Genomic DNA, 72,089 nt, shown 5'->3' with positions numbered 1-72,089 from the left:
CACTGCAGTTGCAATTAATGGTAATCACTGGCAAATCTGCCTTAAATGTGTAATTAATCCTAAGCATGTAAGTAGTCTGACTGATGTAAATGGAACTGCTCAGACACTCACGTACTCACATGCACAAAATTAGTCAGGCACTTGGCTTCTCCAGCAGGGCCGGATGGAAATGCAAAACTCTTCTGCTAAATCGCCATGGGCTCAGGAGAATCGTGCAGCTTAATTATCTTCAACCAGGGTTAAAGAGGGATGGAGATATCCTTTTGTGCTAGAGAAATTAATCCAGATGTCATTTGTAATGGCAGGAATGACCAACTCAAGGGAGCAAGCATAGGTGAGGTTTTGTTACGTGGCAGTTACTGGTGAAGCCAAACTACTTCAGGATATTAATGCAAGCCCAGGGTAATCAGCCTAGGATGAGGTTGAGATTGTTCATTCAAATTTAGAGACATCTTTCTGTTTGAAAGTGTTGAGGGGAAAATTAACTAGGTCATGTAAATGAGAGTAGGAATCATTTGGGGAGACTTCAAGTACTGCAGTACTAATAGGTAAGATTTAAGTAGACTTCTCATTTTTCATGTGTACCGATCACCTGTAATACGAACCGGCTGCACATCCCCAAAACAAAGGGTGGTGGGGAGGTGGGAAAAATCCCAGAGCTGTATAGACTAGAACAAAGTTAGAACTGGATCCTGTGAAAAATTCAGGGTAGTAGGTGAACAGAAGGATTAAAAGGTACGGCTAGAAGTTTTGCAGCACTGGGTAACAAAGTTGCTTTATCCCAAACCTGCTAATAAATTGCAAGAGCACAGACAGCTGCCAACACCCTTCACTCATTGCAACTGACTGAGAAAAAGGCTTTCAGAAAGAAGAATATAGTCGTTAAGAACTTGGGGGGTGGGGCTGGGAGGGGAATATTGGTCAGAAATTAAAAACTGATTAAGAAAATTGGAATTCAGTGTGGGTTTGGTGTGTGATAATGCTACAAAAATCTGTGCCTAATTCTACCACCGCTAACGTGGTTAATTAAAACATAAATGTATTGCTTTGTCACTGTATTGGACAGTTAAGCCTGGAGAATATTTTTGTGTTAATTATATACTGTAATAGCCTTTATTTTCTATATAAATCTGTTCCATATCTTTTATGATGTAGAAATAGAAGTGCATGCTGATCTTCAGTTAAATCAGTGGTTACTGCTTCAAAAAGTGTGTTATTCTGGTTGAACAGTCAGTAGTTCTGATAAAGGACTAAATCACTGCTATGTAACGTACACTTGAAAAATAAGCAAAAATTGCTGTGATACTGAGCTGAAGAGTATTTACAGATTCAGGTTCCTTTGAAGGGAAGCTCTGTGAGGCTTTGCTCTACAGAACACCTTTCTCCAAAACATAGCATAATTCAGTGAGTTAACGTATATACAGCATTTTTTACTTCATTTCTTTTTATCTGCATGTTTTCAGACGATGAGTTCATGTAACCTCAACAAAAGACATTCAGGATATTTAGATTCTACAGAATCCTGAAGATAATTGCAGTTGTTTAAGATGGTTTTATTTTATCCTGCTTTGTGTTAACCAGGATTTGGCATTCAGTCCTGGGCCGTAAGGATTTTTTTGATTGTTTGGAACTTTGAGAAAGCAAATATTTTTGTTCAGAAATTTTGCAAAGCTTGCAAAGTTTTATGGTTCCTCCCACAATGCCCCACAGATGGCAAATGGTGCCTGGGAGTGCTTGGGTAACCATCATCTTGTGCGGCTCTCGTCCGAATCCAGAAAAGCGTATATAGATAGGAGGAAAATATCTGGCTTTCACAGTCTTTCTGGCACCTAAACAAAGAGCCAAACAGTCTCATTTTTAAGTGACTTTTTAATTATTTATCCAGTCAATGCAAGTCTGGTCTGCTAAGGTACTCTGAGAGCTTTGCCTTTCTGAAAACTGCAGCTCTGGGCATGCTGTTACTCAGAGCAGCGCAGCGCGATGTTGCATGTCCAGAAAGAAAAATGGAGATATGAGGTCAGCTTGGCTCCAGCCTAGTGATGCTTTGTCAATATTGTATTGGCAATCCAGTTACTATACGAAACAAGGACATTATGTAGCTGTTAGGAGCTAGAAAATAGATTGTTTACTATGTTACATGCCATCAATCAGTTTACCGAGTAAACTTGAGCTATGGGTGACTGGCATAATTTCTCTCAAATGCCCCAAGTGTCTCTGTTGCTTAATATTTATTTAGATTAAATTAACAGCAAATTAAAACTATTAGGGTTTTTTAATGTGAAAGAATTTAGAACATTAAAACAGTTTTAAAACTCACATTGTTTTAATTCCAATCATAGTAATTAAATTGACATGATGATTAAAAAAATGACTGTATAGAAAAGTCAGTGCAGGAAAGCCATACCCAGTGAATGTCTATAGCATTTTGAATTTAATTCAAATTGGAGATTAGTAATATAATTTAAGAAACTTCTTTAGTAAGGTATTTGTCAGTAAAAATGCAACAGATTAAATTTGATCTATAAAGGTTAGTTTCTTTGAAATATTCCTCTTTGTGTTTGCAGTGTATCTGCAGACAAAATGTATTTTGTGCTTTATCTTATTCAGCATTCTATAATACCAGACCAAGTCTTTTACATTCTCAGTGTTTGCTTTGCTATGTAAATGCAAAGTTTGAAAAGCTGTTGCCTTCCAAGTCCTCTGTATAATTAAAGGGATATAAGCAGCCCCACTCTCCAATAAGATTTCTTTCTGATCAGCTGTGTAGCATAAATATTGAAGCTGAGAGATTTAAAAGTCATCCTAGAAAGAAAGCACTACTGTCTTAGGACTCATAAAATGTCCTTTAAAAGCTCACTGTGTTGAATTACCTCAGTTGAGACATCCTCCATTTAGACGACAGAATAATTGCATCATGTATCAAATGTTTGCATTGAAAACCAGAATATTTTAAGACAGGACCAAGGATCAGGTTGACGTGTCCCAGTAAGAAGGAAAAATGAAGCTTATAGGAGAGAGGAACAACTGTGAAGATGATCTTTCCTTTCTGCAAACTCTGGTTCTCCTGCAATCAGCCATGTTATTTTTCTTAGAGCCTAAAAGGTTTGATCATGGCCATTGGCTAATTCAAGGTCTAGTGAAGTTGATCAAGTGCCTCCACCTGGAAAATAAAACCAACGAAAAAAGAAAAAAAGGAAAAAAAAGCTGAAAAGTGGTTAGCTTTCAGAAGAAAATCTGTAATGGATTACTAAATAAAAACGGTAGGAGTTAAATACCTTGCCTCCAATTAAGTCAGAATATTTATCCCCAAGTTGCCTAGTTTTATACACTTTCATGCTACTGTCCTTTCAACTGCACATGAGCTCAGGTATTTGAGGTAGCTTTACAAACGTCTCCAAATATTAAGGGAGATCTTCTCTTGCATAGGTAAGGACATTGTGAAACTTTATGGTGCCTTTTGGTATTCTGCGTGTTGGACTGCTGACTTTGCATACAGCTTTTTAGACAAGTTAGTGTATCAGAAGCAAGCAAACCTCCACAAGTTAGAGCTCAGAACTGAGGTTTTGTGCATGTCCAGCATGCTGGGTAGAAACTGGAGCCTTACGCGTTTCCGTGCAGTGTTATTGCCCCCTGAATCAGATAGCTTCAAGTTGTCCAGGTGTGCTTAGATGAGCTGCAGTTGTATTTCTGAACTGCAGGGTCGACGTTCCCCGAAGGAGATGAAGGTCACCAAGAGAGGGTGGTGACGGCTTTTGTTAAGGAATTGTGTCTCCTGTGTTAGAACATGGGAAAAGGAACTGGCCGTGGAGGTTGTTAAAAATCAAGATGTTTTCATCACTTCTGCTCCTCAAAAATATTAATCCAGTCAGTGCGAATGAAGAATTCCTCTGAGACTGTGATTGCCACAAGCTTTCCATCAGTGTATTCAGAATACTGAGGTTGTTGGATTCTCTCACCAGTTTGACAGGTTCCCTGACACTGGTTTGGTTTGTATCCTCAGGGAAGTCTGTTTACCTTTATTCTTTCCAGTTCCTCAGTTATAAACTCAGTTTTACAGTGATAAATGCGCACCTTGTGCAGACTCTTTTGCAACTCTGAAGGAACTACATACATGCTAAGTGCAGTGCACCATCCTTCTTCCTGAGGGAACAAATTCAGGTTACTTTATGCTAGATCTGCTTTGCATATAAGTGTAAATATCTAAAGAACATTGTCTTGTTTTGTTTTAATGAACCTCCAAATCTGTGATGTTACTGCCAGTGAAATGTTTGTGTGTGCGTGCTGCATTTATGTGTCTGTCTTTTAACATCAATCATCCCTTCTTCCCTGCAGAACTTTTGTATAATGGTACTGTTAGGACCTCGGTGTAATATAAATATAACTTAAAATAGAGGTGTCCTATTTAGGAGACGGACTATTTTGTACTCTGTAAATACCAAAGGAAAGGGATATTGGGGTGAATGACCAGATTCTGGACTACTGAAGGGCTGGTACGTGGACCTGCCTGCAGATTAAGCAGTTGCTCTCAGCAAGTCTGGAATGAGAGAGGCTGCAGGACACCCAAGCAAATCAGAACTGAAGAGGTGACGCAAAGCAAAGCGAGGTGAAGAAGATCTTTACACACATTGGATTTAGAAGGTTGGATTTGCCATGTTGATCAGTTAGCATTCTTTCTCTACCAGATCACTCACTCACTCTTCATTTTCAGGTGCGATCATACAGTAAAACAAAAAGAAAGCTTGACTAATTTTTGCACAATGTTCCATAGCTTGAATTTTGGTTTAGGATTTAATGGAAGTTGGTCAAACGGGGACGGAAGTGAACTCATGAAATACAGAGGTTACTCTTCCGAGTTTTAGCTGCCGGGGAATGAAAGGGATAGAAAATTTGCTGTTATGGTCAGGGAAGCTTTTCCGAGTAAGCCTTTGTGGGTCAGGGATCTGAATATCCAGGCATCTTTGGGGCTGGTACATTTGATTGTCATATCCCACGTTTACAACCATTGGCCAGTGTAGTCGTCGTCTTCTTTTTAATGCTCATGTGGCAAGTCATGATCTGTCCTTTAAAGTCTGCCTAGCCTAATCCCTCTCTGTGATCAGACAGCAGGCATGCAGGTATTTTTTTAGGTGGGACAGCGCCTATGTGCATAGGCAACAACTGTCTGCTGTGAGTTCAGGGTCTATTCAGAAGTGTTCTTCAAACTGCTTGACCTGGAAGTGGATATGAAAACTACCTTCTCAGTGGAGAGCCGAGTGGTTCCCATGCTCTAAAGCTAGCCACACTTCCCTAAACACGTCCCTAATTGGTATTCAATCTTAAAAAATGTCTTTCATTAAAAGTATAATTTGACGAAGTGGGTAATTGACTTGCATTTGATTAAGGCAGATTCTATTGGATTAACATGATTAATAGATAAAATTATAATCAAACAGAAAGCAGTACAAAAGGTGACTTAAGTCATGGGTCATATTAAGATACTAAATTTAAAAAAGATTGATATGTTAGGAATATTCATTTCATAGTAGGTATCAAGCTGTTCCCTTACAGACAGTGATGTAATTCAAATGAATTTTGTAGTCAGAATCAGGGCTTGTTCCAAAGGCCTTCGAAGTTGATGAGAGTTGTTATGCCAGAGAAGTGTGTTTACGATAAAACTTTACACCTACAATGTAAATATTCACTACTCCCATATCAATAGCAGCAAAATGCTGTGTTACTATTAGAAGAACTAGTTCTGAACTCCAGAGGGGGAAAAAAATAGCTTAATGGTCTTACAATGAAAAAACCATATCGAAAGAAGAACAGCTGTCTTCTAAGACTTCCCGTTACATAGCACTGGAATACAATGTAGCATTTCATTGAACTATCTATTAGGAAGATAAGTTAAAATTTGGTACAAAATTTGTCCCAACGATACATAGGACACCGCATTGACTCAGAAAAGCTTATTCAGAATAAAATAAAAATTCCAGTATTAAAACTAGTTTTCCTTTTAAGAGAATCAGTAAAGATCATAGACAGAAACCTAATTTTAAGATAACTGTAAACCATTAAAGCTACACTGTCCCAAACTGGATGAATCGTCAGCATTAATGTATGTATTGGGCTTGTACTTCACTTCGAAACAGCAAGAGTAATTAATTAATGTTTGTCTAGCAGCTAGAGTACTCCTTTGCTGAAGTTAAAAAATTTCCTTCCTTGCCAACCATGGCAAATACATTTTATTGGCTCCTTTTTAGGTGCGACAAGCCAATAGAGTGGTCCATGTGTGGTGGATAAAAGTAATCGTGACTTGGAATGCATGAAGTGGCCCACTGGATGGATTATATAGGCAACTAGTTACATTCTGATATTGGAATCTGATCTAAAGATAATGTTTTCCATCAACGTCTGTTGTATTTGAAAAGGACAGAACTAGTGGAAATAACTAAACCTACAGTTAACTAACCTTCCTAGATCAGCAGCTTGTCAGTAATTAGATCAGTAATTAGATCAGATTAGTTAGTAATTAGATCAGCACTTTGTCTGCTAGTGAAGTTAGCGTGTGCGTTGCATCCACTAAGTTCTTTGAAACAAAAAATTGACTACCAAATTGAAGATACTGGTAAAACATGAGCAGTACATTCTCACTATGGGATGACAGATTATTGACTGATTCAAATTTAATTTGCAATAGACATGCTTTCATTGAGGTATCTGTAAGATAAGAAGAAATAGATGAATTAAAGACTTTATTATAAGCATTTTATCGCAGGAAGATGTAAAATCTTTGAGACATCTTCAGCATTATCTCATGATTCACTAAAACAGAATCTAAGTCTGGCAAAATATATTGAGCATCTCAACAAGTTCAAAGTACTCTGGGAGTTACGGGATCTAGTTGCCTATGGAACCCATCCAGGGAGCCACTTTGTGTTTAAAATTATGATTATTTCAGACTAGTCAAGCGGGGGATGACAACGCCAAAGCAATGTGGAAAAGCTGTCATCGCAAGATAGCTTTCCATTGATTGGCTTACAGTATCCCAAATACATAGACAAATTAGAATCTGTTTGTTGCCTAAAGGAGAAGTTCTTGTACTTGTAAGTTCTCATGGTCTAATAAAAAGCAGTACAAAAAGACTGCCAAATAGTTTCCTGAAGGTTCCAGTAGGCACCAATGATTTAGTAGTGAAATATGGCTGTATTTAACATCCTGCAGATTGTTCCACAAGGAAAAAAAGAGTTATCGTACCAGTGACACAACGTACCAGAAAATCTGTAGCAGGTTGGAAGTGATCATTATAACTCCACAGAGATTACTTGGTCAAATGGCACAGGTCCCACTGCAAGAAATAGCTTTTTTTTTTTTTTTTTTTAAATTAAAGATTCAACTCAAGTGCTGTTCTGAGAAGAAATGGGCTTGCTTATTTTTCTTAATTGAGGCTGAAGTAATTCCTGCCATTTAGTGGCTGCTGCCTCTAATAGACTGGATTTATAAATTTAGAAAAGTGGCATTACAGAAATGGCATAAACAGTGCTCCGTTCCTTCAGAATAGATAGCTTCTGCTGACAAGAGAGCCTACTTTCAGCATACTGAAATTTAGAGTTTAAAAGATCCACCGAAAGGAGAATAGTTACTATTGTTTGGGTCATTCTTGTTCAGCTTTAGACAGTGTGGCTCAGTCAGATGTATAATATTTGCCTATTAGAAAAAAAAAAATCTCATTTCACTTCCAAGCTCACTTGAAATCTCTTGAACTGCTGGCGCATGATATTGGTATTTTAGTGCCAAAGGTAATAAATTCCGTGGTCCTTATGACATGTTTGGGAATAGCTTTAGCATTGGAGATGGAAGGGCTGAGCCGGACTCTTGTCTCTGTACTAGGTTGATCAGTTCATAAAACTGAAGAAATTAATAAAATTCAGCAGATCTATTTTTCAGTCAGTTCACTATTATTTTCTGGATACCCTGAATCTCAGTACGTGTTACCTCTGTGAGCCAGTCTTCACTGATTAAGCAGAGTACTTGTCAAGGCAAACTCTAAATTAAACGCTATGCACAAATCCAGTTTGCTTAATGCAAATTGGAAGAAAACATAAGAAAGAAGGAAGAATACGCTGTTTTCAATGTCATTGAACTTAGGCAGGACACTTCACGTAACTTTAAACTGTTGATTTGAAACCACTTGATTAGCTTACTGCAGAAACAGTATTCTGTTATCAGTGAACTTAGCAATGACTGACTAGGTATCACTGTATATAGATTTTCTATTTTATTTAAGAATAAAGTCGTATTTAGATGGATGGATGAATTTGGAACACTGTTGCTTCATCTTTATCTCTAATTGAGATACTACCATGGATTGTAAGGCTCTGGAGTATAATGATTTGTCAGCACAGGACACAGAGTGGACCAATTTAATAGTTGCTGGAGGGGTTAGGATTCCAACAGCCTTTGATGAAATCTTTTTTAGGTCAGTAACATTTAGAGATATAGAAAAAAAAAAAAAGTAATTGGAGAGAAACCAGATGGTTTGTGGCTAATTTGGAAAAGTACAGATTATATTGTTGTGCAGCATCTTATTCATTAAATGAAAATGTCTTAAGATTCTATAAGGGATAGATTAATATTGATATCATGTTATGATTCACACTGTTTAGTGTGCAAACATCAGCCATCCTTTATTTTTTTCTGCACATGCTCAGTGCTATCGCTGAAACCACTGTATCTGGAGTTACCATGGTGAGTCAGTAGATGACAGCCTTATATGTACATTTCTTGTTTATGTTTTCCACTGCAGAAAAAAATTTGCATGTCTGTAAAACATGAATTCAAATATTACAGAAGTAGCCAAATATATGCATATCATGGAAATAACATGGGTGAGTGAAGTTTCATAAACATAAGCTGATCTCTCTGCATTCCCTAATGTTTTTCAGAGTATCTTACTTTATTTGCACAGGCTCCTATTCATTACAATTACATCTATGAAATATATGTTAATTTTAAATTTTTTTACTGTTACATTCTGAGTGAATATAGACACACTAGTTAAGAATTGAGTTGTGTGTTTAAGGTGATAAAGGTAAAATATTTACCCATATCTAACTGGGTAAATATTATTTTATTCAGGTTTATTACAGTAGTGCCCAGGGGCACTGAATGAAATTGCTGAACATTTCATAGATACTGCAAGGGGCAACTTTTGCCTGACACAATTTGTAGCAAAAATAAGCAAGACAGACAAAAGATAAGAGTGCACACAGACTTGGAAGTGACTTACGTAGAGTGACTTTATAAGGGAGAGGTAGAACACAGAGTAGCACCTTGTCTGCTGACTGAGCCGTGAGATTACACTATCTTATACTATCTTACACAAGAAAGGGCTACATGTCCCAAAGGTCTCATACATGTGTCATAAAGTATAATATATATTTAATACATTAATATATTTTATATTTATATATTGGTATATATCTGTGTATAATTTTGCGGATATTTCAAGATGTCATCACAAATTGTTACTAGTACATTGCAACTAGTATAGGGGATTTTTTGGCTCCCATTAGCTTACTTAGTGTTCTTAAGGCCTTAACCTTCTGTTACGGGATGAAGAGATTTAAACTTCACAGCATCTTGCTGTCACTTGCTGGCATACATGAGAACATTGTCTGAGATTTTTGGAGAATCCTTTCCATTTGGCAGAGATGTTTGGAGATACGCTTGTTAGAAACTGAACACTGCAAAATAGATGGTCAGCTCTGGAGGGGATCCTTCAATGAGGGAATAGCTGTAGGAAAACAGTGCCAAACAAGCAACGTTTTGCTGAGAGGTTTTCAGAGTAACATTCTTGACTTAGAGCCCATTATCTAACAGATGTGTATTGATTTAATAAGCCTCCTACTGTTTCACTGTAAGCACTTAGTTCTGTCATCTTCAGTGCAGAATGTAGAACAGGAATCTATTAATAAAAAGTCTCTCACTCCAGCAAAACATGTTGGTGCCCATATTTGCCAAGGACAGCTAAGTATTTCAAGGCTAATTAAAGCTTCATTTTTTGATTGGGATGCTGCAGGCAAGTCCCTCTGCTGGATAAAGTACCTGATATATATATTGATATCTTTTTGTTTGACCGAAGAATAACATTACAAATTATTTTACTCTGTTTTTTCCCCAGTGTACCCCAAAATAATATTACAAAACAATATGTCTTTCTGTGGCTACAGAAGTAAGGAATTGACAACTTGCTACTGCCAAGCTGTTACTTCATTCTCATTTCTTTCTCTAGGTGATGTATTTACTAACTGTACTGGACTCTGCTCTTCCTTTACGTTATTTTTAGTATCACAGGCTTCATTTGCCATCTAACAGTAAAACAGTAATGTTCTGGTGAAAACGAAAGCATGAACTAGTAAGGCAAATCCCTCTGCATTCGCAGAATAAATGACGGGACAGAATGACATCAGCGCAGGAACACAAAGTCTGTGTCTTTCCTGGGCTTTAATTGCACTTTCGCTAACACTGAAGCTGGTTGTATGCTCTGCCTAGAGTGACATAAAAAACTCATACGCAGCTGATAGTGAAGCTGCATATGATCAGTCCACAATCCAAGGCATCCACTACTCCAGAACTGCAACAGATGTGACAACGGCTTGCCTCTGCTGTCTCTGAAGGTGGTTCCCTTAGGAAGAAGGCGGTAGCCCAGCCAGTTTCCCCGCCTTCCACCATTTTTTATTTTTTACTAGAGCAACAGGCAATAAACAGGAGAGATGAAAATAGCTGGGATTTGGCACAAAATCTGTTGCGAGAAAGCATAAGTGTGGGAAGAAATAGGGAGAGCCAGCTGTGCTGCGGCTGCAAAGTTCTGTCAGGTTTAGCAAATACCACTGCGTTGGAATGCAGCTGTGAGGAATGGAGCCGGCTGCCACGGAGCTGGGGATGGCAAGTCATGCTCAGCACTGTACAGCTTTCTCAACAGTTCACAACCTCTGTTGTAGGCAGCGAGAGTCATCTTCTGTCCTACATGCCCACATACGCACGCTTAAAATGAAGGTTGTTAGAATAAGATGTGACCTTATATACAACGAGCATATTCATTATAATACTCAGATTTTAAAAGCTATGTAAATGATGAGTTAAGCTGTGCATTTATTCTGATACTTTGCATGTTCATTCATTGTTATCAAGAAGCTCAAATGAAAAAAACCAATCAGTTGTGTGTTGAAAAGCAGCTAATAATTTTACACTACAGTTTTGCGGTGCTGAGCTCCAAGTATTTTAGAAAAGTCTGTGAGTAGGAAAACTGACTGTTTCTGTCTCCTCAGCCTCTTGAGAAGAACTATTCTTGATGTTTCCACATGCACATCACCAAAGAGAGACATGGAAAAGTAACAAGTCACTTTTGAAAATCTTAGCCTTCAGACGTTATATTCTTTCTTACAGCTGCCCCAGTTAAAAACACTCGATTTGCATCTCCGTATTCCATGTTTCTGTAGTGCATATGTTGTAAAGTTCCGTAAGTCCAACACAGGAAGCATCCTATACAACACATCTTTTTTAAAGTAAGAAATGCTTGTGTGAGGAGTTCAGCAAGTGTTCTGAACACAGGACCTCTTCTTTCATAATCTATTTTCTGCAAAGTTTCAAGTAATTTGCTTTTCTAAATCAAGCTATAAAGCTTTTAACTGTAAAATTGATCTCCTCATAAAGTACCTGTGTTCTAATGCTGTAATTACCTGAGGCCTGATCTTCCAACCCTTGACAGTGTAAGTAATCTTTACTCATCTGTCTAATCTTACTGATTGAATATAGGAGGAGTCAAGTGACTCCAGCCTATCTGCTAGGTCTCTACTCAACTTTCCTAAATCGCAATTTGTTTTCGCATGGATAAGTGATCTAAGTGAAGGGTTAACAGCGTTCTGTCTCTCTTAATTTGAGATTTGGAAGACAATTATAATTCAAAATGCTTCTTCTAGTTGAGACTCCTTAGGAAAGACACATACGTAGCCTAGAGCTAGAAGTCCAACTTTGCTTTTAAATGCAAATATTTTAACAAGTATAACACACAGAAGCATGAACTATCAATTATTCCTAGTAGGCATATGTAAAACATCTTGTTTATCACAAAGAGACCAAATTAGGCTAAAAATGTAAAATAAAAATTTGTAATTGAAATGTTGCCTGTTCTCCTTTGAAACTGCCCATTGTTCCTATCAGAAGTAGCCTTCAGGTTGTCTTGATGCATCTGAATGGATCTTTCAATAAGAAAAGATGGGAACTACCAGTATTGGCAGTCTGTGGCATTTGTCATGCAATGACATCGTCATGCAATGTGACTTCCTGAGAATGGTGTTAGAACAGTGCATTATTTACAGCACTAACCTGTCAGATAAGAGTAAAGACTTTGTTTCCCCTTACTTTCATTCTCTAAAGGTCTTACTGGTACATACAGAACGACAGGAGGAAAAGTTTCACGTCAGGCAGAGTGGATTTCTCAGCTTACCTACAAACACAAGAACGTAGCCAAAAGTCCATGGAAATTTTGGAAGTGTTAACTTCAGTAGATTTTTTGAATCCAATTTCAACTGCATTTGACTGAAGGCAGATCAACTACAAGTGTCAACAAATGTTTGTTTTAATTTCCAGTATAGTATTGTCTCAGCCTAAATCAAGTCAAATTCTACCGTTAATCTCCATCCCCCAGAAGACTTTGTTCTGAGACAGTAATACCTTGGGGTTTTGGTTTGTTTGTTTTTCTAGGCTACTACTACCTATCTTTCAGAGCTACAGCTGGATTGAGTCCTCAAGGTGATTTTGTTGCACCATTTTGTAGACATGATAGCTGTTTTACCAATATTTTCCCTTTCTCAAGGGTAGTTGATAGTTTTTGACCAGGAAATAATTGTCTTAATCATCCTCAATGTGTCTTCAGGTTTTACACGTGCACATCCACACTCACAGGATTAACGTGAATGTTAACTATGTATATGGCACAGTCCTGTGACTCTCATGCTCAGAAAACATGCCCTGATGATAGTTATCTCTGGAAACTTTCAGTGAAGTTAATGTTACATCGCAGCAGCCTTTATGTTATTCTCTGTGCTGCCCCCCCCCCCCCCCCCCCCCCCAGTGTCTTCTGAGCTTTTTTGTAACTGGAAGTCTCTAATCCCTGATGGTTAGTGGACTGTTCTGTTTTGTCCTCTTTTGGTTTTGGTACATTTTTTTGTACGTTGGTCTTACTGGTATGGAGTGATTTCAGAGCTCTCTACAATCTTTGTTTCTGACACCACTGGGGTTTTGTATATCACCCCAGCCCCCTTGATTTGCTTGAGATATTTATAGATGTTATTTCTATTCTGTAAGTTGCATTTTAACCTTGGAATTTATAGTGGTTCATAATTTAATCTATTTAATGTTGACAGGGTTGATATTGTTGTTTAATACCTATTTTACAAAAAAATATGTCTAAGTACTATTATTTGAACATCTATTGTCTACATTGTTTTACAGTTTTATCTCTTGTGTCCTCTTACTGATGGCTTCTGTGCTTTTTAAAGTTCTGAGGTTTTAGGTGTCAGAACATATGCTTTTTTTTCCTCCAGGCTTCTTGGAATGAAAGGAAGCGTACCTCTACACAAGGTTGGTCTCAAAAAGTTAGAAAATCTTATTTTTTTAAACATACGCTCCCCCTACCATCACCTAGTTCTAATTTCTCTAACAGCGTATGATTAAGGAGACTTGAGTTAGCTGCAGAGACTCTTTCACTTCAACTCATTAAGTGCGTGACAACCCCAATAATATTTACTTCTGTTAAAATAATGGGTCCTCTACTAGGTGGTGTTATATATTTATGGTGGTGTTATATTGATGGTGGTGTTATATATTTAGATATTTATATATTTATCAGACACCATATATGGTGTCTGATTTAGCACTTAATAAAGTCCAACAGTGGAAGTCAGACCATACCCTTTGTGTCACTCAGACTTCAAAAGGACATAAAATAGCCTTTACGTCTCCGTATCTCTACCCAAAGTCTCTCCTTTTTGTTTGGTTTCTTGCATTAGAGAGGAAGGAGTGTACCTGAAGCAGTCAGTTGTTTCTCGTCTTTGTATTGTTTGATGTGTGAGGAGCTTGGTTATCAGATCTCAGTGTGCTACTGAATATGGCTTCATTTGCTACAAAAAGTGGCAAATATGCGAATATGGCAAATATGCCCTCTACTGACTTCATCTGTGGCTAGACTTTAAAAGCTGCTGTCAGAGAGCATACAATGGAACTGTTGTTTGCAAATAAAGCAAATTAAAATAAACATCTTTTATCATAAGAAAGCAATTAGTGTTGATTCGCAGCTTCACTTGGTTTTTCTTTCCTGACCTTGACTATATTGTGATGGTTTTGTGCTTCCTCGGACAGTTTCTACTTGCATCTGCATCGATTAAACCTTGATCTCATTTATTATCTCAGGAAATGGTCTCAAGGTCACAGGGCTGGAAATTTAATTATGGTGGCAGTATATTAAGTGGCACATTTAAAGATGCTGAATCGTAGTAATTAATTTTTTGGATGGTGGTCTCTAGGGAACAGGTTTTCTCTACACTGGGTGTTTATACATCCATCATGGCCATTCAGCTTGGCAGCTGTCTTTTAGCTTTAAACTGCGTCATTATTCATCTTTTACGACTGACTTTAAAACACTAGACAACTATATCCTTTTTTATTGTAATATATGTCAGATGCTTGTATTGAGCTATACTTCACCTTTGCTATAAAACATTAACAGAGGTTGCTAGCAGCTACCTGGGCTGGCCTCTAAATTGAGACAACAATTACCCTTCGCTGACATCTAGTGTCAAGACATGAGATATAGCTGGAGTGCTGAATCCATTGGCCTGGAAATCCTGCACTTCCCCTGTGATTCAGGCTCACCCAAGACGCTGCAGCACTGGACATAATTAGTGGACACAAGGGATTAACTTGGCATTCAGTGTTGACTTTGTAGCAGCACTAGGTTATTGAATGAAATGCAGCACTGCCAAGGTCTTAAAAAGCTTGTAATGTTTAATGAAGGAATGGTCATTAAACTTGCTGGATCAAATATTAGGCAAGATGGAACTGGGAGGTATTTAATAAAGAGGCCTGAAAATATGAACTAAATCACATATACTCATTTAAACTGCTGGCTAAAGCCCAGCATATTTCAAAATTGTTCACTGCTGGTTTAAGCTAGACAATATGAGCTGGGAAGGAGAACAGTAAGCAGGTTTTAGCTTTCTGCATAACTTCACAGAAAGCATTTCTACTGTAGAATAATTTTACTTAAATGAAACACTTTAAAGTTCACACATTCTACTGGGATTGCAAAGAAATGTTCTGTAGGGAGTGTGAGGGTATTGGAGTCCTCATAGTGAACAATATCCACAGATTTTAAGTGAGGTCTTTCATACCCTTTGTCAAGCGAAATCTTCCAGAATCAAGACCAAAATACTAAACAGTGGATTTTCAGAATATTGTTACAAGAGTTGATCCTCACAACTATACTAAAAATACTATTTTTACAGGCTGAGATGAAGAAGAAAATCTCTTAAAGCCGTTGGGACAGTCAGAGAATGGAATTAAATTCTAGGTACAGAATATTGGGTGTAGCATTCCTCCTGCACCTTGTCACTTCTTGATCTCTTGAGACATAGTTCTCCAGCTGTGAAAGTCTTTGTGCTTGCAGTATTTGATCTTCTCTTAAATTCTTGCCGTAAGTCCATCTAGCTCTTTATGGTATTTGGCCTTTCTGTAACAGTAGTGTATCATCTCTACGGAGATCGGTCAGATCTCCTTTTTGTACTGTGTGTTTTGTGATTACAATTATGTGATTGTGGTTGAGATGTTTAAACAAGCTGTTCCTGTGCAGTGGAACTGATGAAGACTCGTTTTCCTAGGTGTACGTGTCTTACTTCACTGAGCTAAGTCTAGCAGCACAGTATGCTGTGGCTTAGAAAGTAACACCCTGTGGTTCATGTTAATTCAGAGGTTTTATAGGCAGTATTAGTAAATGCTGAGCATGTCAGTCCTCCACCCATGGTCTGTGTTCCCATAGTTTGAAAAGGAAAACAGCAAGTAGAACAGCAAGCATATCACGAGAGAAGTGGAAGAGGGATCTCTGAAGTCAGATATACAAAGGCACACAGCGTTTCTTAGCTTTACTTTGGTTTGATGGCAAACTTACTGGTGTGAAGGACATCTCCCAGAAGTGTCAAACAATGTAGCTATTCACAAGGCTGGAGTGTGAGAACAGCAGATAATTTTGACCAGGGCTTCAGTCGCATACAAGCCTACTGAGAAATGGAACTGAACGATCGCTCAGTGGCTTCTTACAGAGTTGCATATGGAGCTTTGGAGCTGTCTAAACCTCATCTAAATTAAGAGGTACTAGAAAGGAAAACAAAACGGAGAAATAGGCTGGCCCTCTTCACGAAGTAAGGAATGTTCAGGGCATTTGTGCTGGTGCATGGGGATAGTTTGGGTTCCTCTTTATGTCTCTCCTCACTTCCTAAAGATGCTTTTCTAGTCAGCAGGCTTCTTGCGTGTCCTTTGTGGTCTAGATCTGGTGGCTTCTCTGCATGTAGCCTGTAAGATGTGTTTTTCAGAATAAGGGAATGATATTTAACTTGGCACATATGACATCAGAAAGGCTTAGAAGCAAGTGAAGTGGGAAGAGGGCCTGTGTCTAGCCAAGAGTCACTTCTAGTATGATATGTTTGCAAGTATAATGTTCAGTCTGGCCAGCTGGTTTCCAGCTACATGTGGTTGACAACTCCTTTGTAATTTCCTCTTAAAAACAGCCTATATGCTTGTAAATTAGCTCTCTCCTACTTTCAAATATTACAATAGAACATAAAAATGGGAATAAGGTATCCTGATCACTCCTGTAGATCATCATGGTTATTTTCCAAGTGCCCTAGTCTACTCATATGTTATTAAAATTGGATAAATTGCATGTATATATGGTTGTACATCTAGCCAGGCAAAGCAGAGCAAATCAGGGCTAGCTACAGCTGCAAGAACAGGATAGTCAAAATGGATAATTTTTTTCCCATGAGTTTCTGAAGAAGCCCCTTTGTTCAGAATCCACTGGATTTTGTGAAGAAACAAACATATCACAGTATAAGAAATAAGGTGGAACTGCAGTATTTGATGGAGGATTATACCTGGAGCTTAGTAAGTACCAAAAAAATTAAAGAGGATATACGGATATTCTTTTTGTCAAGCTTATGTTTTCTCACTTCTTGTACCCCATTTTAATGAAGAACATTTAGACGTTTGAGTTGTTATTCTCCATGCTATTGATGGATTAAAAAGTGATTTGAATATATCTGCATGTAAATATTGCCATCAGTATGTATGTACATGAGTATTCACAACGGAATGGGGACTAGCCTTATAGAAAGTTTAAATTTTGGAATATGTAGAAGAGAGAAAACCAGTATATCTTAGGTTACCACTGTTGGAAGAGTGATGGATGTATCATAAATAATCCATAGGTTAAGATAAGTTTATGCAAGTGATTAGATGAGCAGCTGTGCACAATAAATGGAGGAACAGAAGAAAAAATCATTAATGATAATTTCAGAAGAGGCTAATGGTACTAAATTAAGTATTCATCATGAACTGCTTCTTCAGCTGTAGTCATGATGTATATTTTATTCGTATTACCTTACTGCTGGATTAAGTCACCGACATTTTTGTTGAAACCAAGATAGCAAATATTCCTGCAATTCGTGTGGAATGATGTACTGTATGAATGGCAAAATTAGTCTGTTTCATGTCTTTTTATGTCAACAAGCTCAACAAAACCACTTATTGTTCATGTCTGGAGGCTATTTTATCTAAAATGCTACAGTAGAAGGGCAGTGGTGATAGAAAATGGTTGCACTTCACCTCCTTTTGTTACAGACTTGTATATGTTTGGTCAATCAGAATTTCTCCTACTGAAAGGTTGGATTTATAAAACCAAGCATGGGAGGTTTGGATCCAGGCTGTACATCATCAGAACCTTCAAATGATATATCAGGATTTCCCCCCCCTGCTTCTGAACCATCTCTTATTAGCATTAAACACCACGTCATTCTTGTAATGACTTCTTGCAAATGTAAAATCTTGTTTGAGTAAGAATTTCCTTAAAACATTATTTAAAATAGTTATTCAGTATACTTGCTTTACTTTTTTCTAGTTCTGAATGCCACAGTTTTAGCCCTTAACAGTGTAAGTTTCTTTCATATGAGGTATGCAATAATTGGATTTCTATGTATAAGAACTACCTTTCAAAACTGTTTCAGTGCTTACTCACATGACTGATATCCTCATAACCATCCACCCTGAACTACACTCAACTTTCCTAAATGAGATTTTATTGGAACTGATTATGATTAGATAAATGGGTGACTTCACTAATGTATAATACACTTTTCAATTATAGACTATGTATGATAATTTACATTTCTTGTTTGATAGTATGATATTTATGTGACATATTCTGGATGAGATCTGCTGCTGTTTATATAATGGCCTTACTTTTCTCTTAAATTAAATCTGCTTTCAAGTTCTTTCAATATATTTAAATTTTTTGGATAAACAAAGACGTTACAAATCCACCTTAATTTACCCTTCAGTGGAATGAAACCTACTGGTGGATAAATTCTAGTCCCCAAATTTGTTGCCTAAGGAGACAAATTCTGTCATCAGATTAACAGATGAACATAATGTAGATTGGAATAGGAATTGTCCCCAGTTATGTGAGTGCAGAATCAAGCAGCCATTACCAAATTCACAGCTGAGAGACTGTTAAAGAAAAATGGAATTTGACAAAGAAACAGTGTTTCTTCTTTCTTGTTATAAATCTGATTTATGCCTCCTGGGTTAACAGTTTTCTTTACACGTCGAGATTTTGCAGGATGCATTGCTAATTTTGAGATATGCGAGAATTAGAGCATCTTCCCTGGCAAAGGACCTCTGGGCAGGGGAGGAAAGAAAAGTATTTAATGTACTTTTTTTTTTTCTTGCTGATAACCTATACAACTTTTCATCTGGTGTCAACACCCAGAGAGACAGCATTCAGTCAGAAAAGAGAAACTGTTGATAGATATATCAATAGATTGTATTGCTAAATAGCTTTTAAACCTTATATTAAAAAAAAAAGAAAAAAGCTAAAATGAAGATTATGGGTCACATCTGTAAGCTCTAAGAAATCAAGAATTTTGAAAACTATCATATTACAGAATTTAATTTCAAAGTGGACAACATATTAGAGGAATATATTTTTCTGATTTAACCTAAACTCTCTGAATGCCTCCAGAAGATCAACAAGATTTCATAAAAGAAAACAATTCGGTATGTAATACAGTGTAAGAAAGTTCAAGATAGAGGTTGGTTGTGTTGGAAACCCATTAATGTTCCATAGCAGTCTTCCCAAAAGGATTTAAAGAAAAAAAAAAACCAACAAAAGCCCACATAAGCCATGCAATTGTGATGAGGTGTCCCCTTCGCGTTCCATTGCTCAGTATTGGTTTCTTTTGGAAGTGGCTGTCTTTGGAAGTGGTAGTTTTTCCAGTCATGCACTATTTACATAGCTTACATGTGACAATACTGATATTGCCAATCTCTGTGTGTGTATTTTTATATATATTGTGTATATATATTTACACACATACTATGTCCTAAACTGGCAGAAATTCCAACATCCCTACAACAACATGTACAATGAATTTATGCTTAGTCAGTATGGAACTGACATATGATACTCTGATATTTGGCTTTTAATTCTTCAAAAGCTTTTTTTAAAAATATACCTGATGCTTCTGCAGAAGCTAATATGCTCTGCAAAGAACTGAGAACTCAAAGCTGTGTTTTTACGAAACTTTGTAGACTGTCACAACACCTTTTTTTTTTCTTCCTTCCTCCCTTAATGGCAAACTACAGAGGCAATTGGTAATATATCCACTTCACATTCCAAATTTTCAATTGTTTTGAGTATCCTTCTGCTTTAATCATTCCTGGCACAATTCCACTGGACTTAGAGAAGGAATGAGGCCAGCTCTGGGGTTAGCTGAACAATAGCATTTTGAATATGGACACTGAAATTTGTAAGGTCAAGAGTTTGTTAAGAAAACATAATTGTGTGTACTTTTTGCTTCCATAAAATGTTTCATACAATGATCACTTTATTCCAGTTAAAATTCTTGTTGTGCAGAGATTCCTGCCATGGGTCTGTAACTTGTAAAAATATGTGAGTTGATGAGCAACTTGCATTGCCTTTGCCAAGTTACTGAGTTATGTTTAATAGCTGATCGCAGCCTACTGTTTTATCAGGACAGTATTTTCTAAGCTATTGACAGATACATTAATGACACTGGCTGATGAATAAACTAGCAGTTTTAGACTCAAGTTAGGAATTATTTTTGTAGAGGAAGTTAATTTTTTTCACAGTAAAAAGTTTATTAGGCCATAGGACAAGGGGTAATGGTTTTAAACTAAAAGAGGGTAGATTTAGACTAGACATAAGGGAGATGTTTTTTTACGATGAGGGTGGTGAGACACTGGCCCAGGTTGCCCAGAGAGGTGGTGGATGCCCCATCCCTGGAAACGTTCAAGGTCAGGTTGGACGGGGCTCTGAGCAACCTGATCTAGTTGAAGATGTCCCTGCCCATGGCAGGGGGGTTGGACTAGATGACCTTTAGAGGTCCCTTCCAACCCAAACTAGTCTATGATTCTGTGATTCTAACTCACTGTAATTAATTAGGATGAAGATATCCATGTAATGTTTTTTGTGAAAGAGGAAGGAATAAGATAAATACTTGGGGGCTTTTAAGGAATTTCCTGAATCTTCTTTTCCCACCCTTTCACATGTTTGTATTATGGCTCAATTTTTCTCAAACTTCTAATGTTTTATTTGTAGGTGTTAGGAATTCTCTGTGTTGAACAGTGAAAGCTGAAGGAAGCAAGTCAAGGCACTTGCTGTGTGGGGTAACTATAGATGTGCATGCTCTTGCGCTCAAGATTTGTGACCTGAATCTGACTTCTCTTTCTAAACTAGTTCACTGCCTTTCAGTAGCAAACTACTGAAAACGCAGGTAATCTGATTATGAAAAATAAACTGCTGTGTAAAAGTAGACTATACACTTAAACCTGTATGAGGCAAAGCAGCTATATGACTCTTCAAAACATAACGATAATTCTCTTCCTCCTTTAACAGGACACCACCTGCTATTTAAGTCACTAACTATGATTATTTTAGACAAATTTCAGTGTGCATTTGCCTTGTGTCTCAGTAACGAGGAGTGTGTTTGTTCCAGTATCGCCCTACTACAGATAAATGCGAAAGCATGTATGTTCGATTCATATTGAGCTTGGAGTTTCTTGTACTGAAATAAAACAGGAATACTCCCAAGAAATAAATACTTACATAAACAATAAAGCCAATGCAAGTAAGAGGAATGCTGAGTCCACAGAATACATTATTAACAGCATATTAGTACACACATTGGCTGAGACGCATAGGTAGTTGTGCATGCTGTAAATAATTCTCTGGGTGTCAAAATAGTAGTGCACAAGGTAATTGAACACATTGCAGGGAAAATGACATAACCCATTTTATTTTCTTTTAAAATCATGATTCATTCATGAATCAGTGGATAGCTGTTCTTAGATTTTAACAATCTATTAAAGCAGTTGGGCAAAATCCTTCTGACTGGAGGATTACTGATGACCTCTGTTCCTGTTGTCCTCATCTAAATCGGTGTATGCTGTGTATATACAGATATGAAACCTTTATTATCCCTTTAGATTTGCTTTCAGAAATTTCAAAGTGTGGTTGCTTTGCCCCATCAACTTTAATTTTGTTCTTGTGCTTCTCCACAAAAATAACTTCTTTTCTAGCCTATCTTTGACTCTGTAAGAACTTCCCGAGGAGCAGCCAAAAAGAAATCTGCTTCAGATTGAAATTCTTGAATTCAGGTATGATCATGCAAACAACCAGGCAGAATTTATTTAACCTTCAGCCAGCTGCTTAACCAAGTTGAAATTATTGATAGCCCATCAGCAATGATCAAGATAGAGAGACTAAATGAAGAGGTGCCTTTTCTTTTTCTTTTCCAGTCCCCCCCTCCCTTTTTTTTTTTTTAAATAAGAGAACCATTGAGCTGGTAACAAGACTTGAAATGCCGTGTCAGCTCAGCTAGCATGGTCAAGGAGCTCAGCTGTAGAAGGGAAATAAAACTGTTAAGTTATGGCTGCCCTCCAATCAGTCACAGGGGTAATGATGTTTGGCTTTAGTCAGGTTATATGTCGGTAAATATACATCTCTCAGACAGCCTTTAAGACAGCCTTAAGCTCATGCTTATTGTTTTATATAGACAGGGGTCGGATGCTGATATATGGTGGTCATAGGCCACTGAAATAAATTTCACAACATTCAGCAGGTAAGGTTAATCTCAATAGAACAGAATGTGACTGCAGTTTTGATAGAATATTCATTCCTTCAACAGTGATAGGGCATTTTTTTCTCTGTTAGGTTTTGTGCAAATCACTCAAATGCAGATTTTTTTTTTTTTCCCCTTGTCTTGATTCTAAATTTATCACTACCTGAAGTGACCAATTACATTCAGTCTTTAGTGTAGAGCCTTGGCAAGTTCAAAATTCAAAATTCCAGCTTATAAACACCACTGTGAGCCATATTCTGTTCACCTGCCTTGCTCACAGGAACATATAAATCAAATTCAAAGGTAAGGAGACCTCAGAATTCCAAGTTCTGCCAAGCACTGGAAAATCCAAATGTCATCTCTTTCACGTGTGAGTGATCGTGTGAACTCTGTCTCAGGAGCAAAGGACTGAGACAAGACCACACCAAAACAAACATTCTAGACTTACAGCACTATGAATTAAAATCTTACTTTAAAATCTTACTGTAGACTTAGACAAATATTTTTTTTACCATATTTTTTCTGATAATAATATTTAAGTTTCCACTTAAGCTTACTGCTAAGGCATTTGTATCTATTTGCAAAGATTGGATCATGCCTTCCCTTACTGTAGATTGACATTAGTCATTAAATTCCGCTAAGTCTCTCAATAGTATCTGAGAGTTAAGATGCACCACTCAACTTTTTTAATAACATACATTGGGTTATTATAAAAAGCAGAAGGTCTCATTATGCCAGCCTCTGCTCTTACTAGTATCCAGTATTACCATTCCACAGAGTAAGAAAATGTAGAAATACAGCCTACATGCATTTCATGTAACACCAATGCAATTAGACTAGAATTTGATAAAGCCATATGTGGTATTTATTGCATAAGTAAAACTTGCTTTGGGTCTTAGTGTATAATGTAGTGTTCATGTTTAATTTAGCAAAAATGTGGCTGTAAGTCTAGGGTTAAACTAAAGCACCAAGGTGCCCTATGCCATAGCAGCCTTTAATCCAGATCTAGAATAACAAAACTGGTTTAGTTTAATTTAGTAGGATTTACCAGAGTAATGGCTTAATCCCAAAGTTTTATTTCGTGTTTTAATTGTCAAATATCCATTGAATTCAGGGAGAATTTATCTGGATAAAGACCAAGAGTGGAAAAACAACAGGTAATGTCCAGGATTGCAGGCAGAAATTGTTTGTAAGTTGATTGTACATCAGGCTTTCAATGTTAAGCTTTGTTGATGTTGTTTTGCTGGTTTTTTTTTTAAGTTATTGTAGTCAATGAACAGTCCTTTGACAATGAAAAAAACCAAACCCCTCCAGAGATCCAGGTAAGCCCAAGTTCATTACCAGTGAGAGCATGGCACAAGCATTGTTTGTATGTTTTAAGACTGATGGAAATTTAGGAAGTGGGTGTGAATTCAATTTATATGTGATGCTGAATTTAGTCTTCATAATATTTCTGGATGTCTGATTATAAGCATACGTATACTGGTCACATTGTTTAATTAAGTAAGTGTTAAAATGTTGTTTTTTCTATGACTTAAATTCTGGATTGCTTCTCTGAGAGCCTCAGCCTGTGGTCTATGGTCCATCCGATTTCACTGGCAGACTTTGCCTGATATTATTATCTTCCAAAAGAACAATTTTTTTCTGTGATTGAGACAAGCTCCACAGCTTTCATAGTGCTGTTTTTCTTACGCATTCCATCTCATGCATTCTAACACCTGAAAGCTTCCTGCTTTAAGCCCCCAAGCAGATGGTGTAGAAGGCATTGCACTCTGAATTCCATCATGTCCTTATACAAGCATTTCCAGTGGGGTCCATTGAAATATGGCCTAAAATTCCATTCAGAAAGAACTTCAGGTTCTACGTGCACAAAAATATCTTGGATTGTTTGCCTTCTAAACACAATGCAGAATTCTCTGAAATTGCTTCAAACAACTCTGCTAATAACCTATCCACATTTCCTACCACCAAGATCTCAGATCTTTCAAATCTCCTGCAACTGAAAAAGGATGAAAAGATGATACTACCTGTGAAGTCAATACCAGTGAAGAAGAGTGGTTCTGGCCTGATAGAAAGATGTTATCAGTTACATGTACATGGCTAAGTCTGTCTTCAAGTGTAACTATAATTCTGCTGAAATGGTTATGTAAAATGAAAGCAGGCTACAGGATTTCATGAAGAGTAGTTACCTGGCCTTTTCTTTGTTGTCTTCCTTTTATGTCATTTAGGTTGAGTTAGAAGCGTTTTATTCTAATAGCTTCAGACTGCCTTAAATGGACTAACAAATCTAGCTCTATGATAGATCAGGTGAATTGATATGAGGAACAGCCCATTAAACCTAAAATAGATGTTATTACCCACCCCAATGTTCACTATTTTCTCATAATTTAAATTAAATGAAAACATCCTGTTCTTTGATTATAAAATATGCAGCAGCAGCAGTATTACTGCATGTTGGAAAGACCCACATTGGAAGGACCAATGTTCACTTGATTTCCACTGAGAAAAAACAGTGGACCAAAAATTTAAGGAAATTATCACTGTGGTTTTGTAGTAGACACTAACCTATTCACGTGTTTGTGAACATCTGCAGCTTGTGAATTTTTGGTGCATTTGCTGCTCCTTAAATTACTTCTTACTACCTTGTCATGTCTTTGAAAATAGCCATTAAAATAAAAGCCATCACAGCTATCCAGTTGTATTTAAAATGTATGTGGTCAGTATGTTGGCTTCCTAAAGACAGGTTTCCCTGCATGTCTCATGATAAGTTTCAAATACCAAATAATATGATTTATAAAAAATTCTGGATCGTATTAAGATTTTAAAATTAATTTTTAAAGGAAATACATCTACATCTGAGGCAAAAATACAGCTTTCCAATGGTCCATGAAACATACTACTTGTATTTTATCACATGCAGCACTATGGAAAGATGAAAAAAGGTTGTCCATTGCCTCTATCTTTAAGAAAGAAGTTTCTCATTTTATTAATCATGTTTGAAAGGTAATATTCTTTATTGGATGTACAAAGATAGATTTTTATTTGTGCTCTAATTTGTAGATACAGTAAATGGACATTAAGCTTTAATCCATGCTACGTCATGGTTCTCTCAACTGGTAAAGGAGAGATGCCATTTCTTCCCAAGCATTCATATTAGTACCATGTTCTCGTTTCAGCTGGGATAGAGTTAATTTCCTTCCTAGTAGCTGGTACAGTGCTGTGTTTTGGATTTAGGATTACATTTATGCTTACACTAGTCAAGGACTTTTCAGCTTCCCATGCTCTACCGACTGAGAAGGCTGGAGGTGCACAAGAAGCTGGGAGGGGGCACAGCCAAACTGGCCAAAGGGACATTCCATACCATGGGACGTCATGCTCAGTACATAAACCAGGGAAAGCTGGCCGGGGGGGCCGCTGCTCGGGGACTGGCGGGGCATCGGTCGGCGGGTGGTGAGCAACTGTACTGTGCATCACTTGCTTTGTATATTCTTTTATCATTATTATTATTATTTTCCCTTCCTTTTCTGTCCTATTAAACTGTCTTTATCTCAACCCACAAATTTTACCTCCCCCCCCCCCCGGCCCCGATTCTCTCCCCCATCCCACTGGGGAGCAGGGGGAGTGAGCGAACGGCTGTGTGGTGTTTAGCTGCCTGCTGGGTTAAACCACAACATACCACATAGCAGTTTTGCAATTTCTTCCTCATTGGAAATCCTGAGCTTTATGGAAGAGGGGCAAAAATTCATTCAGAATTCTGAGTATGAAGAGACGTATTTCTTCCGTAATGAAATTTTTATTAAAAATGTGTTTCAAGTTGGTATATAATGTTTTGCTGTTATGTCCTCTGTTTTATTTACAAATTAGTTCTTTTGATAACTGGCAATATGGCTATGAAACAGGTGTTCCTGTTGTGTTGTATTTGTATTAGCATACAAATTGAACAGATTAACTAATTTGACTTAGTCTGACTCCAGCTACCCCCAAAACATATACTGTAGTTCCTGAATCTCATATCGTATATGTTTAAAAACAGCCACACTAAAAGTGGTGTTGATACTTGTGTCTCTCCATTCATTCCTAATTTCAAATCTTATTAAGGACAAAATTTGGAAGCTCCTACATCCACTGCTCAGTTTTATTTCTGCTTCCTCATTCTAATTCTGCAGAATTTATCACCTAACCTTGGTCTGGGCATGGAAGGGCAGTTATTAATAGATTCCAGGAATCATTAGTTCCTTGGCACCATGGTTGCCAGCTCAGGGAGGACCTTAGCCTGCCTTTTTCTCAGCGGGATTCCAGTAGGGACAGTGGTTAGGAAAGAAGATGTTCTTTTGATTTTATTTCCTATGATGGCTGGAGCTGGATTTGTTGTTGTTTCTGTAACATGTTTCAAACACATCATGAATCTGTTATCTGACTGGCTGCTGGTGGGAGAAAGGAGGAGAAGCAGTGGCCCATGCTGCTGCTGGCTAACAGTTTCCATTCCTGGCACCACCCTGGGATTGTGGTGTGGTTTGGGTTTTTTGGGGTTTTTTTGGTTTTTTTAATCTGCTTTCATCATCTGTTATCTTAACCAGATAAAACAGGGAGTAAAGGAGGATGGGAGGGTCCTTATTCCCTGCCACTTTCCACAGAAGCGCTCTCTCTTCCCACACAGCCCCTTAAAATAGCAAAATTGTACCTTTGAGTGCAAAGGACTTCAGTTCCTGAAGAAATTTCTTCAGGAATCCTGAATTTCTTCAGGAACTGAGTACAAATCGTATTTTCATATTTGCTGAAAGGCGCTCACACAATAAATTCCTACAGGAGACTTATACAATACAACCAATGAATCCAGCTTTAGCCATCTCACCAAAATTTCTTATAGGAAGGCAATCCTGGAGTACAGGAGATTTATTCAGGTAGAGTTATCTGATAAATGTAATGATACCTAGAGCACTTGATGAACCTCTGGGTCTTATCCTAAGATAGTCTTATCCTAAACCATAATAAAAACATGCACTCCACCATCAGATCCAGAACATCAAACGTTTACCTTCCTTGGTAGCTTGGATTCTTGTGAACAGCCCGACCTGAATAGAAGCTTCATACCGGTCTTGACCTGCGGGTCAGAAGAGAGACCATCATGTGGCTGCAGATAATATTATGGATATTATGGATCTACTACTCCTGGCTGGTGTCCTTCTTTTAAATCTCCACTGAGAACAAACTGAACTATTGGAGAATATTTTTAAACGTGCTTCATACTTTTAAATTTTGTGGACTCACTGGTCATGAACTGTCATCTGGTATCCTTACTTCCTGGCTGCACCTCAGCATCTGCGTCTGGACCACTGGCATTTGAAATAGCCTGTTGGAGGATTTGGGGTTTGTAGTTGCACTCTGAGAACTCGAGCTGGCCTGCATGTAACACTACGGATTCACTAAGCTGACATTTTCTAATGGAATAATGCCCCTTCTAAAAACTTTTGACAGACTGGTCCAAACTCCATACTAGCACCTAGCCTAGCACCTTTCTCTCCCTTGAGCCAGTTATTGACTTCAGTAGGAGAGAAGTCAGGCTAACGCTGAACAGTTTTGGAAACCCCAAATTAATTGTATAATTATGGGCTCTGATATTTTTATTAAAGGAAATACCTTTGTTTGCTTGGGTTTTTATTTACCAGTGATTAAAATAATTTATACACAGTGGTTTGATTCTATAAAATGCATGACCACCTTTTCTTTCAGAAATTTCTTGATGGCTTTTATTTATGGTGTTACTGTATTCTGTAGTGTTATGAGATCAGTATGGGGAACAAATGTTTTCTCATAGATATCAGGGTATCGAAACAAAATTCTCACAAGTCTGATAAATGTGCCTTTAGGTAGCATTTATACAAGCAGGCACTTAACAAGCAGGCCTTATTCACAAGATTATTAATTGGACAGTTTTAAAGAGTTTTTATAAATGTTCTATGCTCATCTATCTGTCTGATGTTTTTCTCTCCCTGCCCCATAACATTATTAAGAGGTTCTTCAAAGGTAGACAACTACAGTATATAGATGATACCAATTTGTAAAACCAAGACAGCTGGATTTGCTTCATATTTCAGGGCATGGGAAACATGCAAACAAAAACAACTTACCTGGTCTACAGCCAATTGGTTTTTGACAAAATAATGCTACAGATTATTTAATCTATATGCTACAGCATTTTCATTTTTAAGATTTAGAGATAAGCTCAGAGACTGTAATATTCATAGTACAGCTGTTGTATTTGTTAAATGCTGATCCAGGTCCTAAGAGAAAATTATTATATCATCAATATAAACTGTCCTGGTTTCGGCTGGGATAGAGTTAATTTTCCTCCTAGTAGCTGGTACAGTGCTGTGTTTTGGATTTAGCATGAGAATAATGCGATAACACACTGATGTTTTCGTTGTTGCGAAGCGGTGTTTGTACTAAGTCAAGGACTTTTCAGCTTCCCACGCTCTGCCAGCGAGGAGGTGTGCAAGAAACTGGGAGGGGGCACGGCCAGGACAGCTGACCCCAACTGACCAAAGGGACATTCCATCCCATGGGACACCATGCTCAGTATATAAGCTGGAGGGAGCTGGCCAGGGGGCAGCGATTGCTGCTGGGGGACTGGCGGGGCATCGGTTGGCAGGTGGTGAGCAATTGCATCGTGCATCACTTGCTTTGTATATTCTTCTATTATTTTTTATTATTATCATCAACATCATCATCATTATTTTACTTTATTTCCATTATTAAACTGTTCTTATCTCAACCCATGAGTTTTCTCACTTTTACTCTTCCAATTCTCTCCCCCATCCCACCGGGGGCGGGGAGGGTGAGCAAGCGGCTGGGTGGTGCTCAGTTGCCAACTGAGGTTAAACCACGACAAAACATAACAGATTTTACCTTTTAAATCTGCCAGGAGAATTTTTATGAGACTCTGAAATGATGCAGAAGCTTTTTTTTAATCTTAGATGGTATTAACTAGTCTATATTGGCTACAAGAGGATTTTTAATTTTGTTCCCAATAGCTAATTTTCATTCAGAGAAGATGCTGTAATATTCTGGGCTTGTATAGCACTTTTTAAGCAGGTTTTCTAAGACGTCACATATAGTGAATGACGTTTCATAAACTTTTTGATGCAAATGTCATCAGCTGAAAAATTCCAACTATTACCAGGAACCCCATAGTTAAATGAAATCCTTTACATGTGAAAACTTGAGTAAGAAATGAAAGTTTGTGTTTGTCTGGACTATAAATAGGCATGAAATTATTCAGATACTTTCCATGTGATCATCATATGTCAACTTTCACCTAGTAAGGCCCGTTTCAGGAAAGCACTTAGGTATTTCAAGCTATCGACTTCTGTAAAGCTTGTGATTAAGAGCTTTCCTGAAGAGCGACCCTAATTATCATTCTTATGACTTAAATAAGGTTGGCTATGTCTGCCCACCTACTTAACTTGGGGAACAAAGATTCAGCTTTTCAAATTAACATATCAAAGGTTTGTATTTTCCTCATTTAATATATAAGTTCCTTCCTTTGGAGAAGGAGAAACATTTTAAACTATTTTTGAACAGTTTGTCAGGAACTGCTATTTTTTAACTCCTCTTCCCCTCCTGGTCAGGTTTAAAAAGCATTAAGTTATAGGCCTCTGAATTTTCTATTACAGATTTTACTATCGGCCAGTTCTGACTGTTCTTCTGTTTAATATTTGATCAGTGTCTGGAAAGGCTTTCGTCTGAAGGGAACATATGATCAGTAATGACTTTGATATTTTTGTCTTGCTGAAAGTTGGCTATCTTTTAGCAATGCTTTTAAGGCATTAAGAAAACAAAAACTTTTCCAGCTGTTTTTCTTTTTTGGCTTTGAAAAAACACTATTTAAAGATTTCAAATTAAAAAGATCTCATGGAGCATTGAAAAACACATCTAGAGATAAACTGCAGTCTTTAATCACATGGACATCATTGTGCACACAAGTGATCTTCTGGAATTTAGTGGGATGCTCTCATGCATAAAGGTTTCTGGAACTGACCTCTATTTTTCTTGCGCTTGGTTGCTGAAACATAGAGGTATTTTTATTAATTAAGATTAATTATTCTGATGTTTTCCAGAGGCAAAGTTTCTGAAGGCAACTATAACATTATTTTCCGAGATATTTTTCTTGCCTTATAGAAGGTGTTTCATCACTGTCAGAAAAGCTCCCTGTGTGGTTCCCAACGAAGTCTCACATACATTTAAATCCCCTACTGGAAGGGAAGATGATTTAATTGGGAGTCAACATACTTTTTAAAAAAAAATTTAAAAAAATCCACAACTTTTTTTTTTTAAATCAACTCTGGACCTGAGCATGATTAACAGGAAAATCTCTCTACAGCACTACAAGGAATAATTAAGCTGTAAGTTTAGTCTGTGTTTGCCAAATGGGAAACAATATTTTTAACCACAGGCTCTCCCACCCCAACTTTATCCATCTAGATAAACATAATTAATAAATGGATGATGGTTTGTTAGCATTTTATTACACATGTTTGCAAGGGCATTAAGAATAATCATAAAATGCACAACAAATATTATAGGTATTGAGGTTTTCAGCAGTGGAAAACGTGACTTTTTCAAATCTGGGCTGGAAACATGTATTCCTACAAATTAACTATTCCTCTATGCAGAACAGCAATTGAGATACTGCTGCCTTAGTTGATTTACATACACTAATTGCTAGTTCCTATTAAGCACTGAGTGGTCACCTGCTCAATAATATTCATAAATTAATATTTTCAGATAGCAGTTATTCACAAATAGTAGGAAACACTAAATTCACTTTAGATTTTAGCAATGAAATTGCATTATCCTTTTGTTTAGGAACCTGTTTGCTGCTTTGCTATTCAAACAAAATGACCTAGTGAAGCTGTCAAAATTTGCAATGTTTTGTATGTGTATATTATGTAAACATACGTGTATGCATATATTTATATAATGGTAAAAGTTTCAAGCAGACAGGGATGGAAATATTTCATTTTTTCTGCACTTTGACTAAGTCACATGATCAAAGTGTCTCTACTAAAGTGACTCATTTATCTGGCTGGGAAATAATTATGTTCATATTTTGCTGCTGAGCCTTTAAGGCAGATCGAATTCTCCATATACAGGACCTACAGGAATAATCCATATTTATGGCTAATGCAGTTCAAAGGAAAATCTGAGCTGGCACTTCCTCGCAGCTGAACTTCCCCAAAAATCCATTTAACAGCTTAGTTCACTAGCATATGGCTCATCTGTATCTTAATCAATGCACAGCTGACAAATCAGAAGACAATATTATAGGCACAATATGCCTTGCCAGCCTGTGGCAAAGGGAAGCCATAGACTTTACAGAAAATGAAGACTGGAAATGCTTGGCCGTAGCACAATTGACATAACCTGTACAGGCTTCACAACACCATCCCATGTAAATTCACATCACTGCGTTGGCCTTGATTCAGCAAGGTACTCGCGGCCAGTGAGATTAAAGCACAGCAATGGCCCTTCTGCTTCTGACTGGATTACTCAATTAAATATTACACTGAGTTGAGGCCTTTATATGGGACTACTTTGGGTCCTATTTACCAAACAGACGTCCCAAATTATTAGTAGGCAACAGTGGTAAAACCCCCTCAGTTTTACAACACGCTGACTGACAGACATTCTGACTCACTTGGCTCTTTTGCTTTCTCCTAGGCTTGGTAAAAACACTTCAAGTCCAGGATGGACAACCCTGGAGATTTGAGGACAACTTTTGGTACAAGCTGGAAAAACATACAGGAATTCCATGTTCTGCTTGAATGACAGTGTGGAGGGATTGTTTTAGGAACAACAAGTTCCTCAATTTTAGAGACTCAGTTCTGTATCTGACTTCTGAAGATAACAAGATACTTTTTTTTTCCTTTTTTTGTTGTTGTTATAGTGATACTTGTCATTTAAGAATTTCCTGATTTTTCAAAACAAAAACCCCCCAATCCTCACAGTGCCTTTCCTTTCTTTTAAGGAATTCTTGATTCTGTACATATGTAGTTTAATTTTCTAGAAAATGAAAAAACTAGCAAGAGAAATAGATTTTTATCTCTGTTTAGTTCTTTGTGTTTTGAGGAGTATGTTCAGAGATAAGAGGGTCTCTGTGCTCTTGCCGAAGGTATGAACATGTAAAATATGACGGAAAGAAGCATTAATACCCTGCCATATGAGGGTGACAAATGCAGACCTTAGAAAATGCTTTTAAAGATAAGCATTATTTCTGTTATGCTAAGACACTTGCTCAACTGAAGAGGCACAAAACTGCCACTTACTGGAATTTCAAGTGAAACCTCAATTTACTCCTAGAAGTTAGTGATTTTCAGAATCTCATCTGTGGCTAAAGGGCCTGAATTCTGCTCCTGTTGTGTTTCTATTGACTCCACTGAGAACAGACTGGAGTCTAAGAAGCCATAATTAAGGAGGAAGGAAGTGCAAATGATCCTACAGGATGACTCTGAATTTAGGACATTATTGTGGAGTATTTCTGCACAGTTTTGATAATAAACATTGTCCTGAAAAAAGCAAAATAGTAATAACTCAATCTGATAGACGTAATTCGTTGTCTTTTTACCTGGGGGTGTGTGTGTTTGTAACAAACAGTTACGTTACTGTGATACTTCTAATGATAATTATTATTAATTATTAGCTTGAAGAGTACTTCATCACAAAAAGGTGTGTAGAAGTGTGCATCAATTTGCACATCTGATTTGCATAAACATTCAGATGATGTTTTCAATTTTTGTCCTTTTGAAATGCTCATGTGGTAGTATAAAAGCTATAAATCATTCTTGTGAGCAAAAATATCATTTGCTACTGTTAGAAGGCAAGTTAACAGTATTAGAACTTTAGTGAAATCTGAATGCATTCCACGTTCAATTTTTTTAATAAGAACTGTAAATAATAGACCATTTTGGAGTATAATAAACGATCCCTTCCAAAGTCTAATGATAGCTTACTTTAGTTATAGCCGTTCTTTTACAGCAATAGACAGCTTTAAAAAATCATTCTTACAGCATACACATAATTTTAAAGAGCTGGAATAAAGTTTTGGAGCAAGTCCATTCATTTAATTTATTCAAGTATGACAAGTACTGACCTAAATCTCATCTTACACAGGAAGCTGCCTTATCTTTTGGGATTTCAGTTTGCACATAGTATTCTCTTTACAGGTATTTCATATTCTAGAGATTTCCTTTCTACTCAGGGTATTGCTTATCCTCATTGATCAAACCTCATCAATCAGATGCTAAAGATTTATAAAGTAGGTTTAAAAAGAATAAGATTTTAAAAATTAATGAAGTCTATGTTAAAAATTTTCCTCTGAATTTGAAGTCTCTGAAGAATCGTATTTTCCAGATTTTTACTGGAACCCTAAAGAGTAATATTTACATTTTTTTTAATTAAGTAAAGCACCAACTCCTACTTAATCACACAGCTTTGGAAGTTGCAAATTTAAAAATGCAGCAAGATTTATGATATAACTGAGAGGTCAAAGTAATGCAGCCATATTATTAGCACTAACTGCAGCATTATAGTGTTCTTTACCTATATTCTAAGCAGATAACTATTTTCAAGCAAACTAAGCTTCAACTGTTCTGAAAAAAATAGAGGAGAAGAAAAATCAAGTCTCCTTCAGAGAAATACATGCATCTTTCTGCCTCTGGTGAGGCTGTCATTTTCATAGACTCACAAAATAGTTTGGGTTGGAAGGGACCTCTAACGGTCATCTAGTCCAACCCCCCTGCCGTGGGCAGGGACATCTTCAACTAGAGCAGGTTGCTCAGAGCCCCGTCCAACCTGACCTGGAATGTTTCCAGGGATGGGGCATCCACCACCTCTCTGGGCAACCTGGGCCAGTGTTTCACCACCCTCAGCATCAAAAATGTCTTCCTTATATCTAGTCTAAATCTACCCCCTTTTAGTTTAAAGCCATTCCCCCTTGTCCTGTCACAACAGGCCCTGCTAAAAAGTCTGCTGCCGTCTTTTTTATAAGCCCCCTTTAAGTACTGCTAGGCTGCAATAAGGTCTCCCCGAAACCTTCTCTTCTCCAGGCTGAACAACCCCAACTCTCTCAGCCTTTCTTCACAGGAGAGGTGTTCCATCCCCCTGATCATTTTCGGGGCCCTCCTCTGGACCCGCTCCAACAGGTCCGTGTCTTTCTTATGCTGAGGGCTCCAGAGCTGGACGCAGGACTCCAGGTGGGGTCTCACCAGAGCAGAGCAGAGCAGAGGGGCAGAATCCCCTCCCTCGCCCTGCTGGCCACGCTGCTTTTGATGCAGTCCCAAGACATAGAAAGCAGATGGATTAAAAATACCACACACATTAATGCTGTTCATCATGAAAAGAAATGATAAGATGAACTTCAGTTTGAAACCACGAATATCTGGCCTGGAAGAAAAAAACAAATGCTCTTTTATTATAATGTTTTGCCTGCTTGTTGGTCCTGCTCTTACTGTAGTTACAACGGTGTCCCATCACCACAATATGTGAGCATGTTATATAGAGACTACAGCCACACAAAAACTCTCCAGTTAAGAGTTGTGTCTGAGGAAAAAAAAAAGTAAGTTACTTATTCTGAGTGGGCATTTTTTTCCTTCAAATTTTACTATGCGGTCAGATTTACTCTTGAAGAGAAAGATACGACATTCTTGCTTCCCAGCTTCACGCTACAGGCTAACCATCAACTGGTACAGCCTATATTGTCCTTTTTGCACCACTGTATTTTTTTACAAAGTTTAACTTTTCATGATAGTTGAAAAGATGAAAAGCTATTTATGGAATAAACAGCAACAAAAGCTAGCCAACTCTGCACAGCATAATGGGGTTTTAATGTATTCTTCTTGTCGGCATAGTGTATTTCTGTGATAATTTTATGTGACAGCGTAATTAAACTGGAAAACAATTCCCATTTCCTACGTATTTTATCTATTTATCATCATTTATTTCTTTACTTTCTTGCTCTGCTATAAATATTATTGTAAGGAGAGTTAAATAAGTTAAACCAATGCAATTACTTTTACAGATTGAAATTAACTTCATATATCAATTTATACTGGTTTGTATCCAGCACCTACTATTTGCCCTGTACAAATAAATGCATTTGTTGCAGTATATTTATAGTGTCACTATGGTTTCCATGTTTGCACTCCTTTTGACTAATGTTCTATATGTTAAAACTTGACATTTTAACAGTATTTTCAAACAATTTCATTCATTATCAAATAACCATTTATTACGTTGTGGCAATTTCAAACCATTTACTGGACCCTCTAGACATTGCTAAACAATGATTTATCAAGGAGTGTGCAAATTTTAGTGCTTATCGCAGCAAATACAAAAAGTAACATTAAATAGTGACTTGACAACAGCTCTGACTAAATTATTTTTCTTTTTTAATCTTGATGAGTCATATTTAGTAATAGCAGTTTGTAAATGCACTGGAAATCGAGGGCAATATTCTAGATTGCTCCATTGTAGAAGGCTCTTTGTGGTTTGCTCAATTCTTTTGCGTGCTTGGGGGATAAATTGAAGACTGTGGGACACAACAGACATATCTCTTACTGCCTTTTTATTTTCTTATGGTGCCTACGATGCCCCAACATTGTTATGTGTGACAGTGCTTTTCACATTTTATTTGACCATGAATCTAACAAAATCCACCTCTAGCCAAATCCGCATTGATTTTTGCTTAGCTAGAGTGAATAGCAGTGATGTAAAGGATTTTCAGTTCTGTTTTCAGGAAAAATCTCCTCCTTCCCAGTGTTCTAGCCAACAAATAGGACTGATTTAATTTCATATGTGTCCACTTGGCTGCAAAATCCTGTGTTTGTATCTCCATTCCTTATCTCCCCTATTTCTATTGAACTTGAGATCCACAGTATGTCTGTGAGAGAACAGACTGATACCCACAAATAATAATTAGGTCTCTGGAAGCATTTAGGTGCAAACTTTACAAGGCAACAGTATTTGAGGGAGACATCCCCATTCTCAGAGATCTCATTAATCATTGCAGAGCTCACACATTCGGCTCAACATTAAGTAAATTGAAAGACTTAAATATTACGGAGGATATTCATAGAAGGAGTTTCAATGACTTGGGAGTATTCCTCATTTGTGAGGTTTATACATGGACGATAGCTGAGCAAATATCATTAACACTGAATTTAAATGATCCCTAAATCAATAGTTTGGTACTGTTGATTGCTACTACAGTAACATTAAGTAGCTCCAGATAAAGCCAAGGTCTCACTGTGCAAAACTAACAGCTTAACATCATCCTTGCTCAGAATTTGTAGTCTACACAGTTTGTTTATGAATTGGACTAATAAGGAACCACACCTTAGATTGTGATCTTCCTTGGCCAGGATCATGAAAAGAGCAGAACTGAAAATTACACACAGATTTTCTATGTCAGTCTTAATTTCAAAGGCATCCAAAAGGTTTTGATTCGTTATCTCCGATTCAGGAGTGGTCACCAGGACCACTTGTTCTGTTACTGCTTCCATGGTAGAGCCAGCAAAGAGAGCTTTTACTCATTAACCTAATAATGTAATGATTTAGTTTAAATTGCCACAGCTTTCAACTTGTGCTGGTAAGACAGGCTGTAAACTGCAGTAGAAAAGAAACAGACATTTTCTTCTGCAGCCTATGTCATAGCATGGCATCTTCTGCCACAGAGGTGCAGCTAGGTTTGGTAACTTCAACAGCCAGTGCAGCAACAGCCAAGATGCATCATAAATTGGGGCCCTTATACATGCAGAAAGGTAAAATCTTGTTTGCTTGCTGAAGGTCTCACTATCCCTAGTTTAAGGACTTCAGTTCTTCAATTTTACCCATGCGTATCCTCTGCGTTTATTCCTAGGATCTCAAAGTTTATGTGTTTACTTGTGATGACAGTAGCTAATGTTTGGAGTTTGGGGGGTTTTTGGTGTTTGGTTTCTTGGGGTTTTTTGTTTGTTTGTTTTTTTGTTCACCAGCTCTACTAGTATTCTGTGAGAATTTTGCTAGACTAATAGGATATGACCAAGTCCCAAGTACGTTTACAGAGTACACAAGGAAAGCTCATCCAAAACCAGTAAACAATAAATAATTAATTTTACCCCAGCAGAACTGCTTACTTGTCTTCTCAAACTTCAGAGATAATGTTTAGAAATTCTTCATCTATTCTTGAATCACAGTAATTCTTAACGCACTACTACTTTAAACAAAACTGTCACTGAAGTCAGGTAGGCCAGATCAGGCACAAAAAGAGGTTTCGGCTTAAACCAATCACTTAATTTTACGTGATGCCATATGATGCCAGAATAAATGAACCATTACAGCCGTGCCCCTGCTTATTTAAAAAAAAAAAAAAAAAAATTGTCTTAGAAAATAATAGTGTCTGAGGGCCCAGTGCAGACAAGAGTAAGCATTTGATCATCGGAGAAAGTCAAGCTGAGTTCAGTCACAGGTCAGAGCTGAAGGTCTGCTCAGAATCAGGTACCTCAAATTAAAGCACTTGGGACACAGATGTGTCTATAGCCAAACACTCAAATGAGCCTAATATTAAGTACCATGTGTTTGCTTCCTTTTATTTTAATCAGTCTAAATGACAAAGTGCTAAGATACCGAGGTATGTTCAGACCCAACTCTTGTTGATCCAGGAAGTGATCCTGAGATGACTGGTCTTGTTATCCCATTTCCAGCCTCCTTCTCCCCACTAGTCTGCCTACTGGAGATTACTATCCCTTGATTTCCACTGGTTAAACTGATCATTTGGCTTCTTCACCTATCTCCATGAAATCAAGTTTAAAAAAAAAATTTTTGTGGTAGACTTTGTATGTTACAATCCATGGAGTTTCAGCAACCATCGGCTATCAAGTGCCAGAGATAAGGCCTGAAAATGGCAAAACGTGTTTTTCAGTATAATCAGGGTTAACAACGCTCCCTCTCAGAATTCAGAAATGTAAAAAGAGAGTTAGTTTTCCCCATAATCAAGGATATTATTTCTATGTGGCCAGCAGCCTAGGTGTGAGGGAAGGAAGTCATCAAGGCGAGCTCTTTGCTCACTTAAGGAGATATTATACAAAACATTAAACCCAATGAGGGTATCTGTCAAAATCTAAGAGACTCCATCTCCGCTGTTATCTACCTTCCATTATGGATTAATTTGACACTAATTGCAAAAATGATTTAATTTAGCTAATCTTCAAAAAATACTGTTTGAAAATTAAAATTAATGGCTAGGATAAAATCTAAGTATTCTAACTGAATAAAAGCTTAGAGATGAAGGGCCAGGGACTGACAGAGAAAGCTTAGATGGGAATTACCTCAAAAAATTGCATTTAACACATAGAGCAACAGACAACCAAAAATGAATTTAAAGAATAACATGACAGGTACCAGTGGAAGAAATGTCAAAGAAATTGTGTACTGATGGAAAGGGATGGAAAAAACAAATTTTAAGCATTTTAGCTCTAAAAAGGACTTTGGGACTATATTTTGTTAGATCTAAAAAACCACAAGAAATCACACACTTTTTAAAGTTTTATCCAACTAGCAGAACCTAGAAAATCAAGTATTTATCAACCATGCATTGGACCAACTGGAGAATGTGATTGTTGGAAGTGGTCAGCCTCTCCACATGAGGTTTGTAGTTCAAAAGTTAAATTTGCACCAGCAAACTAATGATAGCTTTGTGATGTTCTTCCAAGTCCCTATTTCTGATAAAGACACCGTGTAACGTGATAGACTCTCATCTGTACCAGATGGTACAAGTCCCTGATGAATCATATGCCAGCTGCGCACAGCCAGAATACAAGACACTCCAACCACACTTCCTCTTTGCTCTCACTATGCACCCAGCACAGCAAGGCTACATTGACGCTCGGGCTCATGAGCATTCAAAGCAGCAGAGCGTGTGTGTCGGAGGCTCTCTGTATAGTAGGCGTGTGAAAGATGACAGCTTCCAGAGCTACGCACTTTGTGCTCTTCCTACTAGTTCCTTCCTTTGCCAGTCTTAACAGGGGAAAGGAATGTGAAGATAGCCTCCTTTGTCTATTGTGCCTGTTTTGTCCAGGTTGGAAGGGTAATGTTCGCCAACATACAGAGAGTATGGTTTCCCTTACCCTTATGTTTGCATTAAACTAAAGGGTGCCATTTCAACATCACCCCAGGGCCACCAGACTTGCTTTGCTATACAGTACAGTGGGAAACCTAACTGCCTCACCACAGCACTAATGCCTGCTTCCCTTGTGCTCTTGTGTGCTTACCTAACGTAATTAGCAATGTGTACAGCTTGCAAGGGAGAATAAGGTTGATTCTAACACATGGTTAATTAAGATATTACAGTTAGCTATTTGCTAGGCTGACTCAGGGGAGTAGTAATAGGATATGGAGTCTTTCACCTTAAGTTCAGCCATTCTTACCCCCAAATTCCCAGGTAGCGATCAGTAATTTCTCATTAACCCTGGCACAAGATGAATCTGACTCCACTCAGGCATGTGGATGAGTTTTGAGCACATGTCTGTCAACAAGGAGTGTCAGTGTCTCTGATAATTAAATTTCAAAGTAAAGAACCCCACTGCTGTGAGTGAATACCATAAGTTGATGCCTCCCTGTGGCATTATTTTAACTCCCCCCCTTTTTTTTTTCTCCAGACTCGACAAGCTATCATAAGCTATCATAATATCAGCAGATACAGGTTTAGGTTTTGAAGACTACAAATTGACTATTGTCCTTAGGTTCCCCTGCAAGACAAACAACTAATAGTAATACAACCATAAAAGCTGGAAAAACAGTTTAAAAAATACCCAACCCAACACCTAAATTATAATGAATCTGCAAGAGGCCCCTAATTTCATGATCCTACCTGCACTGCCAAGAACGTAAAGAATCATTGGTTCTTGACACCATTCTCTTGCCGAAGGGCAATTACCTCTTCTGTATGCATTGCCTTAATCATGTCAAGTCGTGTCCCATAAATTTGCATGTCTCCCAAGGAAGCACGGTGCATTGCCAGCAGCCTGATAGGCCAGATCAAAACAATTTCCTAATGTATGTTTACATCAGCTTTGGCTCTTGAGCGGCTTTTGCTCTAGTTGTTCTGCAAAACAGTGCAGATTCCCTCTCTCTAAACTGTGTGTTGCATCAGGGATAGGAGGCGTAATAAGCAGAATAGGGATGGATACATTGTCCTTACCAGAATTGGGCAAGGCTTTCTAGATTAATGAACTGCAAATCAGCTACGCAAATGAAACCACATGCTAGATATAAACACAGTCCTCTGAGATGGGCTTGTTGTCACAGCCAGAGAGGGAGAAAGGGAGAGAGGGAGGGAGTGCACAAGTGTATGTGCGATGGGGGGTGTAATGAATGCCAGCTCCCCTCCCGACTCTCTGGGATATGTGAGGATGACAAACTCTCTGAGGAACAATTCCTTTGACTGGTTCGTTGAGGAAAGGAAACTTGTCACGCTGCCAAGAATAAAACTGCTTCTGGGCTTAGTTTTGAATTTTATAAAGTGAATAAGTGAAAAATGTATACACATTCACTTCAGACCCAAGTCATGAATAATTAAAAGAATATATAATTGTACCCAGTTTTCCCCTCAAGCTCAACCAGCAAAGATATCTTCTGTCCACGTAACAGGGTACTTCATGTTTTTTTCAGAAACTGTAAGAAGTGAGCTGAACCAAGTATTGCTGAATTCATACTGCATCCAAGTATGAATAACAGCCTGACCATCAGAACACACATAAACACAAATTGAGAACTCAACAGTTTCATATGAAGGAAGTTGCAGGTTTTTTTGATTATGCATAAATATTTTCCTGGTGTGATTCATCCACACTTGATATTGGATTCTGACTACAATATGATAAAAATGATATTATTAACACAGCATTATGGTAGACATTAAACTGATACTGCAAATGGCAAAGATCGGACATTTTTTACAAGGCACAGTAAGATGTTTACCATGTCAAAAATACCTACGTAGAAAATAACCTCAGAAAACAGAAGTTATCTGTACCTATGTGTAACTATGTCCTTTTTCTGAGATAGGCATACTTTCTAGTACAAATTAGGAAATATGAGTTAACAGTATACTGCCATGCGTTTGTCTGCAATTCTACTGGCGCACTGGAATTATCCAATGGTATTTATCTGGAAGAGGCAGATGCAAGGGATCTCTTATTGCTTTTATTTTTCCACGTTATTCCCACAGTTAATGGGTCCCTCAGTTTTCAACCAAAGTGAAATTTAGGATTAATATCTTTTTTTCTTGAGGGCACAGTAGTTAGCAAATACGGTATTAGTAGCAATGTATTTAGTACCTTTCACTTGCAGATAGAAAGATCTTATTTAAATACTAATGAAGAACATCAATAACTTCTGTAAACAAGATAATCATGATTTCCCCCACCACGCACACAAATGCAGACATGAAGACTCTCATGGCTAGCAAGTTGGCTCTTCCTTTCTCCCATACCGGTATGGCTGCTTGTACCCAACAAACTGTGATGCTCTCTGATAGGAAAAATATATTTAAAAAACTGAAAATCATACATACAGACGATGAATAGACTCTCTTTTGTATGTAGGTAATAGCTAGGTCCTTGAAATGGCAAAGGTCTGGGGTTTGGCTTGACTGTTATGAAAGATGCGCATTCTTTGTATTTTTGTACTTCTCCAGCTGAATTCCAAACACAAGATCCTCATTTAAACCTGACTTAGACCTTGACTTCTTTTCAACAATGAGGTATTCGTTCTGAGATAGAAAAAGGCAAAACGACAGGGAGGAGCGCTAGGAGATGTGAAGTGCAAGTCTGTTAAAGAAGAACTAGTCCACTACAGCATTATGGGTTGTATCTGAAGTAGTTCAGGGAGGTTTGGGAAGAAGTACACAGGGACATAGAAGGACTGTGGTGAGCGTCACCTTCTGCTCAATAATTTACCCCATGATATGCAAAGAGGATGCAACTATGAAACTCAGCTAGCTACCGTAGCGTGACAACTGATTGCAGTAGAATGCCTTTAAAGAGGTGATGATGTACCCGACAGGAATTACCAGAACTGAGGCAAAATATTACGCACCACTTACTTCCTGTCCACGTATCTGAAAGCTACCACTCTATAAGGTGTTGCTCTTGTCATTTTGTATCACAGGTGTCTAAGACAGGAACCAAGTTATGTGCATGGACTACAAAAGCAGAGGTAAACTACAGCCCAAAGCCCTTATCATCAAAAAAGGGCAAAATAAAGTTGGGAAAAAAACAGTATTCGTACTTTGTGTATAGGGAAAATGGCAAGGAGGAATTCTGTACAAATGCAGTCTCTACATACAACTCCAGAGACAGACTTTCAAATGAATGTTTTAAAATTCCAACATTTCTGAGCTGTTGCTTGAACCACTTGAAAGGGGGGCATTTTTAATCTAGTTGTTGTTCTTTTTTTTTAGATTACTAGAAAATATTTTTCTAGTAAGTAAAATGGAAAAAGACCATGAAAAAGGTGAATGTTTTGGTATTCTGTTGCTTTTGATGGCTATTTTCTATTTAGAGGTTATTGTGAATTATTTCAGACCCGAAACTGTGTAACAGTTGATTTTTCCCATGTACAGGACAAAATTCATGCAACAGAGCATTATTCCTTCAAGCCTGTTCTCTTCGATAAAGCTTTCATGTGAGAATCTGCTTATATTTGCAATTGTCTGATGTTTAAAATAGAATTATTCAACATTCCCTAGTAGTTGGCTCTGACCTCTTGTTTGCTTGTTTTCCAGGTTACATCTGAACACTTCATAGATTTCCAGCTATATTGTGCCACCCCGTGTAAGAGATGGGAAATTGCACAACTTTGCTGACCATCGTGACACGAATTTGGCTTTGGTGTCCTGCAGATGACATTTGTGCATTTTGAAGGCAGTTTTCAGCTTATCAACAGCTGAAGCACATTTAGAAAAGCATTAGAAGTATTTAATATGAGACTTAATTTTTCTTAAAACATTAATTTGCTGGAAAACTTTCAACCTTTTGACTTAATAAGTAAGTCATGGTGGCCCTTTATTTATTACTGCTCTGTTGAAAGACAAGGAAGATTAACTATTGGGTAATAAAATTATTCTCTACAGCATAATTTAATCTCATTTTCTACTTTATCTAAACCAGAATAGAACAGTACTGATTCAAAATCTGTACTCCGACACTTTGCAAACTTAAGTTTGCTGATAAAATAAGGGGCAGGGGGAGTGTTCAGGCGTCGAATTAATAGATAAGTTTTGATTCTTGTTAACTGAACAGCCTATAAAAGGGAACTTCTCTTTTCTGTAATGTAATGTACCCCTCTAGGAATCACAGACACCCTTGAGCTCAGTTAGACCCAGCTCATTCTGGAATAATTCCAACTGTTCACAGATACTCTGAATCAGCAGGCTGAGATCTCTTGCCATTCTGTCTTCAATACCTAGGCAAGTACCTTACAAACTGATCCCAAAAGTCACATAATCAGATCTTCATTATTAAAAGCTGGGGTGCTACAGGCATAGGAAGTTCCAAAGTAGGTACACTAAGTTTGGTGTGCAGCTGGGAGCAGGTAGAAAAATAGAATGTCCTTAAGCATGGAGTATTTGGTCATCTTCTGTGGCATTCTTACTTCCACAGACAAAAAATGGTGACATAACAGAGGTGGCAGGATACAGTATTTTTTCCCTTCTGCTGCTTCCCCTCCCTGTTTTACTGTATTTCTCCTATCAGTAGTTACACGCCCTTTCTTTATACTTAGCTAGCTCTTGCTTTACATTTGTAACTATCATCTGATAAACGTACGTTACAATAATGCCTACAGGCCTCAGGCCATTTGCTGTGCATGATACTAATTCTTTGTAAATATATTTTCAATGCTCTAATTTACCTCAATAATTGCTTTTTTCCCTGTTATTCATAGATTTCATCTTTGCTGGTCGGGGGTGCCTGTGCTTTCTGTTCTTCTTTAGTGGTATTTTTCTTTCTCATGTTTTCCTCCATTCACTTTGTGTCCCCTTACATGACTTTTCAGTTCTTTCCACACTTCTTCTCCACATCTGTCATATTTATTCCAAGTTCCTTCAGTACCCTACAATAAAACAAACATTGTTGCTATTGCTGCATCGTTCACCTTTGGGCAATAGATTAGCTGTGAGTGATTAGCTGCGATCGAGTTAGTAGCTGTCTGTATATTGTAACTGCGTTACTGGCAAGTTCTAAACCTTAGGCAAAACCTTCCTTCCATCTTGATCTCCTCCTCCTAGTAACGTTGACTACCATTACCATTCTTAGGTATGCAAAAGAGATGAAAAGGAGATTTATCTAACTTCCTGTGCTTCTATTGTGCATACGTAGTACCACTACGTTATGTCATGAAGCAGGACTGTATTTTGGATGCCATTGCTGCCATATTTACACAGCTGAAGTCGTAATTTCAAACGATGCGGAGGTTCAGGGTTTTTGCTCGGTAACTCTGCTACCGCTGCCTGGCCAGTATGTGATACCGGTACGATCTGTTCTCTTTGTCCTCACGGGGAAGGTTCCGCTCTCGTTTCTGACGTTCACCTCGTACTCTCCCGAGCACCGGCAGCATCAGGCGCAGCACACCAGCCCCGTACACGGAACTCAGGGAGCGGACTCTGCATTTCCCACTCTGTGTCCCGTTTACCGCCGCCCAGGACTCGACCCCTCGGTTGACACTGCTGTGACAAGCGGCTGTCCTGGCCGGACGGGCAGCGGGGGAGGGGGTTGTCGGCGCCCAGGGGCAGCAGCGGCGCCGTGAATTGCTCCAGCTGAGGGCTGCCGGGCCGCAGGGCTCATCCTCACCACGCTGCCGGGCGGTGGGCAGCGCTCCTCCGCCCCGGGGACGAGAGGACGGACGCCATCCCCGACGGCGCCCGGGCCCCGCCACGGGCCCTCAGGGCGGCGCCGGCCCCGCCTCGCGCGCTGCCAAGGGGCGCGCTGCCAAGTGACGCCCGGCCGGCCCCGCCCCGCCCGGCGCGCGTGCGAGGAGAGAGTGCGCACGCGCCAGCTGCCCGGGGGGCGGGCGGCAGCGGCGTTATTTTACGCATGTGCGTGAGTGCTCTAACCCCCCACGGAGAGGGGCTGTCACGTGGGTCCGGCGGCGTATGCGCTTCCGGGTGAGGAGGGGCGCGCAACGGAGCGGGCCCTTTCCGCGGCGGCGGCGCGGGCGAGGCCGCGGCCCGGCCCGTCCCCCCCCCCTCCTCCCCTCCCCTCCCCTCCCGTCCGTCTCCCGCCAGGTACGGCCGCGGGAGGGGCGATAACGGCCAGCCGGGAGCCTTGAGCCGTGGCCGCGGGCTGTGCGGGCGCAGGGCCGGGCCGCGGCCCGCCCGCCCGCCGCTGCGGGAGGGGCGGCGGGGCTCAGTCGGGAGCCCTCGGGCGCTGGGGGCCCTACCGGGGCAGCGCTCGCCCGCGCCTCGGGCTTGAGAGCCGCCGCCAGGCCGCGCCGGTGACTGGCCCAGCGGGCGCGGGGGGGAGGGCCGGCGCTCCCCGGGCGGCGAGCGGGGGCCGCCTTCGCGCCCGGGCTGCCCCGCGGGGAGCGGAGCGGGCCCGTCGTGCGGCCCTGCTCTGCCGAGCTCGCGGCTTCCTCCGCAGAGCGCGACGTGGGCGCTGCTCCGTAGGGCTCCCGGCCGGCGCTGGGAGCGGCGGGGGGAAGAGTTTTGAGCACGTAGATGTTGAACTTGAAAATCCCTTCCCCCGCCCCGACAGGGCAGTCGCACCAGAGCACCACACACTTCAGCCTTGCTTTCACTAACGAGGTCGGGGGGCTGTCTTCAGTGACGGAGACTCATTTATCCCCCCTTTCTCTTGGGTGGCAGAGTAATGAGTGGGGTCTGTGAGTGGAGCAACTTTTTCCGATGTAGGTTTAGCAAATGCACAGTATGGAGCTATGTCGCAGAAGTCACGGTAGCTTTCTAGTGCCTTTTATTTTAGTTCCTCCTTACTTCCAGCTACTGATGTAATACGCTAAGTAGTAATTGATTATTTCTGGTTAACTTGTATGCATATTTAAATCTTACGAAGGAATATTGATTGTATTTAGGCAGGGTATAAATTCTCTTTGGCTGCTGTCTGACAAGTTAGTATTTACCCTTAAATGAATCTTGGTGATTCAGAAATGCAGATTCTTCTGTTGCTCTGAACGTGACGTTTAAAGTAGTATCCTCGGAGATGAAAGCAAGAGTGTTTTCAAAGGTTTTTTGTTTTAGCTGACTGATTTCTCCATGCTTTGATGCTGAGAGAAGGGAGTAAAAGGAGACGAAGAATTGACTTGTTAAGTCCTTGCATCACCCCATTATGCGAACTTGCAAGTCATAAAGTTTAGATGTCTGTCTTCAGATCTGGGAAATGTTTTCTGGGGTCATGGCTAGTGTAGCCACATTCTAAAAGCCAATGGGGTTATAAAAACATTTAGAAATTATAGCGAGCTGCACCATGTGGATGTGTGTACCAGAAAATATCTGTTCCTTACTTTTGGCTTCCTGTAAAATCAAATGTGAAAAATACTCTTAGAGGCACCTTTTCAATGCCTGGAACCTGGAATTCACTTAACTAACACTCAGTTAATGTTTCTGTTGAAATGGTGAAGGTGAAATGTAGAAAAAAAAGTAGGCTAACTTTTTTTTTGAAGTTGATTTTGACTTTCTGGGTCTGAAACAGCATGCTATTCTTTGCCGTTCAGGTACATAGTTCGATAGTGTGCTGCTCATTGCAATTGTTTTGCAAAATAAACTTTATATTTATTCTACTTCAAATGCTGAGGTGCTGATCAAGGACTGAATATAGGTTTTTGTATTGAATAGGAGTTATGTATTTATATGGTCATATCTGCCTATTTATTTGTGTATTCTTCTGACTACTCAAGGGTGAAAACCTAAAAAATAATTTTTGCGTGGGGTCTTTAACTTCATTAATAAAATGACCTCATGCATTCTGTTGTCTTTTCTTTTTTAAGTATCTGGGACAGATTAGAGTCTCTGTTTAGGTATAAAATAAATTTTTTAAAATGGTGATTTATAATAGGCTTCTCAACACTGTTGTATTTGGTATTCCAGCACCTACCATCTAAGCCAGCTTGGTATTAATGAGAGAACTCTGAAAATTATCTCTTCTTCCAGGAAAAAGGATGTGAACACTGACGTTTGACTTGTGGTGCAAGCAGTAATACTCTTCAGATGCAAACTGAATTAGGTTTAACCTGGTGTTCTGGAAATGGAAATCTGTTCATTAGCTGTAGTGGAAGAGTAGTGGGTTTTAGTGATGTGGTCCTTTGTGATACTTTTTTTTTCTTTTTGTAATACTGTGACTTGCCTGTTGAGATTCTTAAAAGTATAAAAGGCATTGTTGAGCACCGAAGTCCGGTTGTTCCAGTAAGAGAGCAGAACCGCATGGCAATCCTGCACCCAGATGTTCTTTGATGTGTTGAAGTTTCTGACCTTTAGATAGCTCCCAATCGTCCAATTCCATTTTTTAAGTAAAATGGAAAGTAACGAGCAATGGAGAGTAAAAATGATCAGGCTTGCTGTTCTCGGAAATCATGACTTTTTGAGTTGGCCATGAAGAGTGCTAAGATCAGGTAGAAATTAATTGCTTTTCTTCTACGCGACTAATAAATACTTGCATTATTACAATATATTACATTTTTCAAGTTAAGCTTTTAGATCTTTAATTTACAGCTGAATTAAAAAGAGACTTTGGCATAGTAAAACCAGAAGATGTCAGCACTACCACAGCAGCTGTAGGAAGACTATTCTAAACTCTGCTTTAGTTTGTATAAGCAGAAATAGTAGATTTTTTTTTCCCTGCTTTGAAAGCATTTCTATTAGTGATGTAAAATTATTCAGTAGTTAACTTCAAAGTCAACGCTTTTCTAACTTTCCTGAGAAAATTACCCTTCCTCCTTCATTTCTTATTCTTCTAGTTGGCAAATGATAATGCTTTTGTACATGAGACTTTAAGTCGAAACATCCAAAACAACTACTTAGTCTGCATGTTAAGTAGGATGCTGAAAACCTAAATTCAAGCTTCTCTGATGTTGAACTTGGAACTTGCCTTGTAAGTTGTTTACAATTGTACTATGCGGTATTTAGCAAATGATTCCTTTCAAATCTACCTTAGTGAGAAGTTGCTGATGAAAATTCTGTAAGTAATGTGAGAAGTGTTTTGTAAAAGTGTCTTAAACTTTGATTACAGCATGAGTAACTTTTAAACTCTGTGCCTTAGTGTATCAAGTTTATCTCAGTGTAATGGAATACGTGCAGGTAGGAATTGCTTCTGCACTGAAATGCTGTACATCTGAAATTAATAGATGCTACTCGGTGTTCGAGTCTTGGAGCAAAACCCTACTTTAAACTATCTTGTGGGAACTGTATTATGAACGCAGTGCAGGCGAGCTTGAGTAGCATCTTATAGCCACCAGCACAGTGTTAGGGTTGGTTCGTGGTGGTGGTTTTTTTTTACTGTCAGTTTTCTTCATTTCTTCATCTGTCCCTTAAGAATAAAGTAATCAGTTTAGATTTTCTTTTAGGTTTAGTGTCTGTTTGTTTACAGTGAACTGCTTATTTGCATCAGATGGTCTGTTCCATACTGATTGTAACCACTGCATTCTCTTGACTGCGTAGGGTACCTTGTGAAACTTCTCGTGCTTCATCTCAGTGTCCCGAAACAAATGCATAAAGAACTATGCACATATTCACTGTTACTACTGATCAAAATATGATCTTATCTCCAAGCAAATATTTAAAATTCATTGTTGCAAACACTCCGCAGGTTAGTACCCAGGAGAAACTGTATGCTGAGAATATCAACATCTTAATGAAAGAGAGGACGTGTTTCATGAGGAAAGTCATATGACTCAAGCAGCAAGAAACTACCCCAAACACCGTATTAGTCAAAAAGGACAAATACAAAGAGGGAGAACTGGGAGGACAGTTCTAGGGGCAACTTCTTGGAGATCGTGTGCACAGGCACATATTGCCAGAACCTGAGTGGTGCAGGAGCTTGAACGATTCAAACAAGGAGAGTCTGACCCTTAAGAGGAACCAGGTTGCTACCTTCTAGAAATTTTATTTCAATTTCCTGGGTGAGGGAAGCAGGGAAATGTCAGTAAAATAAGCTTAAATTTTTGTCATTAGTGTTTAATTTGTCTCTGGTACTGCAATTTTACCAAAAAAATCAGTCTCTTAAATTTTATTTATTGATCAGCTTGTGTAGTGTAGCTTTAAGCATTGCAGGACATTTTAAAATCAGTCTGTGGTTGTAATCAGGTCAGAAGAGAAGTTGAGATTTGTCATGAAAAGTGATCCTACAGCACAGTAAGTCTAACTTGTTTCTTTTAGCCACTTAAAAAATAAATTCTCTCTGGCTTAATTAGCAGTATGATTGCATTCAGTATGATTCCATTCAAACTTTGTACTTACTCGTGTTCTGTGTTGATTGCTTCTTTGCATTTAAAAATATCATTTTTTCCTGTTTTGATTAGTGTTGATTTTCTTAACATCTTCATTGATAAGTTTACCTGTTCCTGCCAATCTTTAGAACCAACGCAGTCAAGAGCTTCAGCTGGCTTGGACTTGTATGTCAGCAGAATGGTTTATTATCTTCCGATATTGGGGATTCCTTGTTGCTGGTGATGGGTGAGCCTGAAAAAACACAGCTTGACTTGCGCATCACAGGGTGAGTTCTCTGAAAACACTTTCTGAAATAGTTATCTTTAAAGTGTTTGGGTTTTTTAAGAACTGGGTTGTATTTTAGATCTCACCATCTGGGTGTTTTTCTCAAAATATACACTTATTCAATATCTCTTATAGAATCCAGAGAGCTGTCAGGTTTCTTACAGTTTGGAGTGAACTGGTGTAATCCTAAATGATATATCGGGTTGCTCAGGGCCTTGATTTTAACTTGAGAGGTTGATCCTGCTTGAGCAGGGCATTGGACTACCTGAGATCCCTCCCAACCTAAATTACTGTATGATAAACGATTCCATAAGCAGTTTTGTATGGGGAAAAAAAAATATGGAAACAAACCATAAACTTTTCCCTGTTTTTTTTTTTTCCTTGCATAATACCTCAACTTGGTGATAAGTGAAGGGATGTGTTGCAAGTATGGGAATTACAGTAGTATTGAACTAGCATCTTCTATTATGTTCCTGCAGCTCCTCTTTAGCCCGCTGTCCTGAAGACAAGAGGTTCTGGCTGATCAGGAATCTCTATTAGCAACTCAAGTTGGCTGGAGAATGGAAGGTGTTGAGTTTAAAGAAGAATGGCAAGATGAAGATTTTCCAAGGTTTTTATTTTTTTTTTTTAAGTAAATCAAATGCATAACATCCAGAATAAGTTACCTCTATCTTCCTGGTGAACTAATGCTCAGTAATAATCTTGAAGTGATTTCCATTAATGTAGTAGTCTTGAAAAGGGTTTGTGGCACGTTTCTTCATGGTCTGGAAAGGGATCGTTTCATGTTCGCATGTGAGTAATACGGGAATGCCACTGTTGAAGTTTCCAATGTTACCAAAGTGAAAATTTGTAACTTTGGCTTTGTCTGTGGTAATCTTTTGCAACTACATTGTTTGCATATTATTACCAGTGTCTGAAGGCCCAAATATTTCATTAAGCAACATTACTGAGGAAAATTTTTAACAGTTAAGACTGCTAGTGATGCTTGGGCCTACAAAGAAACTAAAACATCTGGCTTCAGAGGTATTCTATAATAACATGACTAAACTACTTCTGTAATGTATTTAATGTTAAATTTTCTCAAGCAAAAATATGACAAATTTTCTTAAGGATGACACTAATAGCAACCAGTATTTTGGCATTTGTCACATCAACAGATGGTCGCTTGAATGCTGTAAAGGAATTTTCTGCTACTTTGGTGCTTTATTTACTGAAAGCTTGAACTTAGGCTACAAGTAAATTTATTTCAGTACTATCCCACAGTGGTTTTTTGCAGTGTGTATCTAAATATTTGGCATTTAGCTGGCTATTTAAAAAAAAGAAGTTTTGTAACAATAGTTTCTACTTTGTGCACCAGGCCCCTGCCAGAGGATGATCCTGTTGAGGCAGATATATTGGCTGCAGCTGGAACAGAAAGTGAAGCTGGTAAGAACATTCTACTCCAGTCAAGCTGACTGCTTCCTGCTTAGATGGCTGTTTGAAAGCTCTATTTTGTTTTAGGGTGTTTTTGGGGGGGTGGGGGTTGGTGGGTTGTTTTTTTTGAGTCAGGCTTGAGGAAACAGCATTCTAAATAACATTTCTGTATGTGAACGGTGTTATAAACATCTTGTCTAGAAAGAAAAGGGTTTTGGAATAAAATATGAGACTCTTCATCCTCCCTGTGAACAGAGCTATCCAGGTAATACTGGACAAAAATGAATTATTGCACTCACTTCCTCACCTGTCTTAAAATCTTGGTTCATTATTTGGCTTCTGTGCATCAGTTAGGGCCTACCTTAGTTTCGCTCCAAATTTCAGACCTTTGTGGCCTTTTAAGAACGTTGCCTGTCCAAATGGTCAGAGGGGAAATAATGCAGATGTCTGGAGTTTTCTTTTAACATTTTTGAATTTTTTGGATCTTGTCTGTCTGCTTTAGTTGTGGCATTTCCACTGCTGGATCAGTCATTTTATTTTATTCCCTGCTTTCAACTGCTGTCTAAATCATGCGAGTATTTGCCTTGTCTCTCAAAGCATGCTGTGTATTCACCTAATAGTTTCTTTGATATTCTGTCCTCACTGTTGTCTGTCAGCCTTCTTTTTTTTTGCAGTTTGTATACTTTTTGTTTCATCAAAGATGGTTATGATGTTACCAATAGCTAACAAAAGCAAGGGCTAGGGACATGAATCTATTGTGTTATTTGCAAGACTTATTTAGTATAATATCTAGAACAACTCGTGGTACACTTTAATATAGCTAGCACAGGTAATAGTTGCTTAGGTGGTGGCAGCACTTCAGGTTTTTCTTCTGTAGGGAGTATGGTGGTCTACCACTGTGATCATAGTGTGTATGCAATCGGGTAAACTTACAGTCTTGAGGACTTGAGAACTTTGACCTCCAAGTGCTGTTCTCTGCACCCTGTCTTTAATTCTTCCAAAGATACGTAGTTTGAATTATGGGCATTAACTTACAATGCATTTTGAGAAAGCACTCTGCTCTTCTGTCTTGGTAATATGCTTATCTAAACTCACTTTAGCTTTGAAAATAAATAATTTGCTTTTTTAAATACAGAGGTTAATGGAAAGAAAGTGAGGAAGAAATTAATGGCTCCAGATATTAGCTTAACTTTGGATCACAGTGAGGAATCTGTTTTGTCTGATGATTTGGATGAGAGTGGAGAGATTGATTTGGACGATTTAGATACTCCTTCAGAAAATAGCAATGAGTTTGAATGGGAAGGTAAGTATTTTTTGTTACTTCTGTCTGCCCTAAAATATTTCTATTTTCTTATGTGCAGGTCAACAGTTTTTCAGGTGGGAAATAACAGTGACTCAATATTACAAGAGGAAAAATATAAAGGAAGTGATTAGATTAGAAATTGGAAATAGGCACAATGAATTTTTAGAGAGCAAATCAGACCTCCACGGATTAGTAAACAGGCAGCATAATAGCTGTAACTCCAAATAAACTTAGGTGAATGTCATTAAACACCTGTAAGACTCGAAGTTATGGAAAACGCTCACTGTTGCACTATGTTTTTAAGAACCAACCTGGGGAAAAAAAATTATCAACGGTGTTCTACATGTATTATAGATCAGTTTTAAATGGAGGTGAACCATATAAAGGTATATAGATTATAGATTACCTAGACAGAAATGGATGAATTGCAAGCCTTTATTTAAGGAGGACTGAATGGTATTTTTATTTTTTTTATTCTAGAAATAAAATAATTTTAATTCCTGAGTAAACAGGAAGCTCTCTTTTCACTGTTACGTATGAAACACTACCTGTTCTTCATTCCAAGATAGCTTATAAATGGAGAAAGAAACACTCTTTAGAATATGGGATTTTTTTTAAATAGCTAAAGACATATTGCAGGTGAAGTTTTCATAATAGAGACTGTGGGTTTACCTGTGTAAAAGGTTTTTCACCATTTTAGTGAAGAAGAATTGGTATTTAGGGTTAGTTTTACAATGATGCGAAGGAAATGTTCCAAATGTTTGTGCCTTGTTTTTAAAAGTGGCTGAAAAGGGTTTCTGTCTCTTCTTCCTTTAATGCTGCTGCCTTCATTTTCCTGGAAGGATAGTTTCAATTAACAGCTTTGTCTTGGGAACAGACAACTAACTTGCAGTAGGTTTTTCTCGCTTTGGGTAAGGTCTATGCAACAAAGTCAAGAATCATCATTTAATTGGAGCAAATTGTTTTACAGATTGCTGTCAGCATAAATTTCATATATATTGATTGCACACATGTGAATTAGATTTAATTTCTAATAGATTTGCCTGCATGTCTGCTTGCAAGGTACTGTCAATGTTTTAAATCATGCTTTTATGTAAATCTGTGATCAAGCAACCTGTGTAATTATCATTGGAGTTAACCACTTTGTCTATTTTGGTGAAATTCATCAAGGTCTGTGTTCTGAAAGCCTACAATTAAATAGGCTTCCTACATGAATGGAAATTTGTCGTGTACTTCAGCATAGAAAATTACAGGCAATGGATAACTGCCAACATAGAGTATTTTGATAAAATATGTATGACACCCGTGAGGTCCTATTTTGTAACGACTGAAGGAACTAAGGCAGCTGATATGTCTGACTGGCTAAAGAATATTAAAATAGATTAGATAGCAAAGTGGTTAACCTGTGGTGTAATTGATTGTCACTATACATAGTATTCATAATGGATCTTGAACATGTTTTAATTTTGGCAGATGATCTTCCAAAACCAAAAACTACTGATGTAATTAGGAAAGGATCACTTACTGAATACACTGCGGCAGAGGAGAAAGATGATGGTCGACGCTGGCGAATGTTTAGGATTGGAGAACAGGACCATAGGGTGGACATGAAGGCAATTGAACCATACAAAAAAGTTATCAGTCATGGTGGTAAGGATTAGTGATGTGCTGAGGGGAACTGTTGAGAAACTACTTCTTTAAGCTGAGTTGGGGTGGCACGGGAAGAGCTTTGGGGCATAAAGACTCGTGATGATTCATTTGTTGCAGTATTAAGGCATATGGTTGATTTAATATTTTTTCCCTATTAAACTAAAGTTTCAAAATGTACACATGTTCAGATGAAGCTACTGACATGCACGTATGTAATAAGATGTACTTACCTGTTCTACAGTGTCAGTGCTACCAGTATAATTTCTTGGTTTTAAGAGTGTTGAAAGCATTAACTGTAGATCTAATAAGGCATAAATTAATTAATGACTCTTCCCAACAGTCTGTGGAGTTAAGGTTGGAAGAAAAGTTGACCATATAAAATGTTATTAAATATACTGAAATTCTATACTGAGATGTTGATTGTAGGTACAGCATTTGATTTACATTCACTTCAGCTATTTCTTTAGAAGTAGACAAACTTGAAAAAGAAATCTTGAGGTTTTCTGTAACTGTATGAATCCGTCCATATAGAATAGATGTTTGTAAATCTCTTTAAGGTAAATAATGAAAAAGCTTACTGAATGTGCTTGACTTTGTGTAAATGTAGTCAGTGTATAGTCACCTTTGTCACTACTGCTGCTTTTTTCTTTGTTTTTAGGTTATTATGGTGATGGGTTAAATGCCATTGTTGTGTTTGCTGTTTGCTTTATGCCTGAAAGCAGCCAGCCTAACTACAGATACCTAATGGACAATCTATTTAAGTAAGTCATCATCTGCCTCTGAATACTGTCCTAATTTCACATTGTGAAACTTAGCATTTTAATGTAAGGGCAATTACTCCTTTCTCTTTTTTAATGAAGCTTTTTATATTTCTGATGAGGGAAAGGTAACATAGAAAAGCAACTACATCTGCTTCCAGGAGAAGGAAAAAATTTATTAGATGTTGCTCAACACTGTTGCCAACTCTGTTTTTTAAATATATTTGAGCGCCACTAGGAATTACTTTAATATCCACAGGTCTTCAGTTGAAAGTTTTTTTGCTTGTCTCTGCAGGTATGTAATTGGCACTTTAGAGTTGTTAGTAGCAGAGAACTATATGATAGTTTACCTGAATGGTGCAACAACACGGAGAAAAATGCCAAGTTTAGGCTGGCTTAGGAAATGTTACCAGCAAATTGATAGAAGGTAAGAAGCTCTGCAGTGTTTTCTTTCGCTGAGCATGTGAATATTGTCATACATATTTAGGAAAAACTGCTGTTTAATGTGGTGTCTGGTACTGACTGATCAAGATTTAATTAAGCAAATTGGTGTATTGAAAACCTCTTCCTAAGCTAGACAATGTGGAATAGTGCTACAGGCATGCCTGGCTTTTTGTTGTTTGTTTTTTTGTTGTGAAAATAGAATCATAGACTAGTTTGGGTTGGAAGGGACCTCTAAAGGTCATCTAGTCCAACCCCCCTGCCGTGGGCAGGGACATCTTCAACTAGAGCAGGTTGCTCGGATATAATAGTAGTGTTAGAATACTGAATTCTGTTACCATGTAGAATATCCTTAAAACTTCATGTATTAATATGGTAAAGTAATAAGGGAGGTCCTTCGTGAACCACTTCATCCTTAGTTGTGTAAAAAGATTCAAAGAATCTTCTTTCTGGAATGTTATTTCCTTGTCATTGTTGTCAAACTGATACTACATCTTAAATTTTGACTATACAGTTGTGTGGTATTTTTTTCTTCCGGCAGATGGTGATTGCTAATAATGGAATGTCAGAATACTAGATTTATGTGACAGTTGTGTTTGCAAAAACATACTTTTTATATGTTAAAAAAACCCTTGTTGTCATGCAGCCTTTTTGTTCTAGTAATTATGTCCGCTGTTTGAATTCTTCAGGTTAAGGAAAAATCTGAAATCATTAATCATAGTTCATCCATCTTGGTTCATCAGAACACTTCTGGCCATCACAAAACCTTTTATTAGGTAATACTCTGGAAGCTATTTCTTTTTATTTAAAAAAAAAATAAATCCTAACAAATATTTACATTAAAAGTTCAAACACTGTTTTAATATTGACCTACTGAAAATATTTTAAGTTGTAACCGTACCCTGCATTTGTTTTTCCACAGCTCAAAATTCAGCCAGAAAATTAGGTATGTCTTTACCCTGGCAGAACTAGCTGAACTCATCCCCATGGAATACGTTGGCATCCCAGAATGCATAAAACAGTACGTTTTATTATTCAAACATGTTCTACACTGATCATGTTTTAGAACTGGTATATATTGTATTCAATTATTGGTTTGAATGTAATACTATGTATTTAATAAAATTTAATTTAACTCAGATAATTGCTATCTCTAGGAGGAGTATCCATGTCTGACCACATTGCTAACTACAGTTTGGTATGCAGTAGCATGGATAGTCAAAATGTTAATGTATAGGGATTTTCACAGATAGTGCCTTACGTAATTACCAAGTTGTGGTGTGTCAATTAGTCTTCTAGAGACAAGGCCTCGTTCCAGTTGTTCTACCCCTTAGTATGCTGAACTGGCTTGTGAGTGAGAAACTCTGGGCAAGCTGATACTGAAGTTATTTATAGTATCTTCAGTATTCATGTTAAAATGTGGAACAAGTGGTGAAATATCACTTGGATTGGGATTTCATTTAAAAGAAGAGCTGTGGTGGAAAAAAGCTGAATCCCTACCCATAACAGTTCTAAAACTGCTTTGAAGAGGTGAAGGTGGCATCAGTGTCCTTGGTTTTCTCTTCTTCCTTCCCTCCAGATATAAATACTCATTTTAACATCAGCACAACTCTGTTCTCAAATATGATGATGATACTTTTGTCAATAGCATTTGTGGGTGCCGTAATAGAGTAGAAACTATAAACTTGGGTCTTAAAAAGGGCAGATGAAAATACTAACAATTGTGATGATAAATTGATGAGCCTATTAGAGGGTATAATGTACAAAACCTATAGAGTATGCATTACAATACATGATCACAGACTGGGAACTCCATAAGGAAAGATGGCATAGTCTCACTGTGTGGACAGAGGGGCACATCCATGTTGGACAAATCCGCAAATCCCTCCCCAACCCCTGCAAATGGCTGGCTATTGCAGTAAACATTCAGCTGGTATCAGCTGCACAATTTAACTTTTTATAAAATAGAGAAAATGCAGTTTTCTTGGGGTGGGGAGGAAAGACGTGACAACACTGAAGCAGCCTTGTGCTATCTTTGGAATATTTTTTTAACTGGGGTTTTTGAAGGATGTGTTATGAATATTCAGACTGTCATTCCAAGTCTTGAAAGAGACTCCTTTCTGTATTGATGAACCTTTAACTGTCCTGCAAAGGCTGAACTCAGTTGACTCATGGAATTAATTCTCAGACTTGGGTGGAGGATTATATCTGGCTTCAAACTGTTATGAATACAGACTTTAAATTTTAGTGATGGATGTTAATACTGTACAAGAAGTTGTACTGAATTCATGTTACGTCATAGTAACTAAATCTTAATGCTTCTTGTTTAATGCTTATAAATGTTGAAGGTACAATATATTTTTTCTTAATTATATCAGTTTCAAAACTTGGTATGTTTTTACAAACTGTATTGACACTATAATACCAGTTTGCAGCTTCTGTTGAATTTGGCCTTCGTATGTTATGTTTACTGAAATCAAACTTTTCCTCACCAAGGTATGAAGAAGAAAAGTTTAGAAAGAAACAGAAAAGGTATATTCATATTTTGATTAGGGTTGCATCTAGATAAGATGATTTGCACTGCAACTAACTCCCAGTTGATTGGCTTGCATAAAGGAATAAGCATTTGTAAATATAAACATGCACTAGTGACTAAGTTTTTAATGTGTGAAAGTAACTATACTGCCTGCAAGTACAGTATATAATCTAAAAGAACTCACCCTGGATGTTCAAATGGATATTTGTGAATAGTCTCCATTACTCTCTTACATGAGATGCTCACTTTTAAGGGGATACGTGGATTCTCAACTGAATCTTCAAGAGGCAAAGGTAGTGCTTCCGTATGAATCGATTAAATCAAGTTTCAGTTTCTAACAAGAAGTGACATCTGAAGGAAGAGCTGTTTTTAGGTGCTAAGTTGAAGCTATGCATCAGCAAAGATGCAACTCTGGAAGAAGTTCTAATATTGAATCTTGCATTTTGTATTTTTGGTATTCACTACCTTTTTAGTTATTAACTTGCACAGATGCAATCTAAATTAGTATGTTTAGTGCTGTTTGTATTTGCAGTGCCTATGTTCCTTGCTAATAAACACTGGATTTTCACTTTGTTAATTTTCAGTCTCCTGCTAACTGTTCAAGCTGTTCCAGCAGCTGATGAAATTTTTTGAATGGATACGTTATTTTTTTTTCACTCTGTCACTAACAAATGTTCTGAAAGGTTTTTCTACTAACTTGTTTTCTTTTAATTACTCTTCCTGTGTGTGTGCATAACTATTGAGGGAGGGTTATTGTCTAAATTAGGTAATGGATATAGAGAGGAACACTGAGAGATTAAAATAAAAGGAATGTAAATTCTTTCTGAAGGCTAGCAGGTAAAGCTAGTGACAAGTGTTGATCATTCTCTAAGAATTACTCCAATTAAGTGGTAATTTTGCAGTGTGTAACCTGAAGTACTAAGCCTGTCAAATTTAAGAAACCCTTTCAGTACATATTGAACAACAGTTCTGCTTGATTTTTTTTTTCCCCCCAGCGTGCATAATTTGGCCCAATTCTATTGCAAGGCCCATTGTATTCAGATGCAAACCTGAGACGTTCAAACAGTAATATAAAAAGTTTTAAAAATCTCCAGTACAACAAGCACTTTTTAGTGTCCCTGTCAATATGACTTACACTACCATCACTTTTGTAAAAAGTAGTATGTTCCTAAGTGAAGCTTGTATAGAGGAGAGATCAAAGGCACTATTTGATGCTGAGACTTTAATCAGGTTGAAAGCAGTTGTAGGCATTATTTATTATAATAGGGGGAAAGGAGATGTGTTGAAGTTTAGTTACTAAATTTGTTGAAGATGGCAGTAGGAATTCTTTGGCTGTGCGTATGGGTCACTTTGGAAGGTAGAATATGGTACACTTCTATGGATTTATATTGTCAGCTGTTTGTTTATGCATAGCTTGTTTGCATTAGCTTACCATATTTTCTTATACTTTCTGTGATTAGTCTTATAAGTCATGTCAAAACATGCTTTCCTAAGATCCTGCAGTGAGGACAGGGATGAGTTGCAGCTGCACACTGTGCAGGTGAACAGGTATTCGCCTAGGACTGTTGCTTTTAGACAACACTGCTCCAGACCTATTGGATCCTTATGTACTTAGGTTCAGTTCTTACAGCTGAAAACAAAAAAAACCCCAACCAAACCCCAAAACAACTTGCCTCCCCTTTTTATGGGTTCATGGCCTAGAAGAGCTGTCATTGATTTTATAATTTTGAAAAACTGTCTGGTTATAGTTTGAGAGACTGGACAGGTAGGTTAGACAATTAGGTTGTTAGAAGACAAACTTGGCCTTAGCCTCTCTCACTTCGGAACTGCTGTTGATTTTAAAATTAATTTACCTCCATGAACAAATTATTTTCCAGAAGATATAGTTAAGACTGTAGCTTGTTCTTAGTGTAAAGAGGAAAAGTACATCTCATGCAGGACATGTCAGCCATCCACTGGTTTCTGCAAAGCAGCATTTTGTTTGCAGATATAAAAAAAAAAACCCAAAAAACCAAAACAACCAAACACCACAAACAAATAAAAAACAGTTTTAGCAGCATGGTGGTGAATTTTTCTTGGGTAATTACAAGAGTCTTAGAACTTAATAGAAAAAGTACGGCAGTTAAGGAGCCACTTAACTTTTGATTCAACTACTGCTGTTACCTTCTTGGCTTAATTAGTATAACATTAAAGGTAATCTTGTGCTTATTCTGCAGTGTATGAATTCATCAAAGTAGTAGTGCTTGACGGTATTGTCATGTGACCTGTAAACTTGTATTCCTGCTTGCGTTCATTTAATAAAAGCACAGAACCTGCTTTTTTTCTTCTGTAGTCAAACTTCACTTGCACTTTTCATATGCTTTCTTTTGAATGCTATAGTTATTTAAATGGTTTCTTAATAATTTTGATTAATTTCTAGGGGGAGGTAGGAAAATAGATACTTGTTTTTAAAAGAGCGTTGTTGTGACTGCATTCAATAAAAAAATTAATATTTATTTACTAAAACTTTTTCCATGTAAAAACTTTCTGTTTTCCTGTTAAGATTAATAGTTTTTGCTTAATATATGAGCTATCAAACTAAACTACTCCTTAACATAGTTTTAATTTTACTGCTTTCTTTGCTAAGCAGAGTTGACCAAGAGCTGAATGGAAAACAAGAGCAGAAAAGTGAACAGTAAGTTTGGAGTCCAAACAAGACTGAAGAATATGCAGATGGAATGATGCTATTTTTGCTCCATTTACAATGCATTCTCTGTGTGTGTATATATTATATAACCTGTTGCAAAAGGTGCTTAATTTCTTTGGACTAGCACCTAATGGACTGCTTACTGCTGTATTGGTTTTTCTTGACTTTAATAGCTATGTTTATGTAATCATTTTATACTGCTAAATGTCAAAGAACCCTGTGTTTTCAGAGGATGTTCTTGCAATTGTTTATCTAAATGATGCATGTTCTTCAGTAAAATATTTATATACCTAAATATTAAAGGAAAGAGATAATATATATTTTTATGACTGAGCAAAATATTGTGTGAACCTGCTGAAGGAATTCATTTGCAGGTAGACAAGGCCATAAGTTACTTGTTATTGTATAAATCTGTTTTGCTGTAAATGGTCAAGTGCATTTCTTTGTTGTCACAGAAACCTTAATTTGTTTGGATATTTACAATCACATAATGTAGTCTTTCACAAGTATGCAGATCCTTATTTTTGTTCACATACCTAATATAAGCAGTACTCATTTACCTCACTAGAGTGAGCTTGAGCTTTGGTGGTTTAGTCCGTTTTTCAGAATGCAGAACTGCAGTTCTGTGAACTTCAGTCTGTTGGCCAAAGGGTTTAAGCCTAAGCCACAATAGAAGCTGAACTGTTTGAATGACTAGTAAGATATCAGACCTTTCTCAATTTAAGTTGCAAATTTAGATTCTGCTTCAGTAAATCAAGGCTATCTCAGCTACCAGTAGGAAATGAGTTCATTGCGGTTCTTCCTGGATGAATATCGGTTGTTACCAGTAGGAGCTCTGGTCATACTCAGTAGAGCTTGGGAGTTACGTGGATATTCTAGCCATAGTATCAGTTGTTTGCAGAGGTATGGGGAGTCTTACGCTACCTGTGTCAGCCTTTTACATGAAACATCCATTCCTAAAGCTTAGTTTGGCACATGATACCAGCACTAATTTCACTTGACAAAAAAGTGATTTAAAGGTTGGGGTTTTTTTTCCTCTCCACAATGGTAGTAAACTTGTGTCTGTAAGGGGTGTTCTTGGACACATAACTAGTGTTTATATGTTTATTAGGGCAACAATAATGCACTGGTTGATATGTTGTAAAAGTTTGTAACATCTTTTGATAATCGTTGCTATTTCCCTGTAAGGACAGGTGCATGCAAATAAATCCATTCAGGAGTTGAGCAGTATAATATTGTAGCAAATATATTTAATCTTCACTTTTGGTTTTTATTGAGCTCACACTTTTGTCTTAATGCCAAAAATATCAGTTCTCAATTATATTGAAAGTTAGTGTTATACAGTTCTTTACTGAAAAAAAATAAGGTTGCGTTCAACTAGATTACTACCTGACACTGATAAAGAGCAGTCAAGAGAGAATGCCGTGGTCAAGACTTACTACCAATTAACAATTAATCTACTGTCTCTAATGATACGTGTATAGACTCTTGAGAGCGTGTTCATGTCACAGTAAATTGGATACTTAGAGCCTGTTTACTTCTGGTACTTTCACAGTGCGGTGTGTAGGAACGTGCAAACCTGTAAGCCGTCCTGATTTTTACTGATTCTGTGTGGGTCCTAAGCTAGATACTAAGTATTCTGATCATCTCATTTCAAATTTTTCCTAATTAAAAAAAAAAGTGTTTTTCTCAGTAGAATCCTATTCTTAGCGGAGGGATTGTAGTCCTATATGTCTTGTTGCTTCCTATGTGTATAGTGCAGTATAGAGTAGCCAGTCCTCTGTATAGGCCATATTATCAAATGATGGGATTGTTACTGTTGTCTTTCCTGGTGGCTGAGTGATTCTACGGTTTCGTGCTGCAGTAGTACTATTTTTTGGAAATGTGTATGTGCTTACCTAATGGTTTATTTCTCTAGTATCAGTTTTTGTGTGTGAGTATACAGCACAACAGTTCTTCTGTCCCTAAGAAGAACATGCAGCTTGAGAAACAGGTGTGCTAAAGAACTATTCCCCTCTGACCTTTTGCAGCTCATCATTTAATGGTGAGATGGATGTTTACAAAAAGCGATAGAAGTCCCAAAGTTATCTTGAACACAAATGGGTAACTTCTTGTCAAACTTATCTCTTTTTAAATCTATAAAATAACTTAATATATTTTAATATTTAAAAACATGAAAAGTTGGAACGTCATACTTTAATAAAAGTTATTTCAAAAGCTGAATCACTTTGTGATAAGATACAGTATTGTAGGGAATTCACCTTTCAGTGGCACTTCCTTCTAAAAGTAAAACTCATGTTGCTAGAATACAGTTTGAGTCCCGTCAAGAAAAGATGATTTCACGAGTCGCTGATTTACCTTTGATTTGGAGGTCTCATTAGTTTATTTATATAGACATGTGGAAATAAGTTGTCAGTTACCTTTTGTTATTACTGTGTGCAACTGAAATAGAGATGTTTGGGCCAGTGGCCTCTCTGCGTGTGGATGTGACGATTTGTAAATTGATTTCTACAGCAGGATAAGTATTCAGAAGTGGCAAAGATACTTTGGAGAAAGCGCCGTTAAAAACTGATGTGAGTAGATTCTAGATTGCTTGAATGTTCTTGTCGTTCTGTGTAGCATGGCAAAGCCATGTTCTGTTGGAAAGTAATGGAGAGGGATATATAAGGATTTAGTGCTGAAGCAGATTGAAGTCTTTGAGGTTCTGGGATGTTAAAATGGAGAAATTTTTGTTCCAAAAAGCTTAGATCTAGTTAGAATAATATGTAACCTTGTTCATAACAATGCAGTTTAGCGCTTTTTTTCTTATTTTCAGTGAAGAATAGTACTTCTTGCTGTGAGGAACTTTGTACTGAGAAGCAGTAGTTATATTCCAAATTGCACACAAATAGTGTATAGCCTGTATTTGTTAGCATGTTTCAGCAAGTTTGCGTCATACACTTAAATGCTCTGATGGCAGCTTAAAACCTTTTAACAGTTAGTTTGTGTCAGACTTCAAGATTAGATTACGTGTTGGTGGTAAATGGAATCTTCTATGAAACGGCCTCGAAGTGTGTCATAGGGAGGAGAGGGTGGCATTGGTGCCTAGTCATATGTCAGCTTCACTGATGTCATCTACTGAAATGTCTGTGGTTAATGGAAAATGATGGAACTATATTGTGAATGGGCACTTTCTAAACTAAATCTGTCACAAGTTTCTTGGTGAAAAGTGTATTTCTTCCAGTGTCAAATTTTTGTGTATCCTATGGATTTATACAGTATTTATTATGTAGAAAGGTGGCTTAAATGCATCTCTTATCAAAAGCTGCTGTCTTTGGAGATGACTTTAATTCTCAAATCATTCCAGTCTCCCTCAGAAAAGTCTCAGACGAGGAACGGAGGGGAGAGGGATAATAGCTTGTGTGCTTTTTGTAACCAAGAAGTCTTGCAAAGCTTTCAGTGAAAATTGTTACTCAGTCCTTGTGGATGCAGGTCATTCTCTAGAGGATTTGTTTCACTGACTGGTTGTCAGAGACGCTTGAAATAAGTGCTTTAATTATACTTTCACTCTGAAATATAAGGAATATTTAAATATTCATATTCTGAAAGACAGATTTCGCAGCTTTCCTAGCTTCAGAATTGTAAGTTCAACTACATTGTTTCCCTTATCACATCTTGTTCCCTACGTTGAGCTAACGGGAAAGAAGGGCATTTGTGAAGTGAAGAGGGTGCAGTCATGTTAGTTTTTCATCATTCTCTTCAAGCACGACTGAGATCAGTGAAATTAAAGACATTCTTTGCTCAACTAGATCTTTTTTCAGTTTTGCAATTTGGACTGCCCAGATTACTCTGATTTAAATGTACTGATTTCCCCCCCCCCCCCAGTATTGAAAATGATCTGATCTCCAGTAGCTACTGGAGTGTTTTCAAAAAGTCAAGTCCTTATCTTACCATGCTCCTTACTCTAGCTTGCTCAGCTGCTAGTTAATATTTGACATGGAATTCTAGGTTAATAATTACAAAAAAAATTCATGGAAGACAGATGCTTACTTTCCCAGTGGCTCTGCAGTTCTGCAGTGTTTCTTATTCAGTCATCTGAACAAAGCCTTTTTATTAAGAAGAAAAGCCCGAGTAGTAGGGTGCTCTACCAGTTGAATGGTGGATAGAAGGGTTTAAGACGTTGTCTGTTAGTATCGGTAAACTTTAATACGTGTGATGTGGGAAACGTGCAGTGTTTAACAAAATGAAGCTGCAGTAGTCATGCAAAAACAGAGGTTGTGAATCAGATGATATAATTGGCTTAAATGGACTATTAATATTCTTCACAGATGTGGCTATTTTCATTTGGCCCTTTAATATAAAGCTATGTAAGTACAAGACTCTTCACCTACCTCTTAAGAATGTTATGATCCTTTCTTTTTAAATGAGCTTCTGTTTTCTGTTTGTGTTTCAAGGTGTCATGGAGTAATGTAATAAACACATTTCTGAATGTGCTAGCTGTTTATACTTACGGGAAACTTTTTAATTAGGAAATAAATAAATGCTATATGCAATAAATGCCCTTGGAAAAGGTCTGAATATTTTATTTTACTGCTGAGGATTATATTGATAATATGAGTCTTTTGTGATTGTATGCACCACCACCTCCCTCTCAAAAATATGAAATTTAAATTTGGTTCCCAAAGCGTTGTAGGTGCCAGTTCACTAGTGGCCCTGAAATTTGGCAGTTACTCTGAAGATAGTTTGTGAGTTGAATATTTCAAAGGCTTTTGGCAGTTGGCACGGGCTGGAGTATAGTACTAGAGGAAATGGGCTGAGCTCTTAGCTTTTACCCACTTGCATGGGTAAAATAAACCTAAACCCGGAAATACAGACACGTCAACTGTTGGTCATTACATAATTATAAAAAGCGAACCCTAACCCCTTGCAGCACCCACTCGCTGTTGAATGCGTGCGGCGGGGGTTGCGCCGGGGAGAGCCGTGCAGCTCAGCGCGCCGCCGCCGCCGCTTCCCCGGGCGCCAGGCACGGCCCCCTGGGGGCCTCCCGCCCTTGCCCCCGGCTGGCAGGCGGCTCTGCCCCGGGCCGAGCCGCTCCGCTCCGCTCCCCTCCCGCGTGAGACGAGCTCCGCTCTGGGGGCCGCCCCGCAGCGCGGCCTCCCGGCGCGGGGGGCGGGATGAGGCCGGGCCCCGCCGCCGCCCTCGCCGTTTCGCTTCCGGGCCACGGGGCGGCCGAGAAGGGGCCCCTACCTCTTCCGGCCGCTCGGAGCGGGTGAGTCTGGGGCCGCTGGAGGGGGCTGCCCCCAGCGGGAGCCCCGGGGCTGGGCCCGGCAGGGCGGCGCTGCCTGCGCGGCTCTCCCTTCCTGCGGCGCCGGCGGGGCTGGCCACCCGCGCGCTGCGGGCCGGGGCCGGAGCTGCCCGCGGCCGTGGTGCGGCCACCGGCACCTTCCCCCGGGTTCGCTGGGACCGCGGGCAGCCGGGGGGGGTGGGCGATGGAGCCCGGCCCGGCCCGGCCCCGGGGGCGGCGCGGGCGGGGCGCAAGGCCGCTCGGTCCCCAGCGACTGCCTGAAATTCCCGTAACGGCTTTCCTAAGCGCGCTCCCGGCGCCGCGGGGGGGACGGGGATCGGTTTGGAAGCCGACAGGGCGGCGAACAAAGACGGCCCCGTCCGGCACGCCGCTTCCGTGCCTGTCGGGCACAAAGGCCTGCCGGTGTCGGCGCGGCGCCCTCCCCGCTGCCTTCCGGCGGCCCGGTTTTCCTGCCGGTCCTTAATGCGCTGTGCTCCTGGGCGCTCTTAGTTGTCGGTCAGTGTTTGCGGAATGATTTCTTAAATTCTGTTTGCTCTTGCTGTGCGTTGTACATTAAGGGCTCTGTTGCGTTTTTTAGATTTTTTGTATTTTATTTTTGTTTTTTTTTAAATGAGAGCGAGGACGTAACAGGCGCCCAGGGCCTCGGGAAGGTGTCCAGCCCATCTCATCCCGGTAGACCATGGCGTATCAGCTGTATAGAAACACCACGCTGGGGAACAGTCTTCAGGAGAGTCTGGATGAGCTCATACAGGTGCGTGCGGGGTTTAAGGTCTGGGCAATTAGCTTAACAAAAAGAGAGGTTAGTTATTAAAATGGCTTTGTGGTTGCTGTATGGCGGTACTTATGGCCAATGTTTGGAAAACTTACTGATTGAAGTCAAAAGCTACTGGTACTCCATTCACGTGGGAAGTCTTTTTCTTGACCTTCTAGATGAAGGAAAATGTTTCATGTAAGCGACATAATCTCCTCTTGCGTGGCCCAGTAAATGAACAGCCAGATTAATCTGGAACACTGTAACCGATTTCCTGCTCTTCTGGTTGTTTCCAATGAATATTCATCAGAAGAAATCTTTGTGTAGCACAAAAAAACTTGTTAGCGCATCGTTTCTTCTCTCGGAGTTAAAATAGGAAAAAGGAAGTAAACACAGGAATGTAAGACTTCTGTAAATTGTTCTTCTAGAGGTCTGCTTCATGTGAACTTTGTTTTGATGTTTTTAATTTTTACTGCATTTTTGAGTTTACTTTGAAACGACTCAAAACTTTTTTTTTTTTTAAACTGATTTAGTCACAGCAAATCACGCCTCAGCTGGCCCTTCAGGTGCTACTTCAGTTTGATAAAGCTATAAATTCGGCACTGGCACAACGAGTCAGGAACAGAGTCAATTTCAGGGTAAGATAACAGTATATAAAAGTTCTTCCTGAGGTACAGTAACTAAGTGTTGATGCAGAATGTCATTAAAAGCTGTGTGCTCTAAGCAAAAACTTATGAAGGTCCATTTTGACTCTGAAAGAATGACTGTTTACATGTGTATTCTGTATGCAGTTGTAACGCTTGTTATCTTCTTATTCTGCCAGGGATCTTCTGAAGGAATGCAAAAATCAGAAACAGATTTGGTGGATGGATGAAAACAGGGGAAGGGGAAGAGGGAAATGCTTTGATGGGTGGCGTTGCCATCCTCAGTGTCTTGCAGACGGGGAGGCAGGCTTTTGCTTCTCTTAGTTGTACGTGGCAGAAATGAGGTGAGGCCGGATTTTCAGCCACATCTATAATGTGAAGAGAGACTAGAGAGTTGTAGATCTACCCTTATGCAAGTCACTGGATCATTTTGTAGCTATTTTCTGTAGGTATCATAGAAAAATAAGTTTGAGGTTTTTTCCCAGCCAGCCACCCTAATTAACGTCAGATAGCCAGCAAATTGTTAAATGTCAACTTGATTGTAATTTTGAGAAAAAACAAACAAACAAACCCAAAACAGTTGTCGTGTTAACTTATGTCCTAATACTTCCTATGTCTATGCAGAACACGTTAAGGAAGTGAGCTCTTAAGATTTTAGATTTTTAAACCGTATAGATATATTAAAAAGAGCATAACTTCTTATCTCTAACACACTTAACTTGCTTTGTGTATGTAACGTGGTATAGAAAACTGTTCAGAATGTGTTTAGCGGATAAATTAAAAAAATTATATTCTTGAACTTAAGCTCCAAGTATCAGTTTAAAATATGTGAAGATGAAGGCCAAAAGGTTTATATATCAACATCCTCAGTAATACATCAAACGTGAAGGATACCCTTTTATGTCACATAGGTCAGTTTTGTTGTGATTTTTTTATTTCAACTGTCGCTTTATTTAAACAATCACAAAATTCGCATCTTGTTATGATCACTGCTGTAACTGATTTTTCTTATGGCCCATGTTTTAAGAAATCTTTTCTGATACTGATCCTTTATACACGTTAGAAAAGTTATAAAACTCCTTAGCGTACCTGTGAAGCTTCCCCTTGGATAGGCTATAACGTCACTACATGGTCTTGAAAATTTCAGCCACCGGAGGGCATTTAAACCGCAGTTTTCCTCAGAACTGCTTGCTTGCCAAGTTTGTATGCATTCAGGTTCACAGTGGCTTTATGGCAAACCTAGTTCTAGAAGGTACGTGGTTCAGTAGATAGTAAACATCGTATTTTCTGTTACTTTTGGGATGCATCCTATAGAAAATGTCTCTTGTCTTTTTAAAGGGGTCTCTGAATACATACAGGTTCTGTGACAACGTATGGACATTTGTACTGAATGATGTTGAATTTAGGGAGGTCACTGAACTTGTGAAAGTGGATAAAGTGAAAATTGTAGCATGTGATGGAAAAAGTAAGTATGGAATATGATATAAATAAGCTGAGACGCAAGACTTGATCATTTATAGAAAGCTTTGACCAAATGTCTGATTAAAGCTAGATTGATTGTATTATTCAGACAAAAGTAGGGCTCTGCACTCCCTTTTACATATGATGAGAAATGAAACAAAAGCAAGCTAAATGCTTCCCTAACTCATAAGCGCTGAAATTAGGAATGTGTTAGAGACTGCTGTACACCTGTTGTTGGGAAGTACATACTACTAGAGCGATTAGAAAGTTGGAAGTAACCTTAATTGAATTTTTGTGTGGTGATTTTTCTAGTATTAACCTGTTTGTTAGAACAGCACCATGTTTTGTTGAATTGAAGGAGTGTTTCATCAGTCTGAGCAAGCAATCGCCTGAGAAAACTGTCTAAGCAATTGTTTGCTGGATTTGATAGTAGGGGACCCAAGCACATGAAAAGCTTGTGGTAGCATTGGCAAATCATATTATAAGATTTATGTATTGCTCAACAGGCTCACTGTATGTACATTGCTTATGGGAGTTTATGTTCCATATCTGCTTGACCGGATTACTTTTGTCAGTGTTCCTTGAAATTCTTTACTGGAAAAAGTCATTTAGTGACTTTTGTGGCAAGCTGGTTTCTAGCTTTTAAAACCATCAATGTGGCAGAACATCGCTAAAGATGTGTGAAATGGTGCCACTTGTTTCATCCCCGGGAAGTGATGGTAAAAGAAAGAACTGAGAATGGAAAAGGCTTTATTTACATACACCCTAGACCTCTGAAACAGGTTCTTCATGGCTTCCTGATCCTGGCATGATTACAGTAGTCACTTCAAGTTGTAGTTCTAGAGTTGACAGAATTTATTGTTTGCTCAACTTCTGGTATTAGTCAAGCATATAGTCTTACTCTGTTTATTTTTTGTGTGCTTATTATAGCTAGTAGAGGAAACCTTACTTTTCAAGTATGAATCTTTTTCACTCTTGATAAAGTATACAGATAAAATTTCAAGAAGTGGGTGACTTAAAGTTGCTATTAACATTACAGCTTTTTTTTTCCCACAAGAAGTTGACTTGCTAAAGGAACGTAGTAAACACTGATTTGTCTTTCTCCATATCCAAGTTTATGTATTTTTTCCATTGCTCTAAGAACAAGAAAGCAGTCATGGTAGTAATACCAGAAATTGCACTGGTGTTAATTTGTGCTTCTGACAAAAGTTCAGAACAGAGAATTGCTCTCAGTTGTTTTATGAAGATCATGCCTATTCTTGCATCTATTTCAAAATGCATAATAAACTATAACCCACGCTCCATAGGATGGAGCTATGCTACTGGATGTGCAAAACCCTTTTTCTTTAGTAGATCATGTGATTTAGCCAGATGTGCTTGTGGCTGACTGCAATAAAGTGTTTGTGTATCACTACAAGTTAGAGCAAAGCTGCTTGTATTTTTAATGCCTTATAAGCAAATGATGTCTGTGCACAACCTTGAAGTTTTGTGCTGGCTCTTTTCAATGTTGCTAACTGAAGTAAAAGAGCACAAGCAGTTCATGCATCGCATTGATAGCAGTGGAGGGAAATGGGTAGGTACAGAACGTGTTCTAAAATGCTTGGGGAATGCTTTTGAGCTTGGGGAATGTATTGGAGAATGGTATTCATTCTCTTTAATTTATACTCAACTGTAGCGGGGGTTATGTATTACTCACACTTTCTTTTTTCTTTCCTAGACACTGGTTCCAATACTGCAGAATGAATAGAACTGTGGTTTGTCTGCAATATTTTCTGTTAATATGCAGCACTTTCTGGAGAGAAGCATGGAAAGGGACTGTGTTCGTACTTAATTCTTGTGGTGCAGATGTGAGTTAATCCATACTAGAAAGCATCACAGAATGACAGCGGAAGAAATAACCTGTAGCATTTCTTCAGTTCACCTTATAGGGCATGAATACAATGTTACTTTTTTAATTACAACAGATACTGTTGCCTTTTTTGTTCCAAATAATTTCTGTAATAAACTCTTATTTAAAAACTTGTGAATGAGTGATCATTGGAAAATTTTGTTTAAAAACAATCATTAATGTAGTATGTTCTCCCAATATTGTCTAAGTGTGTTTAGAGTAATGTTGCAAATGCAAAGGTCTTTCAGGTACAGGGTTCTGAGTATGGTTGCACTGATTAGTATTGCAAGAAATGGCTGTTTCAGAATGATGGAGGAGGACATCAACAAAAGCTTAGCACCTCATGCTGGCCAGTATATTTGTCTGTCACTGCATCTTTCTATCTATAAATTTGTCCATTTGGTGTCCTCTGCTAATAATACACTAACCCAAGTATTAAAGTTATTGCACAGCTAGTCAAATTGAAATAATGAAACTGAGTCTTGTAAGATTGCACTACGTTCTCAATAAATGTTAGTGCTGCTTGTTTTAATGTTTTTCTAATTGTTTTTTGTATTTATGTGGAATACATTTAATTGGACACCTGGCTGGAATACATTTAATTGGACACCTGGCCAGTAGGATTTCAGTGAAAGAGTTGAGCTGTGAATTTTGAGATATCAAATAGGTAACTTTGTTCTTTTTAGACTTACACATTCCACTAAAAAACTCCAATCAAGAAACCCTTAAAATAGTTTCTTCACTAGAAGTATGAATATAATATACTGACAGCTCATTTGTCTGACTCAACAGCAGTGGCTGTTCCAGTGTGGTCATAGGAATGCTAGCTGCCTCAGCAGTGTCAAATTCATTTATTTTTGACAGTAGGCTACTTACAGACCACTAGAAACTAGAAACCATGCAGAAGAAAAGTTGGGGGATAACTGTTTTCAGATCAGTCTAAATCTTTAGTTTGTGCTGAAACTGGAGCATAATTTACATGTTGAAACCTTTCTCTACATGTCAGTGGCCCAGTCTATTAATTAAAGTAATAAAGCTTCATTATCTTTTCTAATACCTTTCCAGACTGATATGT

General features: G+C 38.3%; 2 protein-coding genes across 6 annotated transcripts; both read left to right on the top strand.

The window, feature by feature from the left end:
• Positions 1–45,627: 45,627 nt before the first annotated feature.
• Positions 45,628–65,522, top strand: BNIP2 (BCL2 interacting protein 2). 4 transcript variants are annotated; one of them, XM_076348365.1, is made up of 12 exons: positions 45,628–45,645; positions 50,063–50,200; positions 50,679–50,809; positions 51,557–51,624; positions 52,748–52,915; positions 54,389–54,565; positions 55,224–55,326; positions 55,619–55,750; positions 56,454–56,540; positions 56,687–56,785; positions 58,261–58,296; positions 60,930–65,522. In XM_076348365.1, exons 3-12 carry the CDS (start codon positions 50,760–50,762, stop codon positions 60,976–60,978), a joined length of 969 nt encoding a protein of 322 aa, XP_076204480.1. In that variant the 5' UTR covers positions 45,628–45,645; positions 50,063–50,200; positions 50,679–50,759; the 3' UTR covers positions 60,979–65,522. The 4 variants fall into 4 exon arrangements, with proteins under 4 accessions (XP_076204480.1, XP_076204478.1, XP_076204481.1 ...); XM_076348363.1 differs by lacking the exon at positions 45,628–45,645 and adding an exon at positions 45,711–45,765; XM_076348364.1 differs by lacking the exon at positions 45,628–45,645 and adding an exon at positions 49,279–49,570.
• A 644-nt stretch (positions 65,523–66,166) lies between these two features.
• On the top strand, positions 66,167–71,149 carry GTF2A2 (general transcription factor IIA subunit 2). 2 transcript variants are annotated; one of them, XM_076348361.1, is made up of 5 exons: positions 66,167–66,234; positions 66,885–67,021; positions 67,555–67,659; positions 69,004–69,130; positions 70,844–71,149. In XM_076348361.1, the coding sequence occupies exons 2-5, from the start codon at positions 66,950–66,952 to the stop codon at positions 70,867–70,869; spliced, it is 330 nt and encodes a 109-aa protein (XP_076204476.1). In that variant the 5' UTR covers positions 66,167–66,234; positions 66,885–66,949; the 3' UTR covers positions 70,870–71,149. The 2 variants fall into 2 exon arrangements, with proteins under 2 accessions (XP_076204476.1, XP_076204477.1); XM_076348362.1 differs by lacking the exon at positions 66,167–66,234 and adding an exon at positions 66,478–66,765.
• The last annotated feature ends 940 nt before the right edge of the window (positions 71,150–72,089 follow it).

This window comes from Aptenodytes patagonicus, chromosome 10, assembly GCF_965638725.1.
Source record: "Aptenodytes patagonicus chromosome 10, bAptPat1.pri.cur, whole genome shotgun sequence".
In the NCBI taxonomy this organism is placed as follows: domain Eukaryota; kingdom Metazoa; phylum Chordata; class Aves; order Sphenisciformes; family Spheniscidae; genus Aptenodytes; species Aptenodytes patagonicus.
This window is presented reverse-complemented; position numbering and strand designations above follow the sequence as displayed.

Excerpts from the sequence above, each read along its gene's own strand:
- BNIP2 (XM_076348365.1), top strand. The coding sequence starts at position 50,760 with ATGGAAGGTGTTGAGTTTAAAGAAGAATGGCAAGATGAAGATTTTCCA. Across the intron at positions 50,810-51,556 it reads CAAGATGAAGATTTTCCAAG|GCCCCTGCCAGAGGATGATC; the intron begins GTTTTTATTTTT and ends TTTGTGCACCAG. Across the intron at positions 58,297-60,929 it reads TTTAGAAAGAAACAGAAAAG|AGTTGACCAAGAGCTGAATG; the intron begins GTATATTCATAT and ends TTTGCTAAGCAG.
- GTF2A2 (XM_076348361.1), top strand. The coding sequence starts at position 66,950 with ATGGCGTATCAGCTGTATAGAAACACCACGCTGGGGAACAGTCTTCAG. Across the intron at positions 67,022-67,554 it reads GTCTGGATGAGCTCATACAG|TCACAGCAAATCACGCCTCA; the intron begins GTGCGTGCGGGG and ends AAACTGATTTAG. Across the intron at positions 67,660-69,003 it reads GGAACAGAGTCAATTTCAGG|GGGTCTCTGAATACATACAG; the intron begins GTAAGATAACAG and ends GTCTTTTTAAAG.